Here is a 72089-nt window from a genome sequence, read left to right as displayed (position 1 = left end):
GTTTTCTTCTAAGGATTTTATAGCTTCAACTTTAACATTTATATCTTAGATCCATTTTGAGTTAATTTTTGTATATAGTGTAAAGTAAGGGTCCAACCTCATTCTTTTGCACGTGGGTATCCAGTTTTCCCAACAACATTTGTTGAAAAACTGATCTTTTCTCCTTCAAATGGTCATTGTACTTTTGTCAAAAATCATTGGACCATATACGCAAAGTTTTATTTCTGGGTTCTCTGTGCTATTTCATTAGTATAGTGTGTGTATTTATGCCAATACCACATTGTTTTGATTACTTTATAGTAAGTTTTGAAATCAGGAAGTGTGAGTTCTCTAACTTTGTTCTTCTTTTTCTAGATTGTTTTGGCTATTCAGTGTCCCTTGAGAGTCCATATGAATTTTAGGATAGATTTTTCTAATTTTGCAAAACCATCACTGGAATTTTTACCGCTTTGAGTAAGTTGATTCTTAAGTATTTTACTCTTTTTGATGCTATTGTCAATAAAAATGTAAAGTTTTTAAATTTCTTTTTCAGATTACTTATTATTAATGCATAGAAGAACAACTAGTTTTTGCATGTTGATTTTGTGTCCCACTACTCTGCAGAATTTTCTAGTTCTAACAAATTTTTGGTGGAATTTTTAGGGGTTTTAACATATAAGATACTATTTGTAAACAAATATAATATTACTTCTTACTTTCCAATTTGGATGTTATTTCTTTCTTTTTCTTGTTTACTTGCCTTGGCTAGAACTTCTAATACCATGTTGAATAGAAGTGGTGAAAATGGGCCTTCTTGCCTTGTTCCTGATCTTAGAGACAAAGCTTTCATTCCTTCACCTTTGAATATGATGTTCTCTGTGCATTTCTATATATGGCTTTTATTATGTTGAAGTAGTTTCCTTTTACTCTGAGGGGTTTTTTAGTGTTTTTAGCATGAAAGCATGTTTAGTTTTGTCAAACGCCTTTTCTGCATCCATTGAATGATCACTTGTTTTTTTCCTTCATTCTGTTAATGTGGTTAATTACATTGATTCATTTTCATATATTGAAACGTCCTTGTATTCCAGGAATAAATCCCACTTAAAAATGCTGTATAATCCTTTTAATATGCTGATTAATTTAGTTTATTACTATTTTATGGAGGAATTTTATATCAATATTCATCAAAGATATTGACCTATAGTTTTCTTTTCTCTGAGTGTCTTTGGCTTTTATATCAGGGTAGTGCTAATCCCATAGGATGACTTTAGAGGTATTCTCTCCTCTACAACTTTTTGAAAGAGTTTGAAAAGAATTGGTGTTATTTAATTAAAAAAAAAAGTCTTTGGCCCAGGAATAAATTCAGCATAAAATAAATACAAATAAACATTTTTTAAAAATATGAAAAAATTTTCTTACTAAAAAAAATTAAAAATTAAGCAAGTACATCACTTATCACTTTATTTCTAAAAAGTTTTTAACCTACTAGTAAGCATGAACAAATTGTTAGAATTAAAATGACTGAAGTGTTAATTTTCTTCATTGCAAATTTTCTGACAGAAGTATATGACGCCATCATGTATGACATCTTTTATGAAAAAATGATCATTTTTTATAGTATTTGAGAATATTATGAATTTTCCCAGTGGCCTTTGACAAAACACTGATATGAAAGGTTATCTTTTCAAGATGTATGGCTCATCATCATCCTTACCAAATTAACAAACTCACGTGCTAATTAATCAATTCCATTTCGTATGATTCAGGTTCTCCACCATCAACTTCCCTAAGCATCAGGAAATTATACAACTTCTGCAAGATTAACAATTTTACCTTATATTGTATTCATCTCATGTGGTTCAAAACATCCAAAAATCATTGATAAACTGACCCTGCCCAGACTAAAGCATTGTGAATTATAAAAGATGGTCTCTGTTAAGTGAGGAGGGATTTCAGGTTGAACTTAATTTTATAAGTGGTCAATTTATTACAGTGTATTGTTCTGTTATGTATTTCACTTCTTTCTAAAAAAAAATGATAGTTGAGGGCACTTAGAGAAAAATTTGTGAAAATAAGGAACTGTTACACACTGTAAGCTTCAAATGTTTTCAAGCATAAGATACAATAAGAACTAAAACTACAAAATGGCAGAGGAAATAGAGATAAGAGGATGAAATTGCAAAACTGAATCTATAATAATATCTCAATGGCTAACGTTGTGGTTCCAAGAATGTGGTGAAGTCAAAGAATTCGTAAAGATGATAATAAACACACGACAAAGAAAAAAGATTGAAATTTTCATAGAGAGAATTTTTACAGTGATATGACAGATAGAGAACAGGGAAGAGAAGTTGGAGTGAGAGACTATCTGCTTCTTAAATTATTTACACTGTTGAGAACAAAACTCCCCTTTTCTGAAATCTTTATTCCCCTCAATTACCCTATCTTTACCTGAAAAATCTGAGGACTGAATCGATGTCAAATTCCTCCTTTTCCAACCTTGTGGAAGAGAACAATTAAGTTCATCTGAAACCTCAACTGCCCAGCCTGTGAAATAAGGCCGGCCATCCATTCTCACAGAGGAGCCAACTGGAGGTAGGATTTTTGGTTCTGAATTCAGCTAAACATCTTCAAAGAATTGTATCTGGCCTTCCTTATCCAGGGCTATCAGTGAAGTGCTGGCTGGCTTTCAGAGAAGAGCAATTCACAGTCAGCAGAGATATTTTCTGTTGAGCTCTCTAGAGAAGGCTGTAGGGCTTGTCAGTAAGAGTTGATTTCTATGCAGGTTATATTTTTTTATTTTATTCAGAGATTTATAAAGAAATTTACATGGTAAGTATTATTATCAACAAAATACGTTGTCTATTCTCTGGTCATTTAAACAAAATATTCCTCTCAGGGTCTACCCATGGACAAAGCCCAGATTTAATCTCCAAGACTCAGCCAGGCACTCTGGGGTCCATGAGAAGCCCTCAAGTTTGCAGCCTGTTCCCTTGTGTGCTGTCCTGGTGTTCAATCTTCCATCTCTTCCGGGAAAAACTAGACAGATGTTTATCAAATCATCAAGGGACTTGACATTCGAGAAATGTACTTTTCATTATCTTTAGACTTCTACACTTTTCAAAAAGACTCACAGCATTTCCAGTAATTGTGCAGGAGTTTACCCAACACTAAGGTTCTCACTATTAAAAGTTAAAACAAATAAATTTTAAAAAGGAAAAAGTGATCTTTGCAATTTTGCACAGAATCTATATAATGGGTGCATCCTTATAAATGGAGGTGATGGTGCTTAGGGCAAACTACCCCAGGAGGCACCACTCTGGTATACAGTTTATTTCGAGCTGAAGACAATAAGGACTCAGAGAACTCAGGAAGAATATTTGAGTTTCCCCTCCAAAACTGCCTAAAGAATTTAAAACAAAAGATCTGTTTCGGGAAGGAGTTATTATCATGATGGCTGTAAAGATAATGTAGGATAGAGGTTACAACAGGAAAGGCACCAAGCCCCTTTTATCAAAAACTCTATCTCTCCCTGACCACATTATCTATGGATGACTCTGAGAAGAGTTGTCAGGCAAACATTTGCATTTCTATCTCCATGTGAGTTGTCTTCTTGCCCTCTGAGGTCCCAGACAACTACCCATCCCCAAAACCTTCCTCGTCTTTAGCTACAATACTTAAGGGGGCAGCTTAGACAGAGGGACGAGTTGCTCATTTCTGAGTTTCTCCCATGTATACATGTTATTAAACTTGGTTTTATTTTCTCCTGCTAACCTGTCTTGTTAATTATTTGGCCAGTCATAAGAACCTTAAGAAAAGGACAGAGGCAGATTCTCTCTCTCCCCCAAACAGTTTTTGTGCCCAAGGTGGGGCTACACTGGCTGGCAAGTTCCGTTCTCTGGCTGGAAGAACTGCCTTCTCCCTGGTTTACTGCAGATGATGAGATACGGGAATGCCTGATGAAAGCCAGCAAAATGTAAGACTTCTTACCACGTCAGCCTCCCAGAATCTCTACCTGTGGAGTCCGGTGGAAGGAAGTGGTGAGAATTTTTTTCTCTTTCTAGATTTAGATTGGCAGGAGAAAATATTTGGGAAACTAGTTTCTTGTGCTTTTAGTGACGCTGGTAAATTTAGTAGAGTACACTTGGTTTTGATCTTGATCCCTTTTCCTCCCAGAGATAGTCTCTGTTTTTCTCTTTTGTCTTTGTCTTTTGTATCGTGTGTCATAAGAAGGAAATACCATAAGGTAGGACGCAGGCATAGGCCCTATAAGCCTACTGTCCAGGCCGGCCCCACAGACTGGTGAGTTTGTGGGTCTCACCAGACTGGCGTCTATTAAGACAAACTTTGCTGTTGGTTAATATGCACATGAAGTGAAGGCCATTGCCAAGGGCATCTTGGAAACCAAAAAGGCCGCAAATTTGGTGGGCACGGGTCGAGCAGTTAAGAGCCATTAGGGCGCTCGCCACTTTCAGGAGACTCCTGTGACAGGATAATTTTGGTCACGGAATGGGGTAGATGACACAGGTCCCCTGCCAACTGCAAGAAAATGTCCATGCAGCGACGAAGTACTCTGTAAAACACAGAGTCCCCAAGCCCGTGGCACCTCCCCCCTTAGGTATTATTCTGGCTTCAAGAGAACTAAGGCGTAGCTAAAGCTGTCATTGTGCACATAAGAAAAAAACCGGATGAGGGTTTTCCTTCTGTCTTGTTCTGTGTCCTGAGACAACTTGGATTTGTCCCAAGTGAGAAGATTCTCCTTGGTCTCCACCATACAGAATGTGCATTTAACGGGGTGACCCTTGGTGGCCAGTCGAGTAGACTGGGGTTCTGAACTGTCTCTTTGTCCGGCTGTGCCAAGCTCTCAGGGGAGTTTGTCATAAAGGGCCCAGTCCATAATGGCTTTTGTCGTCTTAACCTTCGTTGCTTGTTAGAGCTGGAAAAATACCACTCCAGTATTGCCTGCCCGGTGTCACAGATTAGCGGGTCTGTGACTGGAGGCATCCCACACTATTGTGGGAGACCGGAGACACCGTTTACACTACACCATCCTTACCGCCTGTGCAATGAAGGTCTTACTTTCTCTGAATAAATTTGGGAGTGAATTCTGTGGACAATGGGGGCTACATCATCTGCGCCCTCACCAGGGATGCCTCTTGCGTCCATGGTAAAGATTTATTCTAAGTAGGAAAGTTACCTCCGGGTCTTTCCTTAAAAAGTCTTATTGGATCGAGTCACTATTGGAATAAATATACAAATGAAGATCCTACTCGTCAATGGCCAGACAACAGATTCTTTGAATTGGGAAAACTTCTAATTTGGGGGAAAAAAATGTTTTGAGAGCTCTCACACAACTGTTTAATTGGTACCTAAAAAAGGGCCAGGAAAAGGAAGGGAAAAATTTAAATAGCCTTAAGACCTTGACTCAGGTTACAATTGAATTGAGAACATGTAAAAGTGTAAGTGTTGATAATATTATAAAGGTTGGAATGTTTGAGCTAATTTTATACAAAGAGGTTACATCAACTTTGCCTAAGTATATTTTAAAATGTCTGACTGGGGATTCTTCCCTTGTCCAAAATCAGAAGACCAAGACCTATTGATAAAAATCTTAATGATAACGATGTTTAAAACTATGAGGTGATGAAGTTTACATGAACATTTGTACAAAAAGCTGATGTTATTTTTATTACAGAACTGGTTAACAAAAATGGTAATTTAAATGATGGCTAATTTTATTTAATGTCTTATGAAGTCTTATAGACAATCTAAGTAATTATTGGGAACAAGTAAATAAACAGCTGTGAAAAAGATGAATGTTGGGTGAACTTTAAACAATAATTATGTGTTATGGTGGTTACAGCTTCCAAACTCTTTTTGGTGACATAAAACTTTAGAGTTTTCTAAATTTTGTGATAAAAATTCACTGAGTATCATCATTTCCAAATAAGATAAGATATTAGACATTGATTGTTAAACTTAAGTTTGTCTACTTTTGGCTATTCCTTACAGGAAAACTTAAAGGTGTTTTGGGTCTATTGGTAAACATGTATTTTATTAAAAGATTGTACTATAAAGTAACATATTTCTAGAAGTTATGAAGTGTTTATAAATTTTCCAAGCCACAAGATCCTAATATAAAAGAAAGTTTATAAATGTTTACTTAGTTTTTACTTACAAATTGGAGTTTCTAAGAGTTAAAATTTCTAATTAGTATATGTGAATGAAGCTATTAAATATTAATAAAATTATGTCTGTGTACAAGGAAAGTAAGATGTATAAAGAAGGAACAAAGACTGGAGATATTTTATTTGATTGATTAAGAAAGATTAATTTGTCTTCAAGTACTAAGAGGGAAAAGAAAGACATGTGACAAATTCTGAATGTAAAAAGAAATTTATAGGTTTGTGGAAGAGGAATTCTGGAAAAGGAGTTTTTGTATGGTCAAGTGGGCTAAGATTGAAATGAATTTAATTAAGTAAGTGAGTTTTAATATCAGAAGGAAGCTGGTACAAAATTATAATTTGGTTTTCTTTCTCTTAAAAGGATAATTTTCTTGAACTTGATAAAGAGGTTATAAAAGATTTTTCTTTACCTTTGGGTAAGTCTACCTAAAAAACAGAAAAAAAAAACTGTTAAAATAATTTCCTGTGTCAAAAGACTGAGGTATCTCTATTAAGGTTTTTGGACTGTCAATGCTCTCTTTGCTTTAAGGTTTTCTATTTTTGACAAGCTCCCAAAAATTCATATCGTAAATAAAGTCTTCTTTTTTACTTTTTTTCTTTGATAATTTTCAAAGGGCCCTGGAACTTCTCAAAGAAGTTTATTCTCTTCCTACAAGCGGAAAGATACTAAATTTATTAGGTTTATTCAGTATGTTAAATTACATGGAAAGCATTGTCAGACAAGTGATGATAAGTCTGCTTAAGTGCTATTATGTGGGCAAATGTTATTGACATAGGTGTTTTAAAATTGTTTAACATTACAGAAATTCTGATCTGTCCTGATTATCAGTCATAATTCTGGTTATTAGTATTTTAAAGTGTTGTATGTCACAAAATTAACCAAATTTCTCTGTCAATTGCCATTTTGAGGTCTTGTTATTTACAGACTTATTTCTTTGCTCTAATGCTTTTGCAAAATGTTTCAACTTCAGAAAAATTCATGGAAAGTACTCTGACATTTACACTGGAGTACAGGGTTCTGACAAACTTTCTGATCATAAAACTGAACTTAGTAAGAAATTACAGAAATCTGATGGAAAGACTGATAACTTCATGAAGCTGCTAACAAAAAGATTGGTTTCCAGAATGGATAACAGAGGACTGAATGAATTGATAAGGACAATTATAATTTTTATTATTTTTTATGTGAAGTATTGATGAATTTTTAGTGTTTTCTTTTTTTAGATTTAAGGAAAACTATTTCTCTTTTCTCCTGAGCTAGCTATAACTTATAACAATTTTGTAAATGATATTTTTGTAAGTAAAATTGAAATATTTATCTTTCTCTCTCTATCTGATCCCTGGAATTTGGAAATCTTAGTGAGTATTGTTGTTTTCATGGCAATATAGTTATTTGCATAAGTTCAATAAGAATCTGTTCTCCTGATAACAGGACACAACTGGAAACGCTGGTTATATTACCAAGGCTGTGACCAGAACATCATATTTGCGATATAACCATACAGCTTTTGAGGAAAGAAGATTGGACTTCATGGAATAAAGCCACGTGGAAATATTGGCCTGGCACCTTATGTTCCAAGCAGCAATTACCAGGATAATTAAAGAATGTCACATATCTGGCAAGCACAAAGAACCTGGAAATATTTTTGGGGAACCTCGGAAGAGAGGAATTCACCCAAATCTGTAGGTATTACAGGCAAAGTCTGATAACAAAATCCTTGGCTTGGCTTTCGTGGCCTGGAGAGGCCTTTAAAGTTCAATCTGAGATTCCTTATAAAAAGTTCCAGCAAAGCAGATTTAAAAGAGCCTATGTGATCAATTGCTATTCTTGCTGTACTTATGTAAATAATTGGGCCAACTCTATTGGAACTAGACTTATTTTGCAAACTATTTAGTTTTAATTTGTCTATCTTTGATAAAAATGAGGGTGATTTTAGAAAGAAAAATTATATTTCAGTAAAAACTATAGTGTACATTTGTGGATATTAAATCCTAGTTTTTTTAATTGTCTTTTAAGGTTTTTGTTTTATATTGTTGACTTGACTGGATCCTGATATCTTCTAGTCTCCTAAAATATCTGGCTACAGATGTCCAAAATAACGTTTTTGATTTTTTTCCATCATTTTCATTTGAAATCACTGAAAACTGAACCTGCCCTTTTTCCTGAAGCCTTACAAACTGAAGCTGATGGACTTGATATAAATTTAAGAGATTACCTGATGACATCATCAGAGACATTTTAAACTGCAAATGCTACTTTGACGCTGACATCTAAAAATCTTATCTGGCTGTCCTCTAAACTCAGAAACTGCTTTACAACTTGCTCCAAGCATTAACCTTGTTTTTCTTTTGTTTACGTAGAAATGTTTCCACTAAATACTTGATTGCTTGCTTCCACAATATAGGTGTAACCTTGAGAGCCCACGTGCATCACCACCTTCTAAAATGTACTTAATTGAACTGATCTATTATCAGGACTAAGAAATGTGCTCAGTGAGATGAAACAATCTACCAACTCAGCTTCTGGACTATGAAACTTCTTTAATTTTCAAAAGGACTGTGAAACTTCTAGGGAAGTTTCAGAGGAGGGAACTGATGGTGCTCAGAGCAAGTTACCCCAGGAGGCACCACTCTGGTATGCAGATTATTTTGAGCTGAAGACAATAAGGACTCAGAGAACTCAGGAAGAATATTTGAGTTTCCCCTCCCAAACTGCCTAAAGAATTTAAAACAAAAGATGTGTTTCAGGAAGGAGTTATTATCATGATAGCTGTAAAGATAATGTAGGATAGAGGTTATAACAGGAAAGACACCAAGCCCCTTTTATCAAAAACTCTATCTCTCTCTGACCACATTATCTATAGATGACCATGAGAAGAGTTGTCAGGCAAACATTTGCGTTTCTATCTCCATGTGAGTTGTATTTTTGCCCTCTGAGGTCCCAGACCACTACCCACCCCCAACACCTTCCTCGCCTTTAACTGCAATACTTAAGCGGACAGCTTAGACAGAGGGACGAGTTGCTCATTTCTGAGTTTCTCCCATGTATATATGTTATTAAACTTGTTATTATTTTCTCCTGCTAACCTGGCTTGTTAATTATTTGGCCAACCATAAGAACCTTAAGGGAAAGGGCAGAGGGAGATTCTCCCTCTTCCCCCAACAACAAGATTATCTGATTCCCAGAAAAAGAAATCATTACTATAATATTAAGGCTACAACTGTCAAAAAGGAAGCCAAGATGCACTCAAGTCAAGCTTTTGCTCAAAAGTTAATTGTCTCCTCTTTGAAACTTTATCATGTTTATTATGCAAGCATAATATAGAGCCTAGAATATAGAAAGTGCTTATTGGTAAGTTGACATTATGATCATTTATTTTGTAAATGTTAGTATGAGAGATGTAATTCATTTTCTAGTATATTCAGATTTTCAATTTCTGCTAAACCTAAAGCCACATTACTGGCAAGTTGGGATACCTTTAGACATCTGAAAAATATGAATCCTAAACAGAAGCATAGAAATTCTCTATTCATCAAGTTCTAAATTCTAAAACATTCTAAGGTTTTGGAACAAATCAACGGCCTTCCAAATTTACAGTAAGGCTGCATGTGCCACACAGGATCCTACAGGAAGAGAAATCCAGATTTTAAATAGAGGAGATTATGTATAAAAATAAAGTACGTTTTCAAGTCTGAAATGGGATTTCAAGAAAGAAGAAACTCTCAGAACATGTGGTAAATGGTAAATAACTTACCAAGTGCTCTCTAAAGGAGAACATATTGTGGACAAAAGAGCTTCACACCAGAGAGCTAAAATGGCATCTCTGGAATCCTTACGATGAAACAGATGCTGACCTACTATTTCCTGAAACTTAAAATGCACTTTGGGCCGGCCCTGTAGCTTATCGTTTAAGTACGCACGCTCCGCTACTTGCGGCCCGGGTTCGGATCCCAGGCACGCAACGATGGACTGCTTCTACGGCCATGCTGAGGCCACATCCCACATACAGCAACTAGAAGGATGTGCAACTATGACATACAACAATCTACTGGGGTTTTGGGGGAAAAAAAAAAGAGGAGGATTGGCAGTGGATGTTAGCTCAGAGCTGGTCTTCCACAGCAAAATGAAGGGGATTAGCATGGATGTGAGCTCAGGGCTGATCTTGCTCACAAAAAAAATAAAAATAAAATGTATCTTATCCTCCAAACAAATACCACCTCCCTGCCTTGCAGCTTACCTGAACATAGTGATGTGTTGGAATCTTTTTTCTAATTCATTGGTTCTTTTTTTTTTTGAAGATTTTATTTATTTATTTTTGCCCCAAAAGCCCCAGTAGACAGTTGTTTGTCTTAGCTGTACAACCTTCTAGTTGCAGTATGTGGGACTCGGCTTCAGCATGGCCGGAGAAGTGGTGCCTTGGTGCGTGCCCAGGATCTGAACCTGATCCACCAGCAGCCGAGCGTGCGCACTTAACCGCCAAGCCACGGGGCTGGCCCCTAATTCATTGGTTCTTAAACTTGATGGGCACCAGAAGCACCTGGAGGCCTTGTTGAAACCCAGATTGCCAGGCCCCACCCCAGACTTGCCAGTTCATCAGGTCTGCAGCAGCACCTGACAATTTGCATTTCAGCCCAATTCCCAGGTGATGCTGATGCTGCTGGTCCAAGGACACCACTTTGAGAACCACAGCCTGATTTGGACCCTATATATGGTTACCAAATCCATTATTTTATGCTTTGGCTGCTAATTTTCCTTTATCACATCAGCACCTTAACTCCAAATCTCCTCACTTAGCAATGGGAATACATGGAGAGTTTAGCAGCTTGTTCTCCTTTCCAGATCAGTTCTCCCTTTTCCTCTCAATACTACATTCTCTTGTCAGGTAACTGTTCCTTAAACATCAGTGCATCATAGATCTTCCTTGCTCAAAAACTCCTGACTCTTATGCTGAACACAAGATTTTTTAATTCTCTACTTGGTTCATAAGGTCTTTAATAGCCTTACTTTAATAGTAAAATGCGGCCACCCTGTTCCGTATCCTGCCTGCTATAAAGGAGTCTGTGAGGATTACATAAGATACAGTCAGTTTTCTTTATGCACAGTGTAACATTCTATAAGGTCATTGTTTACACTAAATCAGTGAATATGACCCACTGCTCCTACGGGAAATGCAGTGTTAGGTTCCTGCAAGCCTTAGTCACATTTTCTTCAACTGATCAGTACATTACATTGTTCTCTGTGTGTTCTCTTTAAATTAACCTTATTTAATATATATTGTTGATATGTTAACGTTGAACTCACACCCACAACACTGTAACTCGTGTCTGATAGTAGCTTGTCGAACACACATACTTTCTCCGTAAAGGCACGTCACAGCCTCTTGCCCTGGGGAACAACAGGCAGCATTGCATCACTACACATGGGGGACATATTAAATGGCAAGGTCACCAACATAATGCACAAAAAGATAAGAAATGAGGCACTAAATAGACTGCAAGAAGGAAACTTGTTTACAATGTGGGCTGAAACAAGAGGGCAGAGCAACACCTTGTTCCCCCTCAGCTGGGAACGTGCACATCGAGTGAATCAAATTTCTCACCACTTTGTACATATCTGCAAATGGACATGAAAGCCCTGAGAGTGTTGATTTGGGGGCTGCTGGTACATTTTAGCTAGTGGACAAGTGTGCAAACACGGAATCCACCAATAATGAGGATCAACTATATCATAAAAGCATCTTTTCAAAACCAGAATATTGTTCGTATATAAGACCAATAATGATAACATAACAGCTAACATTTAATTGCCTACTATGTGCCAGGAGTTATTCTAAGTACTTTACATAAGTTAATGCATGTAAATCTCACTAAAACCCTACGAGATAGGAGTTTTCAGAAACCCCTTTTTATAGATGAGGAAACTAAGGTTCAGAGAGTAAATATTTCTACAGGTTCTCCAGTTAAAAGTGGAATAACTGGTACTGATGCCCAGACAAACTAGTCCAAAGCCCACAGCCTCAACCACTATGGTAGGAATGTGAGCGAATTTTCTACCACTCCCTAAAAAACCCCTTCTGCTCCAGCCTGTGTGGTCTCACACATACTTATTCACTCATCAAACATTTTCTGAGTGCACCAAAGGTGTCAGGTACGGTGTTTAGATACTGGAGGGACAAATAGAATGTCGACGCAAATAATCCATAACAAACCAATAAATCAAAATTGAGGTGAGTTTATTATGAGCCAAGCTTTGAGGATCATATAGCCCAGGAGAGTCCTTTCACAAAGAAATGGAGCACTCCAAAGAAGTGGGATGTACAGCGTGTTTATATATCATTAAAGAGCATGTAGCACATGTGATTGCAATGTCCCTTTTACAATAGCCGAAACCTTGACCTGTTGGCACGTGGATTGATGGACACTGTGGGTATCAGGTCTGCTGTCTCCATGGGCATGCATGTTGTCTAAAGTTTGGTGGTCACGGAATGAACGCAGCAATCAAATCCTAGCCTATGGAGAAATGCTTATCCTTAAGGAAATGCTAATGTGGGGGAAGTTGCATTTTCAACTTAAGGACATTGCTTTTGTCTTTGGGACACGTTAATTGCTTAAAGTGGATATACAATGGATGAACAGAGGCTACAGGTCCCTTTTGGGGAAAAGAAAAAAAAAACAAGGTCAGACCCAATTAGTTTTACACCAAATGGTTTCCTCATATGCTCCAATGTATCCTGTTGCTTGCCATTTATTTATCAAGAAGAAGGATCGTCTCAGATTTAAGGAGCTCACTGTCTATAAGACAAGAATAAAACAACAGTTATGGAAAAGGAAATAAGTACAGGGTCCCAGAGTGGGGACATCAAAATGGGTCTCTAGATGGAGACCTCTCAGGAAATGTCTCCAAGAGGAAGGAACATTTGATATGAGTTTAGATCAAGAAATAGGAATTAAGTTGATTAATAAAGGTGGTAGGAGTGCAGAAGAAACACATATAAAAAGACAGATATAAAGGATGCTAAAGCTTTCAGAAAATGGGGGTATTTTTAAGGCTGGAACAAAGCGAACATGTAGGACACAGTGGCTGATGAGGCTAAAGATGAGGACAGCAAGAGAAAGCCTGCATGTCCAACTCAGGAGTCTGAATGTTCTCTCGGTTGCTCTGAGCAGTCATTGAAGGAGTCTACGCAGATATCAGATTTAAGCAATTTTGGATTCTAGAAGGTAATTCTGGAGACAATGTGAAGGAAAGATTAGAAGAAATTAAGACTGAAGGAAAGGGACCTGTTGGAAGACTAGGCAGCGATCCAGATAAGATAGGTCTTGGCCGGCCCAGTGGCACAAGCTGTTAAGCGTGTGTGGTCCACTGTGGTGGCCCGGGATTCGCCAGTTAGGATCTCGGGTGCGCACCCACGCACTGCTTGGCAGGCCATTCTGTGGCAGCGTCCCATACAAAGTGGAGGAAGGTGGGAACGGATGTTAGCCCAGGGCCAGTGTTCCTCAGCAAAAAAAGAGGAGGATTGGCAGATGTTAGCACAGGGCTGATCTCCTCACACACACACAAAAAGATAGGCCTTGGCTCAAGCACAGAGTCTGCAGGTGAGGGAGGCCAGGAGGTGGGAAGCAATGCTGGGCTCCTGCAGGAGGAAACTGAGCTGCCTCTCAGTCACGGGAAGACTGTGCCTGTCATGGCCTGCCCACCCCTATGCCCAAATGCCATGTTCCTTTCTACTTCTGTACCTTTCCTCTCTTCTCCCATCTGAAATCCTCACTCTTTCTTCCCTACACCTGCTCAAAAGTGGTCCCTTTGTGGACTTGATCTAGTCCACCTCTCCTAAGAAGCTGTCTTTAATTACAATTTCTCGATAACCTTCTCATTTTTTTTAAGGTTCTGTAATAAACCATACACAAAATACCTTGGCAGAATCAAATTACATATTGCAAACAATTTCATGTATGTGGAGGAGCTTGGAACCTTATAATTCTTTATATTTCCTTCGATACCTACCACAAATACCTTGCACATAGAAGTCAATGGATGTCCAGTAATGTTAAATAGAGTGGAAGCACACTTTATAAGCTAAAAACTTTTGTGAGTTCAGTCATTCCTTTAGATCAGCTGCTTGAACCATTTGTTTTTCTCCACAGGTCAACAATGTTGTCCAGCATAAATGAATTTTACACCTTCTCAAACTCAATAGAGCAAAGATGGAACTTCATTCCCCTTGCAAGCCTTACTGCCCCAGAGAAAAGCAAAAACATGTGACGTCTAATTCTTTCTTCACATTCTCATCTCAAATTGTAACTGTTTCCCAGTTGCTAATTGGTTTTCATTATTAAAACTGACAAAAAAGTTTGTCATTCTTTATTTCTTTCTTTTTTTTGTTTTATGAGAAAGATCAGCCCTGAGATAACTTACAATGCGAATCCTCCTCTTTTTGTTGAGGAAGATTGGTCCTGGGCTAACAATTGTGCCCATCTTCCTCTACATTTTATGGGATGCCGCCACAACATGGCTCGACAAGCGGTGCATTGGTGTGCTCCCGGGATCCGAACCTCTGAACCCGGGGCCACTGTAGCGGAACGTGCTCACTTAACCGCTGCAACACCGGGCTGGCCCCTCTCTCTATTTCTAAAACTAAAATGTCTAAATCTTTCTCTGGGCTCGTTGGAGTTTTCATAAAATGAAAATGTACATTCCAGAAAAATCCTTAACTTTCCAGAATAATCTTTAATATGCTCAACACCTTGGCAAAAATGTCACTGATTTTCAGTATCAGTGCCTCCACAAGGGTATCCTTGCATTGTCTCCCCTCCCAGCCACCTCTCACTTTGGCCCTCCCCAGGCTTATGGGGTCAAACTGTTTACTGTGCACTAGGAATGATCAGAGTCTGAGGGAGACTTCAAGGATGACTAAGCCATGGTTTCTGACCCCAACCATCACTCTCCGTCTCTACTTTAACCTCTATTTTTCTTACTCTGGTTTCTACTTTAGTTGTTTACTTGTCTTGTGAATTGTTGTTTTGTGATTTATAATTATCATGTAAATTCATATTACTTTTTGCATAGAATTTAGAAAGAACTTACATTAAATAATGTTTTTTTTCCCAGCCCTTTGATGTGTCTAATACCTTTCAACGAAATTCAAGTGGCTTCTTGTTTTTACGTCTCCATCATTATTTAGAATTATGTTCAACCCACACTTTTGAATTGGCCAATGCTGCTTTACTCTTTAAACTTTTCTATGACAAGACTGACGTGAGGAATGCCTGAAGAACCATCAGCTAGGCATCCCCACATTCCTCATATCTGTTTCCTTGAAATGTTCCTAACTAAAGATGTTTCTGAAACTAATACTGAATTGTACCAAGTGGTCATTGCATAAAAAACACTATCACAGATACCTTAAAGAGAACAAATGGAAAAGAATATACAATTCCTCAGATAAGTTTGCAATCAAATGAGGCATTGAGGGGACCTGGGGGCACTGATCAGAGCAGGAATCTAAGAGAAGAGTTTTAAGTCAATTTCAAATGAGGTTAAAACTGGAATGAGATAGTATTTTACCAGTTATCTGAAATCATAGGCATTTTTTCTGACCTTGAGAATTTATTTGCATATAAACTGTACCTGTGGGGTAAGAGAGTGCTGATATTGTTTAATTTCTTTTTATTATTCAGCACTTTGTAATAGATCTGGCTATTCACAATTAATAAATATCATAACGTGGAGAGAACCAACTGCCTCTTGTTATCAATTCTTACACAAAGCTAGAGTTTTAGAGATCAAACTTCATTCTAGTTACCTTTCCACTAGTCTATTTATATCAGAAAGATGCTGAGTTTTAGGAAAATACTTCAAAACACAAATTTTATATGTAATTTCAAAAGCAAAAAATGAGTTAAAAATTGGATGGTAACCAATTTTGCTACTATATATTAAATTTTAACATGGGAGCAGATATTTTTAGAGAATATAATTGATATTTTCCTATTTATATATTGTAGAATGTTAAAGGATTTACAGTTTTAATAGTATTTCAAATACCAGAGAATAGATAAACAGAATTGTTTCAATTTTATGAAATAGCTTTTTAAACATAGCAGATTTTCAGAGCATAATACTTGAAAATAAAACAATCAGTTAGTGAGGTTTAAGCCATGTGGTTTTATTTTAAACTTGCTCATTCCATAGGAACATCAATAAAAGCCCTCCAGCTGTAGCTGACGCTCTTTCCCTCTATATGAGCACCAGCTGTATTTTCTTTAAGCATCAGACTCTCGGGCAACACCATAGCCCTCAACTGTTTAGTTGAGAAAAGGCTTTATGTGTCATGTGTTATTTCTAGGGGTATGGAGCTCCCAGCCTTATTAAGTACAGGGAGAGAGTAAGAGTCTGAACACTTTCAATAAACTCCAATGTGCTCAGGTGAGAAGACAGGTGCCTGAACTCACATCTGAAGAAGAACTTAGAGGATGCTTTCTGACTCTGCTTCGTGCCTCTGACTAAGCAGTCCTGGACATCCCCGTTACAGCCACGGAATAACACAGGCAGTCTTGATGGACCAGAAGTCCTCTATGTCCATCATTTGTACAGAGCAAACTGGCTTAAGATCTCTCATTTCCTACTGCAGTAGTAATTTACAGAGATACAGAACTGCCATCTAGTGACTAAGAGAGCAGCAAAGTGCTTTACATGAAAAGTGAAATTCTGAGTTTTATAAAACAGAACAGTGAAGCACTAAAGTTGGTAAAGTTGACACAATGTGGCACACGAAAGTTATAGTAAGCCTGAAAAATGTGTAGGTGAACTAATCATTTGCTATCTATGCCTCTAAAACATGTCTTGACATCCTACTCATAAATAGTAGAGTTTAAATATAATAGAATAACTTTGGAAACAAACTTCTCATCTCATCTCATCCAATGCTGTTGGCAGGAGACAGTATTAAATAGCCAGATGGTGAATACCCATGTTGAAGCACCATTTTTATCACAGTGGAGAGAATATGAGGCATAAGCCCAACGGACTGATGTTCAGATCTTCCCTCTTACCCTTGAGCAATTTTGTAAACATGGTTTTCTTTATCAGTTAAATATGAATTATAACACTTACTTTAAAGGATTACTGTAAGAATTGCATAAGGTAATACAGTAAAGGAACCGGTGTAGAGTGGTAGTTAATTCTCCTGCCCTGTCTCTCTTCTATGAAACATACACAAATCATCTAAGAATAGAACTCGTCTATACAATAACCTTATGACAAAGAGTCAATGGCTCCAGAAGTAAGGGACATCATTGTTGAGTGCTTAACATCAACTGCCTCCAAATACTGTTAACTCTCAATTAATTTTATGTGTTTTCTGTCTTCCAGACACTTCACTGGCTACAAGGAAAGGAGAAGTGTGAAATTGAAATTAATTTCACCCTTGAATGGCCTAGCTGTAACAACAGGTGTTTTAAATCACCTAGTTCTTCAGGTTTCCTGCTTAATACTATATATTTTAACATGGTTCACAGCCGGAGAAAATAAGAAAATCATTTTAATTTTACACACATGAATATATGTCTTGACTATTACAGCTTGACTCTTAATATATAGAGCAATGTTGTACATGTTTTGTGCTTGTTGATAGTACAGAATATTTTTCTCCAGGTTTTCTTTGGCATTATCATAAATAATGAAGAACTCAGTAATATAAACCCAGGAGAAAAGGGTTTATAAAAATCTAACATACTATCCTAGTCATGCCTCAAAAAAAAAAGCTATAAAAATAATGAGAGGATATTTTGAAGGCACTATATTTCTTAATTATTTCCAACTTTATTTCCCTTTACCTCTTTTTAATCTTTCTCCGTCTTATTCGCTATTGGCTAATCATCTCACAGTAATTAAATCACCCTAAGCTGAGTCCACCATGCCTCTTCAAGTGCCCCAGCCTAATGTCTGTCTCAGCTCTGACAAAAAGTAGCTGGGAAAACCTGTTTTGTGGCACTATTCTTAAGAATATCTTTACTCTTGGGCCAGCCCCTTGGCTTAGTGGTTAAGTGTGCACACTCTGCTGCTGGTGGCTCCGGTTTGGATCCCAGGTGCACACTGACATGCCAGTTCTCTGGCCATGCTGACACCGCGTCCCAAATACAGCGACTAGAAGGATGTGCAACTATGACATACAACTATCTACTGGGGCTTTGCGGGAAAAATAAATAAATAAATAAAATTATAAAAAAAGAATATCTTTACTCTTACAATAATAACTATATTTTTGAAAGGCACCAGTGGATTACAAAATGAAGTACTTGACCAATGTTGTATCCTCATTTTCCCTCCAGGGGGAACACAACTTTCGTGTGTAATGCAGGGCTGCTGCTTTATTGTTCTCTCCTTTCAAGACATTTTATTACTTGTAAAACATAATAGGATTAATAGTGATATATGAGTAACAATATAAACTTACAAACAGCAAAAAGATACTATTTTAGTGTCATAATTTTATGTATTGTAACAAACAGTAATATTTTCATAGTGTAATATCTTGATTGATCATAAATTTTTTCCTGGCTCATTTTTATGCTAATTCATTTATTAGATTACCAAATTTATATTTTTATGATCTTTATTTTCAATCAATATAATTGAAGGGACATCAGTTGTTCTTGGTAAGCGAAAGTTCAGAAAAATATTTTGATAATGTATAAATTAGAGAAGGATCTTTCTGTTTTTTAAAAGAGAAGTCAGGCCTGGCCCTGTGGCTTAGTGGTTAACTGCGCACGCTCCACTGCTGGCAGCCTGGGGTTCAGATCCCGGGCACGCACTGACGCACCACTTCTCCGGCCATGCTGAGCCCATGTCCCACATACATCAAGGATGTGCAGCTATGACATACAGCTATCTACTGGAGCTTTGGGGGAAAAATAAATAAATAAAATTATAAAATATAAAAGAAGTCATTTAATATTTGGAAAAGTTCTCAAAAATCAACAAATTCTTTAATTTTACAGAAAGGAATACTACATTCCAGAGAGCCTACGTACATTGTCACACACTAACCAGAAACAGACCTGGGCCTAGAACTCAGGTCTGAGTCACCTGACTTCTACTGGACCACACTCAAGGGAGCACACCCTCTTCTTACTGGTAATTTCTAATACTAATTTATTTTCAAAAGCACAGTTGAGAGAAATTGTAAATAAATAAAACGTGATTTTATATAAAAAAGTAGCAATTGCGACCCACAATTTCTATTCCATATGAGTGTTTCCTTTCTTGAAGGTTTCTTGTTTTTAATACTAAGTCCATTTTGCTAACAAGAAAAAAGACGTAATGTTTAGTTTCTTTAGTGACATAAAAAAAGCTTCTGTGGAAATTAAAAAGACACTAACTAATGTCTCCTCTACTAAAGCAACTGAAGAATATTATTTGATTTTAGGAAAGCTCTGAGAGATTTTTTTAAAAATCATATCCACGTGAATATTAGTCCAGCCAGGCACATCTCCACATGACATCTCCTAGAGTGTGCAGTTTTCTGCTGGATCCAGCTATTGTCAGGCCCAATGCTCTGGCTGAGTAGAGAATGATACCTCTTCTGAAAAGCATGTACTCAGTTCCACTTCAAGGCTGATTGATGGAGACACTAAGAAAGGAAAATATGAAAATATTACCCTAATCAATGATGTAAAACATGAGATATGAACAACCGTTAAAAGAATTCTCTATGAAATTGATCAATTCTACTATCACTACACCGGGCTATTTCCTATCAGTAATTTGACACGTAAACAAATAGAATAGTGTATTTAATGATATCAATTCTTTTAGTTGTGTGCTTTTCCTTTTAAAACTACATATGCTTATATGTGTTTGCTTTATTTTCAGGTGATGTCACTGTGTCAAGGCCTCGCGGGCAGGTGGGGCCTTCACTGAGGACCCCCAAGCCCCCCCCCAGGCCCGGTGGCTGTGCATGTGCCCTTGGCCTCATGGGTTAAACCCAAGGCCGCAGGGCTCCCATAGTGGCCAGAGACAGAAGGGCCCATGAGAGAGGTATGCGAGGGGCGCAGGCTGTGCCAACTTCCTCTTCTCAGGTCCCTGAGAGAGAGAGACAGAGAGAGAGAGTGAGAGAGCCAGAGAGATATCCCTGACCTCTGATTGTTGCCTCCACTGCTGGTGCCTTGTCACACACCATCCCCCTTCCCCCAGCATCCCCATGCCACCCCTGGGAAGGCACCACCACTGGGAGGCCTGTTCCTGGTCACAGCCCTGCTGTCCCTTCAGGACCAGAACCCAGTGCAGGGGAGTTGGTTCAGACAAATATTTACATGTCCCTTTCCATGAGAATTGTCTTCTGCCACACTCATATCTCAAACCCCACCCCCAACATCCTCCTTTGTCTTATCTGAAGATAGTATTTAAGAGGAGCATCTCTGCCATTCTTTTGAGAGACTCCATTTCTCATGTGTCCCCTATGTATACATGTTATGAGCACAATTTAATCAGGCATGGATTCTTTTACTTGCCTATTTCCATCAGGAACATAATTACTAGCCAGAGAATTAATTAGAGAATATTCATTGTGAATGAAATATGTCATTTCTAATAACATAATGGAATTCCTTGAGGCTTTATTCTTGGCACATGTGTAGGATTAAGTCAGGACACACTGTGAGAGTGATAAATAAGTTCTATATATTTTTCTTCTTCAAGACCATGGATTTCAGCCACAGTTCATACCCATGTACTTTGCAACAATGAAAAACAATTAAACAATGACCTTGAATATTTTGCCCTCAGATTCATTTGTCTTTAAAGTATTAATTGAACAATTTAAATCTAGATGAGTGAAAGACTATGGAGACTTCTAGAATGTCACCTTAGGTCCTTTAGAAGTGAAGAATTGTTTTTATAAAACATTTGTATACCTTGACAATAATGTTACTCTGAATCTGTTTTAAAGAGGATAATGGCAGATTTACTTTAATTTGCAACCTTTTTAAGTACATTTACCTAATATGTCTCAGTCTCTTGAAAACTTTTATTTTTAGCTCAACCTTCATTTAAATCGCCAGACCTATTTGATGAAGGCAACATGAACATTTAATCCAAAACTCCTCAGAAAATTACTAATTTAATCTGTACTTTGGACGATCCATTGTAAAACTCAAACTGGATTTGCCAGGCCCCTCAAAACAGCTCAAAACTCTGTGTTTGTACATTTATCTGGGAAGATACTATCTGAAGGTAATTGTTCTTCCCAAATGCTTTCTTTAACTCAATCAGCAATACTTTCAAAGTTTTAATGAAAATGTGGTCAATTTGGTGAAATCCAAGTGACCTTTTTGTTTTTGCATGCAAATGAGATTAAGAAAATAAGTATTTTAATTATTGTTATTGATTTTAAAAATCAGAGATGAAGAAAACAAACTTCTTTGTCCAAAGACATTTCTGTAAATGAAATCGTCTGAATAACTGACAGCTAGCTCCCTGTTTTAACCACTAAACCATAAGAAATGTAATACCTTGGGCAAACACTTGAGTGTTGTCAGCTGCAGGCGTCCCCAGCGCTGTTGCCCCATCAGGGCCATGGATCAGGGGAAGGAGCCAGTGGAGGGGAGTCAGCTGTGCCCTCAGCATCCTTCCTTCCTTGGTCAGAACCCGGTCCCAGCTGCTCCCCGTCTCATCTTCTGGGGAAGCAGAGAATTCTCCTGGAGACACAACACATTGGGTGTTAAGGATGTCATCGTTCTTTTATAAACAGATGTTAGATCGTGTAACGGGCTTCTCAGGACAGGAGAAGCCACCTCAAGGGAAGGCAGAACTTCTCTAGGAGCTGAAGGTCATCCAGGGAGAGAAGAGTCCAGGGCTGCACAGCGTCAGCCCACTCCCGCTATCTCATGGACACCTCGGTCCCCAATCCCGGACACCCCTCCCAGTGCCCCGCCAAGGGTTCCTATTGTATCCTCAGAGTCCCGCGCAAGCTCAGGACCGGTGCTCAGAGTGGCAGAGGGGCCGGTGAGCTGGAGAGCCCCGGGGAGCATGCACTGGGGGCGGAGTCCCTGATGCGGAAGTGGTGGCCACTGGAGTTTGTTTGGGGGGGCTCGGACAGTTTCTGGATCCTTCCTCCAGGATTTTCAGCGCGGGGAGCTCTCCTTTCTGCAGTGTGGAGGAGCACTGGGCAGGAGCGGCGCCAAGGTAGGCGGTGGGCAGCGGGCTCAGCGTGGAGAACTCTGCCGCATATTGCGGGAGCTCTGTGTCTGGGGCGACGGATGGGACCAGGGGTTGAGGTTGCTGGCTGGCTGCTCCAGGCGGGGGAGCCCAACCTCTGTCCCTTGGAGGAGCAGAAGAGCGCCACTTGGCCAGCCTGTCCCTGTGCCTTGGCGGGGCCTCAACTCAGCGGGGCCTCACCTTGGCGGGGCCTCCTGCCCACCCATCAGAGGTACAGGGGGCGGCAGGGAGTCACCTGCCCTGTGCGGCCGCCCTTGAGTTCGCGCCACCCAGGACTCCGTCTAGGCCAGGTCGCAACATCTCTGGGTGAACACTTTCCTTTGGAAGAAGGCCTGTGGTCAGTGCTCCTCTGCCTGACTCCCCTCAGGCTGTTGGGCTCTTCATTGCCTTCATTAAACAAATGAAGGGTTCCTACATCCTTGGGACCACCTTTATAGAAAAACCTATTTGCATTCATGGTTTCTGATAATTGACTCTATATTTGCAAGGTGAACTTTGAAGCCTGTGAATTGTTGTAAACTGCATTTAATGAAAGGAGTTTTAAACAATCTTTGGTGCAAATTGTGTAGCTTCCTAATACTAACTCACCTTCTGTTAACATAGACTGATGACTGATCAATTGATGATTGACATAATGTGTATGGAATTTTGGTTTCAGTTGAAAAGATTTTCTTGGCAGTTGGTGCTGAAATTAAAATCAGATAAAGAGGAGGATTTTGGAAGTTGTATGCAGTGTCTGTTTTGTCTCCGTACTCATTTAGAATTGTAAGAATTTAGATTTGGAAAGCCCATAGAACAAGAAGTTTGAAATTTAGATTTGACTGACAAGGGGAAAGGTCAAAAGTTCAAATACGGTAGGACTTCATTTATATAATATTCTAGAAAAGATAAACCATAGGGAAAGACAGCAGATAATTAGTTGTCATTAGTTTTCATATTTAGTTAATCATTCAGTTTAATAGTTTAATCATTAGTTTTAATATTTCTTATTAAAAATACATTTTAATGATAGCATCTTAATTATACTTTTGGATGATACCAGAAGTTAATAACCTATTAAATTCTGCAGTAGGAAGAAATGACATGTTGGTTATTGGTGTCTTTAAAGTGTAAGTATTGGCGGTAATGAAACTTTTAAATGAGCTTTTTTGGATTCTGAACTAGTGAATTTTACTAGGTCCTGTTGGACATGGCATGTTACAAGTTTCAAAAGGCTCTTTAAATTATTGTAGCAGGCTGAAGCTATTAAATTATAATGTAAGCTCTTTATAGATGAAACAGATAAAAATACAAAAAGCCATCCATCAATTTATCTTTGTTAAAAAATCAAATAAATCTTACCATACACATGAATGACTTTTGGGTAGACAGACCTGAACTTGACAAGATGGACTCACTGGTATGGGGAACTTCTTTTGGAATGTTAAAATGGGAGAGGATAAATAAATTTTACCTGAGGGTGACCCAAGTCGATATGGCAGGTTTAGTTGCTTTTACACTCTTTCTGAGTTATGATCTTGATTAAAAACCTGGTCATAGACATTCCAAGAAATTTGGACCATTTTATGTATCAATATATTAAGATGTCTTATTTCTCTGATACTTTCTGATTTCAGGGTGTCTGGGAAAAACAGTTTCTCAACATAGGTACTTTGGAATATAATTTTTGATTGTTGACTTATTGAATCATAGAATTGTTGAGTTGGAAATAATTTCAGTGGTTTAGAGCCTAATGTCTTCAATTTCTATGAAATGGAAAGTGAGGTTTCTTGAGTTAAGTCATCCACAGTCAGACTGCTACTTTAGTGGCAGAGTTGGAACTAAATGCTCAGATGCTTGTCTCCAGATTTCTAGTACACTGCTTTCTGTGCTACATAATATTAAGTAGACAAACCAATGAGTTACCTTCTCATATCATATACGTAGCCAGAAGGGTCGATAATTTCCCATGTGCTTTTCTTTCCTTTCTTTTTTAAATAACTACTAACCACAATTAATTTATTCCCCTGCCATGTTTAATGACTATCCTTGTGTGTGTCTCCTAGAGCACACATGTGAACTCCCTAGAGTGGACACCTACCTGTGACTGGATTGTTGGGCCGGAGGCTGATGTGCATCTGCATCTTGACAAGCTGCAGCCAAATCATCCTCTGAAGTTTTAACAATTTCCATTCCCTCCAACAGTGTTTGAGTCATCCTTGCCCTGGGAATTGTCAGATTGGCATTGTCAGATTTTTAAATTTTTGCCAATCTGATGGGTGAGAAATGAAGTATTTGTTTTTCTCTTTGTACAACTGTTTTGACAAACGCATAGAGCTGTGCAACTCCCAAAATTGAGATACAGAACAGTTCCAGCACCCAGAACTCCCTTGAGCTGCTCTTTTGTAGTCAACTCTTCCCCCAACCTTAACCCCTGGTGGCTAATGATCTGTTGTCTTTCTCTATGGTTTGTCTTTCCTGGAATATCATATAAATGGAATCCTACAGTATTTGGCCTTTTGAGTCTGGTTTCTTTCATTTAGCATGATACATTTATTTGAGTGTTCATCCACGTTGTTGACTGTATCAGCAGTTCCTTCTGTTTTATTGCTGAATGTAGTATCCATTGTATGAATTTACCACAGTTTATCCACCCACCAGTTGAAGGACATTTGAGTTATTTTCAGTTTTGTCTTTTTTGACTATGAATAAAGCTGCTATAAATCTTTATGATTTGAGAAGGCAAACAAGTTTTTGTATGAACATGTCTTCTTCTCCTGGGTAAGCACATAGAAGTGGAATTGCTGGGTCATATGGTATGTGCATGTTTAACTTTATTTTAAAAACTCTTTATGGTAGCACAATCCTGGCCCACAAAGATGTCCTAATCCCTGGAACCTGGGAATACATTAGTTTACTTGGCAAAGGTGAATTAAATTTGCAGACGGAATTAAGGTTGCTGATCAACTGACTTTAAAATAGGGAGATTATCGTGGATTATCCAGGTTGGCCCAGTGCATCACAAAGGCCCTTAAAAAGGAAAGAGAAGCAGTAGAGTAGAGAAAAAGATAGAACAAGGGAAGCACGGCCAAAGAGATGCCGAGTTCTTGGTTTTGAGGGTAGAGGAGGGGGGCCATAAGCAAAGGAATGTGGTGGTCTCTAGAAGCTTGGATAGTCTAGGAAATGGATTAAGCTTTAAAGTCCCCCAAAAAGAACCTAGCTCTGCCAACACCTTGATTATAGCCCAAAGAGACCCATGTCAGACTGCTAACCTACAGAACTGTAAAATAATAAATCTGAGTTGATTTAAGCCACAAAGTTTGTGCTAATTTGTTACAGCAGCATAACAAACTCCACTTTAAAACTGTTGTCCAAAGAGGCTGAACAACTTTGTGTTCCCACCAGCAATGTAGGAGTGTTCCAGTTACTTTCCATCCTCATTTACACTTGGTATGGACAAACTCTTTAATTCTAGTCATTCCAATAGGTTCATAGCAGGATCTCAATGTGGTTTTTATGTGCATTTTTCTCATGATTAATAACCTTGAGCATCTTTTCATGTGCTTATTTGCCATCTGTGTATCTCCTTTGGTGAAGTGTCCAAATCTGTGCCCATTTTAAACTTGGATTTTCTTATTGCTGAGTTTTGAGAGTTCTTTATAGTCCTGTCAGATATGTGATTTGTAAAGGTCGTCTCCCACTCTGTGGCCTTGCCTTCTCCAGCCTCTCACGAGTGTCTTTGTAACATCTGTGTAACATAACTCGAGAGATTTCACATGACTTTATCTTTCTTCAATGGGAAACAGAGTGATGTTGGAGCACGTGAGTCCAATCAGACCTTGATCAGAGTTGGGTCTGGGTCTCAGTTTTAGTAAACCCAGGCCTTCCACTTTCCCCCTGTTCCTGTTTGTTGTGCTCCCCTCCCCTGCACAGGGGTCTGGTCCTAAGTCTGGTAGATCTCTGCTTCCTCAGGTTTGGGAGCCCACAGAAAACTTAGCTGCGCACGTCAGACATCTCAGCGTAGCTCTCCAGCCTCCTACCTTACATTGTTCACAATATGGCAAATTCCCAGAAGGTCACACTAGCAGTATGTTTGACTTAGGCCACTTCCACCACTTCTGGAGGTTTCGCTTTGCTTTGTGGAACCTTTTGGCCTATTTCCTCAGATTCCTGTGTGGCACCAAAACTTAACACAGGTGTTGTGAGGAAGAGCAGTTCTACGTCTGAGAGCCTTCAGGTTTCCTCTGCCACACCAAACTAGAAGTTTGGCTAGTGTCTCTTTTCCCTAGCCAAGGCTCTGACTGAGCAAGCCAGATCCACGCCAAACACCCAGAATCAGAAAATACCTGCAGGGGAAAGAAAGATAAAAATCCCTGCTCACATAAAAGAGTTTTCTTCTTTCTGGAATTTTAGTTGGTTGGTTCTGAGGTTCTCTGATGCTCTAAAAATATATTTATAATTTATCTGGTTTTGTCCAGTTTTGCAGCAAGAGTGTTTTCCTGTCCTAGTCTACTCTAAAACAAAAGTTCCCTTGTCATTAGTTTTTAACTCCATCAGTTATGCCCTGTCAATATTAGTATTGTGTGGTAAAGTCATGCTTTCAATGATTTAGTCAGATGTTTACCCTTTTTTATCCTCACCATCCATTTTTACATCTTAGCATTTCTTCTTCTACCAATTTCTTCTTAAAGTACATTCTTTTTCACTTTTTAAATTTTTTCCTTGAGGAAGATTAGCCCTGGGCTAACATCTTTTCCTATCTTCTTCTATTTTGCATGTGCATCACCATCATGGCATGGCTGATGAGTGGTGTAGGTCCACACCTGAGATACAAACCCGTGAACCCAGGCAACCAAAGTGGTGCGTGGTGAACTTAAACCACTACACCAGGTGGCTGGCCCCCTTAAAGTACATTCGTTCGATGTTCCTTAATGAGCATTTGTTGGTGGTAATACTCTTAGTAAATGTTTGCATAAAAATATCTTTAATTCACCCCAGTTCTTGAGATATGGTTTGATTGGGTATACACTGAAAGTGATCGTCTCTCTGTACCCTGAAGAATTAATCCAACTCTCTCTTGCCTTCCATTGTTAAGAAACGTATCATGGGTCTAAATGTAAGTCTCCATAAGTGTTCTGTCCCTCTGCGGGGCTTTGAATATCTTCTTTTGTATTTGGTGTTCTTTGGTTTCCCTGGATGGATCTGACTCTAGATTTATTTTTTAAATTCTGCTTGAGATGTATTCTGCTGCCTGAAGCTAGAGTAGAAGGATTTTATCAATTCTGGAAATTTCTGTTATTATGTCTGAATATTCCTTTAAATCATATATATATTTACTATTAGTTAATTCAAATATATATACACATACTTATAGACATTCAATATATATTCATTAAATATATATTTATATTATTTAACTCAATGTATTATATTACTCAATATAATGATTTATGTTATTCAAAAAAATACATATATTATTCATATATATAGTTTCCTTTACTTGACCAAACTCAAGCCAGGCTCCTTTGAGCCCTCTTCTTCACTAGGCCTTGATCTTGGCCTATAATAACCACAGTCTCTCAGCACAAAAGGTTTCACCCCCCACACAAACATTAAAGACTTAAACACTGACATAGTTTCTAACAGCTCAAATACACATCCCTACGATGACCCCTTCCCCCTTAACGTGCCTGCCTGAGAAAGCTCAAGGCAGCCAAAAGAATTGACTATTTGTTCTGGCCAACACTCGATCATTGGCCCCTGACATCCCTTTCTTAGAGCATTTACCCAAAAGTGCTTACAACTGTGACTCTTTCCTCTGTCCTTTAGAGCTGTAGGCGTGTCTGCTATAACTCAGGAGTGCATTTCTCAAGGTCTTGAGAACCACTCCTTGAGATGAGGACAGGGTGTCTGTCTCCCAGACGCTGTGAGAGGAGAGAAGTGAAACTTTGATTATTTCCAACTAGCAGACACAACTGGCCAGATCACACTGCACTGACCAACACTCTGTAGCCTTTCCCTCCCTGACTCTACTGAGCCCCTGTTCACCCCTCTGCCTGCTCCCTCATTCTCCCTTTTAAATGCCCAGTCACCTCTGTACAAATCAAATTGAGTTCAGCCCTGTTTCCTCTTCCCTACTGCAGTGGTATATTACTGATTAAAATCTGTTCTGATCACTTTAACTAGATTCTGGCTTTGTGTATACTCTACATTTAACACACATCCTGATAATCTCATGCATATGCATATATATGCATATACCAACACAACCATGGGCCCTCCAGGACTAGTTCAGCTGACCCCATCTTATCAACAGAGTAGTTCCGCATTTTTTTTCAGGAACTGACACCCCTCGTTCAGTTCAGGCCAGTGGAGACCACCAACCCATCAACCGGGCCTGCGCAAATGTTTGATAAGTGACCTTTTGACATCGAGCTAAAAGCTCCATCTACAGATCATGGTAACACTGCCAATTTGTGAACACACATCTGATGAAGAGCCATGAAGCTTGACTTTGCTTGTGCAGATCATCAATTACTTCACTTCTCCTTACTTCCAATCAACTACCTCCATACATCAGACCACCCTGCCTTTCATCCCATAAATTGTAACCCAATCCCTGGATCAGGGAGACAGGTCTAAGACAAAAAACGTGCCCCCTGTCTCCTTGCACATCAATCTCACAAAATAAAGCTACAATTCTTTCCCCAAAGCTAATGCCAGAATAATTGCCTTTTTTAATGTAGATTGAGCAAGAGAACCTCAATATTGTGTGGTAATATCAATACATATATATATACGTAATGGATGTTTTATCTTCTTTTTCTTTGCTGGGGAGGATTCACCCTGAGCTAATATCTGTTGCCAATCTTCTTCTTTTTCAAAGGAAGATACACCCTGAGTTAACCTCTGTGCCGACTTTCCTCTATTTTGTATGTGGGTTGCCACCACAGCCTGGCCAACTGATGAGTGGTGTAGGTCCATGCCCAGGAACTGAACCTGGGCCGCTGAAGTGGAGTTCTCTTAATTTAACCACTAGGCCATGGGTCTGACCCATCTCTAATAGTTTTGATGATGTTACTAGAGATGTAATTGAAGTTTCACTATGATCTCTGGATTCCCTTGCTGCTCCTTTAGTCCCTCACTTCAGTGTATGTGTTTCTTGCTCCATCTTTCATGCTAGAGGAATTCCTCAAATATCTAGTGGTCCCTGGCTACCCATTCGTATTTCTGTGATGAGGAGGAAACAGCTGAGTATGATCTCTGTGGGCCTGATGGGGCCTGTGTCTGTCTGGACTCAGTGTTTCTTCAGGGGTGTAGAGTTTTGACATAAACAAGCAAACAATGTTGATACCCACGTTGATCTCTAACAACATACTTATTCCACAAATTCCCACAATGACAGACATCCTCTGAACACTTGGAAATGCTGACAACACACACACACACATATACACACGATTTGCAAATGACCAGCAGCATTCAGACTGTAAACTGCACCTGATAATGCACACTGATAATCAGAACATATACACAAACTGACACACATACAGACCACTCACTGTCTCAGAGCCCACAGTGACTTGAACTCTAAACACACACAGACATCAACAAAACACACCTTCACATAGATGCTATAATAGCCATGCACCCTGTGACCATACAGAATTGCTGAACACACACACATCCACACAACAAGGAACGTGGCCGTGCACGTGTGGGCTTGATCAGGGGTTTTTTCACACCTCAGCATCAACATGGACACCCCGGGGCGAGAGGGAGAGGCAGAGGGAACAGGGAGAACATGTGGGGAGCAGACAGGAGGCACTTGCATAAAGCAAATATGATACCTGCAAAGCTGGTTGCTAAATGACATATGACTCAAGGGTATGAGTACACAAGAGGATCTGAAATGGTACAAAGGAGGTGACTGATACAAACCCATCACAAGATATTTAAATGTAAGGAACAGTGATATTTTAAAAGGCACTGAAGGGAGTTCATCAAAGCTTAGATATAATTCCAGACAATGAGTGACATGGAATTCTGGCCAAAGAACAGTCATTATTTATGTTAAAATTCCCATTTCAATGTTTCTTATAAAATTATACTCCTTGAAAAACGACAACTATTCATTGGTTTAAAACATTTAAAACATTTCAGGATAAAATTACTGCAGGTTCCACATTTATTGAGCAACTTTCCTTGGGCAGCTATAAAAGCTAGATAAAGCACACAGAACAGCTGCTTGAAGGGTCAGAGAACATCCTGTGCAGACAGGACTTGGGGGTCTATAATCTCTGAGATGAGGGAAGCACAAGATTGTGAGCACCAGCTCCATGCATCTTCTCCCTTAAGCCGTTTGTTATTTCAACAGTGAGAGAAGAGAGTCTGAGAAGAAAGAGGAGGAAAAATGAAATGAAATTTGATGCCAGCAAAGTCCAGTAACTTCTGCTTCCAGTCAGATGTGGTAAAGGCAGAGCAACAATTAAACATTGATTTAATAAATACAGTGTGTTTGAAAACACCAAAGAGATGTGGAAGAAACAGGACTAGATGAAAGAAAATTTCAAAAAGGGAAGAGCCTTTTTAGGTGAGATTGCCAGACATCTGCTCACCCGGGGGAATTTCCGTAAACTGGACTGTGGTAATCAGACTTGTGTTAGCAGAAGACAATAGTAAGTATAATCTGTCATAATTGACCTATGTTAGCTTTTTAATATCACAAGCTTTGTTTCTCTGTTAAATTTTATTGCCACCACTGGAAGACTCTGTGAAGGGAAGGACATTGTATCATTTTCCACATGATCTCCAGAACATTCTTCAGTTGGGGCTGTATGACTACTATAAATATTTGTTAATTGTTGGTTTCATGAATGCTATGGACTGAATGTCTATGTAACCCAATTTCATACGTTAAAATCCTAATCCATGACGCGATGGTATTTGAAAGTGGGGCCTTTTGGAGTTAATTAGGTTAGGCGAGGCCATGAGTATGAAGCCCCCATGATGGGATTAGTGCCCTTATAAGGAGATGGGGGGCCAGAACTCTCTCTGCCAGATGAGGGTAGAGCAAGAAGCTGTCTTTCTGCAAAACAGGAAGACAGGTCTCACCAAAAAGAAATCAGCTGGAACCTTGATCTTGAACATATCACTCTTCAAAATTGTAAGGAATGCATTTCTGTTGTTAAAAGTGCCCAGTCTAAGGACAGCCCAGTGGCACAGTGGCTAAGTGTGTGTGCTCCACTTTGGTGGCCTGAGGGTTTGCAGGGTCGGAGCCTGGGTGCACACTGACGCACCGCTTGTCAAGCCATGCTGTGGCAGCGTCCCATATAAAAAGTAGAGGAAGATGGGCACAGATGTTAACCCAGAGCCAATCTTCCTCAGCAAAAATGAGGAGGATTGGCATCAGATCTTAGCTCAGGGTTGATCTTCCTCACACACACACACACACACACAAAAAAAAAAAACCCAAAAGTGCGCAGTTTAGGTGCCTGCCCCACCACCTAGTGGTTAAGTTCAGTGAGCTCCTCTCCAGTAGCCTGGGTTCGGTCCCTGGATACAGACCTACACCACTCATCAGCAGCCATGCTGTGGGGGTGACCAACATACAAAATAGAGGAAGAATGGCACAGATGTTAGCTCATGGTGACTCTTCCTCAGCAAAAATATAAATAAAGAACCCAGTCTATGGTTTTTTTGTTACAGCATCACATACTGACTAGGACACTGAGTGTCTGAATAAGTTCATCTAGATCGATGATCCTTCTTCCACATGACACATTATTGCCAATGATTCCTAATTTGGTGTGAGTCAAATTTCCCTTGAGGATCATAAATACGTTAGGACACTTCTCCGTAATTATGCACCTATTGATACACATGAAAATGTTGCATCAAGTGCTTTATCGATGCCTTAGTCTCACACCTCATCCCATTAGCCTTCCACGAACCTCAGTATTACAGCCAGTGCTTTGGGAAATAGAGGAAAGTCCCTGGAGGGAAGAGGGGCCGGTATCCATCGTGCAGCTCCTGTCCTCTGCCCAGCCAGCTCCTGCGCAGGGTCAATTTATAAGATGGGCTTTCCTCCAGGCAGCTCTGTCTTTCTCCCAGCCTGTTCTCATTTAGGATGTTCTCTCCAAGAGCAATGAGTGGAAAGAGGAAGCGAAGAGCTACAGAAGGCATCTGCCAGGGGAAATTCTTTGTGGTTACATGATCTAGAATATGGACACCCGGCTGCTCTAAGGTGTCCTGAAAATGGAACCGTTCCCATGTCTACAATATCCCTCTATGTCCTCTTTCCCCACCATCTCGCTGTTCTTGGTGGCAAAATTCCCTTGGCAACCACAATATAAAAATGCAAATAGGGAATGGTCCATTTCCAGTCTCAGAATTCTGTGAAATTTTACTGCCTATCCCCAGTTACCCAGGACTAACACCCTTTTTACTCTTTTAAGATTAGATCACATTTTAATCTCCTTGAATCAGAGTTTTCTCTCATCCTTGTTATGTATATACATTTTCTAACACAGAATATTGAAAACATTATTTTTGGCCCTACAATTTCCAGATTAATTCATAGCTATTTTCTGATGGATGCATGCCTTTTTAATTATGTTTATAACTCCATTAACTATAGAAATTGACTACATGATGAGTAGTAATGTACTAAAACAGGAAAATCCCCCATTTTTATTCATCATAAAGTTTCATGTTTTCATCAAGACAAATACACGAATACTTAATTATTCAGCAAAAACTCTGTGTACATGTAAGCAATTATAAATCTATTGGAGGTGGTTTACCTTGTCGATTATTCCTTGTTTCTGAATTGTCCCTTCAGCATTTCCATGAACATTTTAGAATCCTGCATCTATTTCCTACCATTTTAAATGCTAGGTCATTGATAAATGTCCACATGACTTATCCAGTTGTGTGCTAGTGGGTCCTTTGTAGGGTGTCTTTCCGGGTACGTTTTCCAATGTGAACTCCAGCTGATGGCCTTGTGACAGTGACGTAAATACCGGTGTCTCCACATATCATGGCGCCAGTGGTGTGTGGTGCTTTACAGAGGCATATATAACCTAATACTTTTCATTCAATCAGTGTAAACAATGTTATGGAAAGTAGAATGGGGACAATTAATAAAAGAAGATTGATTATGAACATGCTGTTAGGGAGAAAAATTGAACCTCTGGCTATAAAGTTTTATGTTTATGCAATTAATCAGCCACCTTAACAAACCCCGTTCATAGGCAGGGCTATATACATATATATATTAGATTAAGATTGTATCATCCATTAGTTTGTATGTGCTTTTGTAAAGTATGCCTTGTTTCTCTTGCCCTGTCATACTGGGAGAAATACAGAATAGATAGAAAATGACTGGGTTACTCTGGTCCTAACTCAGATCACGTAGGGCTTGAATCGTTGAACAAATGAGCCGTTAACGGCAGCTACACCATTGGGATTTCCTGATCCAACATCGGTTATACACCCTATTGTGGATATGGACTCTAGAATAGGATTGTGCTGTTATCCTGAGGGTAACTTGTTCTGTTGATCAATATTTTGGATCAATAAGTGACAAAATATTTTGACTAGCTGGTCTAGACTTTAATCACTCAGAGGTTATTTTCTTCTCTGAGGTCACCACAACCAAAATTGTTAGTCTATTTAAGTTTTGTAATCCCTTGATTTGGCTTATCTTTGTTTTTTTTTTTAATTAATTGAAGCTTCATAGAGTCATCTTGTCTTATTTTGTCATTCCCGCCTCTTCAGACAAAGGTCAATTTCACTGTTTAAATGTAAGACAGAGTAAAACCCTCGAGTGGCCGCTCATACAAGTACTCATTTAGACAACAAATGATGATGTTGCCTTTGCAAAATCTGGTCACCACGGCTTTTACACCGTGTCACTGAGCAAACAGTGCCTGTAACACCAGAAATGCCAGAGGAGATGCTTTTTGTAAACAGGTGTGGGCTGTGTTTGCCGAGTTTCCTTTACTTTGTAAAGCTTTCCTTGAATGCCTACCTGTGTTGGGTTAAGAATTAATATAATAAATAATTATTGGGTTGAATTTATTTTATTGTTAACTTTTGGTGATTATGTGTTCTGATATAAGATTATGCAAGGAGAAACAACTCTTATTCCTCATAGTAACAGTACTACTTCTACGAATTAATAGATTAATGCAGTATTAGATTAGGAGTTAGTTTCTGTGATTGAAATCAAGATAAGTATATTGTCGAACCTTAATGTTTGGACCCTGGAATGGCTTAGCTTTGTAGCACCTGGCAATCCTACTTGCTCATGGAAAGACTGACTGTAGTAGGCTCTAGCACACCTGGGGGGGAGCATGACACACCTTGCCCCTTAATCTGATTATAAGGACAACTCTCCTATTTGTCCTGTTCTGACTGCCGCAACAGCCCTCCTCTCCAGGAGGTTGAGCCATTTAACTGCTTTTGAAAAATAACATTGGTGGAAAAAGAGGGGTGTGAGTTGCCAACTTTGCTAAGAGCCTTGGTGGGTTTTCAGGAGTCTTAGGAAGTTAGTGATTTTGGAGGGAAGAGCATCTGGAAAAAATACACCACCTACTCCAAGAAAAGCACAAAACCGCTTATTTGTCTGCTGATGCCTCAAATTCTACAACCACGACAAGATCACCAGGAGGGCTGGTTAATATGCATGGCTTTTGAAGTTCTCTCATAGACACTGTCCCGTTTAACCCTCCCAGCAATAAGAGATGACATTGGTGGGGTTGGATCCGTGATTAACGAACTCAGCATGATGAGCAAATTACTGGGCCCTTCTGACCCTCAGTTTGCTCACCTGTAGAAGGTCAGAGTGAGGATGGAAGAGAACGCATTTCACGTGCTGACTTCAGGCCCATCACATGGAAGGTGCTTGAGTAAAGGGCCGTGATGACTGTTGCTATTATCACTGGTTGCAAAGGTGTTATTATAAAACTATTATTATCAGTTGTTTTCTGGTTATCAGACTGGGGCATGGAGATGGGGTCTCTTCCTTAGGAGCCTCAGTCCCTCCCTCCAAGCAGTGCTCTTCTTAGCAGCCCAGGCCCTAGCCTTGTTCTAGGATTTCAAGGATATGCTAGTTCCCTGGATATGGACTCGTTTTTGGAGGTTAGCAAAGGTAAGCAGAACCATTTCTTTTGAAGAGGGTGGGGATTTTTTTGAGGAGGGCTGTATTTGCTAAAAACAAGGTGGCGATTCCAGACTAGCAACGTTTGTTTCACTCTTAGAAAAGTGCCAGCTGCAGCTGCTCAGGACTACTGCCAGCCCCAGCTGGGGATTGTACTGAAAGCCACACTGTCCACGCAGCTGAGGAGGAGTTCCAAGGGCCACAGGCTCCCGGGGGGACTGAAAGTGACGACCTGGGTTACAGTGAGCCCAAGAGATGAGGTCCAGGAGAAAAAGCAGGACAAAGGCCAGAGGTAGGAGAGAGTCAGCCCCAAGGGAGGAGTGTTTCTGAGCACAGCCAAGGAGGATAGGTTATCTGATGGCTTCCTGCCGGGCTGGGAGCCTTCCTCAGTCCCCAAAGGGAAGGAGAGAGAAGGATGAAAGGGCTGTTGTCAGAGTGACAGGAAAACCCTCTTTTGTGCTACTAGGGCTGGGTTCAGGCCAGGTGCAGGTGATCAGGTGGGACAACAGAGGAGTAGGCTTCGGGAAAGGGGATCAGGGTCTTGGGACAAAGGGCTTGGCACACATGTGCCTTCCTCACTCCTGCCCGCACGGGAACAGGGCATCCCGCAGTGACGAGGAGCCTTGCTGGAGCCCCAAGTTTTCTCCTTGGGGACGTGTGCAGGATTTGGCTCCTTGGGGCACGAGAAGACTGGGGTCTGCACCCCACAATGGTTTTTGTTAGTCTGCAATCATGCTCTGATTACATTTGCTCCATGAAGGAACCTCCACTCTGGGGTCTGTGCCCTGCCTTGGTCCAACCTTGTCCTCCCTCTACCCAGCTGGGATCCGTGGCCCTACTGGCTGCCTTTTGCTGGATTCGGGAAGCCATTTAGGGCACTGAGTGGTTGGCAGGGTTGGGTACTGGACCTCACATACTGCACACCGACACTCCTTTGCAGTTTGTGGAAGCCCATCGCTGACTACGAGGCTGCTCATCATCTCTTGGCCTTCATAAGGTGGAGACCCCAGGGCTCAGCTCTTGGTGCACATCTCGTTCCTGCCTAAATTCACTCCCCTGGTGATCTCACCAGTCTTCTGACTTTAAATACCATCTCTGAGCTGATGGTTCCTGAATGGCTCCCTCCCTGAAACCCCAGACTCAAACGTCCTTCTCCCTTCTTGTCCTCTCCACCACTGTTGCCCATCTCAAGTTCAACATGCCACCAGTAAAGCTCCAGTGAAGCAAGAAAGACTCCCCCTCCACACCTGCCCTTCCTGCACCTTTCTCCATCCCGGTTAGCAGCAACTTCAACCTTCTGCTTGCTCAGCCAAATACGCTGGACTCACCCTTGACTCCCGTCTTCTCTCTCCTCACATCTAATGCATCAGAAACTCCTGTTGGATCCATCTTCAAAACACACCCAGAATCTGAACCTCCTCCTCGCCTCCACTGCCACCACCTGGTACAGGCCACCGTCAACTGCTGCCTGGGTTGTTGTAGGCGCCTCCTTCCCGGCCCCTCTGCTTCTGCCCCAGCAGAGGATGGTTGCCCCATACTTTGGTGACTGAAAGAGGGGCAGGGGAGGGGCCTTGACCAGAGGGCTGGGGCCTCTGACACTGGACTAGTCATGGGCTTCTCCACCCATGACACTTCCTGCTGTTGACTGCAGCCTTGAGCACATGAAGGCCCATCACCCAGGACCCCCTCTGGGGCTCCTAAACCACAGATTGTGACACACTGACACTGGAGAACAGAGGAAGTTGGCAGAGTGCCTGTGAGTCCCTGGGCGGTTCTCCATCTTGGCAGGTGGGCTCACGTGTGTGCCCAGGGCCCTTCCTCGAACCCCATCTGTGCCACGGACAGCACAGCACCCACACAATCCCACCAAGTGCCCACTGGCCTTCAGCTGTAAACCCCTCAGATTTCTCCGGGGGTCCTGCTTGCAGGTGGGAAGGCTGGGGGTCCCCCAACATTCACCACTTGGGATCCTAACCTGAACATGAGCTTTTACCATCTGGGGGTCAGCAAACTCCCACTGGGGAGCATCCTCAGCCCTGGCTTGTCCACTGGAGGGGGCACCCGGAAGACAGGCTCACCCAGACAACTCCTCCATTTTAGCCCTGACGTCGTCCAGGCTGTTGGCTCGATGTGCTTTTCAAAAGTGGGCCAGGAGCTCGTGCAGTGTCAGAATGTGCCTGGGAATCTGCAGCAGGGAGAGGTAGGGGTAGAGGGACAAAGGCAAGGATGGGGAAGGCGAGAGACAGTGATGAAGCAAGTCAGAGAGAGAGCAGCAACGTAGAGAGGGAGAGAGAGACAAAGCAGACTGAGAATGGTTCTCTCAGCTCCCAGCACTCCCACAAGCAGGGCTGAGGATGGACACCCACAGCACTTTTGATCTCAGACGCTAACGTGGAGCCTCTTCCAGGGTCTTGTCTGGGGCAAGAGCCCAGATATTGAGGCTCTAAGCCGACAGGAGGAAGGGCCTGGAGGTGGGCTTAGGACCCGGAGCTCCCCCTCACCTTCCCACACTGCCTGCTCTGCGGAGCTGGACAGCCTGTGGTCCGCTGGGTAAGGGGCTGGCTCTAACCCCATTCTCCATGCAGCCCAGAGCTGGGGCCTGTTAGGGCCTGGGCCCTCTCGGCCATGGGCCCCTTTTGCCCCCAGGTGTGGCTTGCTCCCAGCTGGGGCCCTCACTGCCATGGCCCCCGATTAGGCTCCCCAGGCATGTGACTTCAAGGACATGGTTCAGACTTTTAGATCAGACCTGCTTTCTAGCTATTAATCTCCATTTCCGTCTCTCTGAAATAAAGCCATCTGTCTCCTTGGACTGTCAGAAGGATGATGTGAGATCATGCCCATAGAGTGCCCAGCACAACAGGTATTCAGTATGCATGCTCTCTCCCCCTTCATGACCACAGGCTCCACCTGAGCATCTTGAGTGTCAGGCCTTCTTCTTACGTCTGGCCAGAGGGTCGGCATTCACTTCTCCCTGAGAGGTGGGGGCAGCCTGTCTCTGGCTTATTTTCTGTCCTCACAGGACAATGAACAATGAAGTAAACGAGACAGAGAGCATCCAGGAAAACATAACCATGGAGTCCATGACCCTCAAAGGCTGTGAACCCTCCTGGACACCAGCCAGACTTTTGTGAGATGGGGCATGGCACCTTGCCACCCCCAATCTCAAGGTAGGCCCCAGAAGTGGTGGCATTCAGAGACACTTCTTGTTTGTTTGGCTCTCATGTACCAAAACCTGCCAGCGTGATTGCGTAGTATTCCAGGGCTGCTGGAGGAATGTGACAGCTGGATGTGGATGTCAGTATCTGCACACATGGATTCAGATATTACTGGTATTCACAGTTCCTTTCTCTCCAGATGTACACATGAGTCTTCCCAGATGCCCTTGATGTGTCTGTGGATGTCATAGTAAACACTTACCTGTCCTTTTGGGGAGAAAGGAGTGGAGATGAGGACAGATACTTAGTGGCCCCGTGAATCACAAGCATGTTCAGAATCTGTGGGGAAGTCATGTGGGTCAGTCGCTCTGTCCCTTGCTCATCATCCTTGGCCCCTTGTGGGAGGCCGGGATCACAGAGGTTCTCACGGGTAGGAAGTTTGATTCACCCTCAGCCTCCACTCGCCTTGGGAGCTGTGTTTGAGAGGCACAGCCCTGTGAGGGGGCAGCTAGAGGCTGTGACTGAGGGAACTGACTTCCAACTCGGAGACGTTAGAGCAGCCAGGGGTCTGAGGGTCACCTCTTCAGATTCCACTTGCTGTGGGAACCTCAGCTTCTGCTTACATGCCCCCGAGGTGGCCTCCACCTCAGACGGGCCTCCTGAGTTCCTGCTATCAAGCCCTGAGACGCTATGAGAAGATGAAAATTTCGCCAACACCTCGTGCGGCCTGTGCAGCTGCCTTTGGCCCCTACTGCCCTTAGCAAGGGTCTTGTTGACTTGAGGTTCTCTCCTGAGCCCCTTTGTGTGGCCCCTTGTGCCATTTCTCTAGGCTGACCCTGTGACCTGCTGGGCCCAGAGACAGCCTCCCTGTGTCCTGGCTCCTCCTGAGCTGCATTGGGCTCAAGCTGGACGTGGGCAAAAAATGACCTCTTCTTGGGTGGCCAGTGTCACCACGGTCCAGGAGTCTGCTCCATTGCCCTGAGCCTAAGCATTTTCTCCCCTTGAGTGGTTAGGCTGGATGTGGAGACCAGACATGGGGGCCCAGCAAGGTTCCCGGCAGTGATGGACGTGGGCAGAAGGCAGAGTGGTGGCCCAGAGCATGCCTGGGAAGATAGAGAATCATGGAGTTCTTCCTGAGGAGGCATCACTGGAGTCGAGTTTTGAAGGGTAAGTAGGAGTGCACAGGGTGGATGGGGTGAAGGAAGGGCCTTCTAGGACAAGGAGCAGCACTCAGGAGACACAAGTAACTTGCCCTGGAACTAGATTGAGTGCAGAGAGGGGAGACGATGATAAGGTAGGAGAAGTGTTGGAGCAGCCTGCTGGCGGGCCTTGAAGGCCTGAGTCCCGAGGACAGTGAGGAGTTGCTGAAGTAAGTGGGGAGAGGAGGCCTGCAGCACGTCTTAGGGGAGCAGGGACTACAAATGGGTTCATCACAGTCCCCTGCTCTTCCCGGGAGTGGCTTCGGAGTGCACCTTGTTGAGGACTGGGGGCTCTCTTGGCTCTGCAGCCAAGCATGTCGTGACTGATGAGTGATGTCTACTGTGGCTGTGTGTGTCAGCAGGTGCCCTGTGTCTCTTGCTCATCCCTCTGGGCCAGAGCCAGCTCCACACTTGTCCAGACTCCTGCCTCCTCCAGACCCAGCCTTAAAGAGGTACAGCCTTTTAGATACAGGCTACAGCCTTCCTTAGAGAGGGAGTACAAACAGTACCCTAGTTGGCCTAAATTCAGCCACCAATTAAGAAAGCGTTCAGGTTCGACAATATACTTATCTTAATTTCAATCACTGAAATAAACTCCTAATCTAATACTGCATTAATCTATTAATTCATAGAAGTAGTACTATTACTATGAGGAATAAGAGTTGTTTCTCCTTGCATAATCGTATATCAGAACACATAATCACCAAAAGTAAACAATAAAATAAATTCAACCCAATAATTATTTATTACATTAATTGTTAACCCAACACAGGTAGGCATTCAAGGAAAGCTTTAAAAGAGTAAAAGAAACTCGGCAAACAAAGCCCACACCTGTTTACCTAAAGAGTCTCCTCTGGCATTTCTGGTGTTACAGGCACTGCTTGCCCAGTGACACGGTGTAAAAGCCGTGGTGACCATACTTTGCAAAGGCAACATCATCATTTGTTGTCTAAATGAGTATTGTATGAGCGGCCACTAGAGGGTTGTACTCTGTCTTGCATTTAAACAGTGAAATTGACCTTTGTCTGAAGAGGCGGGAATGACAAAATAAGACGAGAAGACCCTATAGAGATTCAATTAATTAAAAAATAACAAAGGTAAGCCAAATCAAGGGATAACAAAATTTAAGTGGACTAACAATTTTGGTTGAGGTGACCTCAGAGAAGAAAATAACCTCTGAGCGATTAAAATCTAGACCAGCTAGTCAAAATATTTTATCACTTATTGATCCAAAATATTGATCAACAGAACATGTTACCCTTGGGATAACAGCACAATCCTATTCTAGAGTCTATATCTACTATAGGGTGTATGTCTGTGATGTTGGATCAGGAGATCCCAGTGGTGTAGCTGCCATTTATTTCTCATTTGTTGAACGATTCAAGCCGTTCATGATTGAGTTCAGACCAGAGTAATCCAGTCAGTTTCTATCTATTCCATATTTCTCCCAGTACAAAAGGGCAAGAGAAACAAGGCATACTTTACAAAAGCACATTCAAACTAACAGATGATATAATCTTAATCTAATATATGTATGTATATAGACCTGCCTATAAACGGGGTTTGTTAAGGTGGCTCATTAATTGCATAAAAAGTAAACCATTATACCCAGAGGTTCAATTTTTCTCCCTAACAGCATGTTCATAATCAATCATCTTTTATTAATTGTCATCAATCTACTTTCCATAGCATTCCTTACACTAATTGAATGAAAAGTATTAGGTTATATATGACTCTGTAAAGGACCTGTCTTGACATGAGTTCAGCCATGTCTGGCCGCTCCATCGACCTATAGCCACCAGCACACAAAGAAATACAAAGCTGCTTTCTGTGTGGTGGGAACTGGCCTTTCTCCCACGGAGAGAATTGCAAGTTGTAACATTTCAAGGCTCTTGGAGCATCATAGCGCAGCATGGACTGGCCATCTGTGCCGGGCTAAGACGATAACGAAAGAGAACAATGTACGTACACAACTACTGGGCTGGGACGTTAGCCAAGGGGCTCTGTGCACGTACGCCACAGATAACCATTTTGTGCATGGGAATACTAGATGCTTGCTCTGTAAACTCTGTAACTGCTTATATAAACTGCTGGAAACTGAGACCTGGTGAGAGTTCCACCTGTGGAAGCGACACCTTGCCCAGGACATGTGATCCTTGCCCAGCCACGTCGATTGACAGGGCTTTCCTGGCAGTGGGGCGTGGATGTTGTGGGTAATTGATTTGATGTGAAGTAATTGATTTGATATGATGTAATTGATTTGATGTGTTCTCTTTTCAGTCAACCTGATATTTCTCTTTCCGGTTGATTTGTGTCATTTCTCTTCAGCCAATGTGGATGTTTTCCCTTTCCAGTCGGGCTGATGTTTTTTCCCTCTTAATATTTGACCTATTCAGATCTGTTTGCAGACTATTGCCTTTACTATCCTCTATATAATAAAATGTACCTTCAGTCCATTTGTTTGGAGTGGAAAGTGTCTTTTATATCTCCGATCGAATCGCCGAACCTCTCATAACAGACCACACATCATTGGCCCCATGATCTGTGGAGACACCAGTATTTATATCAGTGTCACAAGGCCATCAGCTGGAGTTCACATTGCAAAATGTACCCGGGAAGACACCCTACGGAGGACCCATTAGCACACAACTGAAAAAGTAATGTGGACTTTTGTCGATGACCATGTGAAAATGTACCTAGGAAGACACCCCACAAAGGATCCACTAACACACAACTGAATGAGTAATGTGGACTTTTGTCAATTACCTAGTATTTAAAATGGTAGGATAGGGCCGGCCTCATAGCTGAGCGGTTAAGTGTGTGCTCTCCGTTGCTGGTGGCCTGGGTTTGGATCCCAAGCACGCACCGACACACCACTTCTCTGGCCATGCTGAGGCAGCTTCCCACATACAGCAACTAGAAGGATATGCAGCTATGACATACAACGATCTACTGGGGCTTTGGGGGAAAAATAAATTAATAAAAATTATAACAAAATTAAAATGGTAAGATAAAGATGCAGAATTCTAAAGTGTTCATGGAAATGCTGAATGCACAATTCAGAAACAACGAATAATCAACAAGGTAAACCAACTCAAATAGATTTATAATTGCTTACATGTACATAGTAAAAGTTTTTGCTGAACAATTAAGTATTCATGTATTTGTTTTGATGAAAACATGAAACTTTATGTTGAATAAAAATGGGCCATTTTCTTGTATTAGTACATTACTACTCAGCATTTAGTCAATTTCTATAGTTAATGGAGTTATAAACATAATTACAAAGGCATGCATCCATCAGAAAATAACTATGAGTGAATCTGGAAACTGTAGGGCCACAAATAATGTTTTCAATATTATGTATTAGAAAATGTATATACATAACAAGGATGAGAGAAAACTCTGATTAAAGGAGATTAAAATGTAATCTAATCTTATAAGAATAAAAAGAGTGTCAGTCCCGGGAGACTGGGGCTAGGCAGTAAAATTTCACAGACTTCTGAGACTGGAAATGGGCCATTCCCTACTTTCATTCTTTTATTGTCATTGCCAAGGTAATTTGGCCACCAAGAACAGAGAGGTGGAAAGGAAAGAGGACATGGAAGGATATTGGAGACATGGGAAAGGTTACATTTTCAGAACAACTTAGAGCAGCCAGGTGTCCATATTCTAGGTCATGTAACCACAAAGAATTTCCCCTGGAAGATGCCTTCTGTAGCTCTTCTCTCCAAATTTCCACTCATTCCTCCTGGTGAGATCATCCTAAATGAGAACATGTTGGTAGAAAGACACAGCTGCCTGGAGAAAAGCCTATCTTGTAAATTGACACTGCTCTAGAGCTGGCTGGGCAGAGGACAGGAGTTACACGATGGATACCGACGCTTTTCAGTCCAGGGACTTTCCTTTATTGCCCTTTGGGGAATACACTGACTGCAACACTGAGGTTCACTGAAGGCCAATGGGATCAGGTGTGAGACTAAGGTGTCAATAAAGCACTTGACACAACATGTTTTCATGTGTATCAATATGTGCATAACTAGGGAGAAGGGCCTTAACATATTTATGATCCTTAAGGGAAATTTGACTCACACCAATTTAGGAATCATTGGCAGTAACGTGTCATGTAGAAGAAGGATCGTCAATCTAAATGAACTTATTGACACACTCAGTATCCTAGTCAGTATGGGATGCTGTAACAAAAATATCATAGATGGGGTACTTTATTTATTTATATTTTTGTTGAGGAAGATTCACCATGAGCTAACATCTGTGCCAGTCTTCCTCTATTTTGTATATGGGTCACCCCCACAGCATGGCTGCTGATGAGTGGTATAGGTCTTTGTCCAGGAACTGAACTCATGCTACCGAAGAGGAGCTCATTGAACTTAAACACTAAGCAATGGGGCAGGCCCCTAGATTTGGCATTTTTGGGTTTTGTGTGTGTGTGTGTGTGTGTGTGTGTGTGTGTGTGTGTGTGTGAGGAAGATCAGCCCTGAGCTAACATCTGATGCCAATCCTCCTCTTTTTTGCTGAGGCAGATTGGCCCTGGTTTAACATCTGTGCCCAACTTCCTCTACTTTTTATATGGAACGCTGCCACAGCATGGTTTGAGAAGCGGTGCATCAGTGCATGCCCGGGATCTGAACCTGTGAACCCTGGGGCCAATGAAGTGGAGCACCCACATTTAGCCACTGCACCACCTGGCCATCCCTAGACTGGGCACTCTTAACAACAAAAGTCCATTCCTCACAGTTCTGAAGACCGGCTTGTTCAAGATCTAGGTTCAAGCTGATTTGCTTTTGGTGAGAGCTCTCTTCCTGTTTTGCAGAAGGACAGCTTCTTGCTCTACCCTCATCTGGCACAGAGAGCTCTGGCACTCCATCTCCTTGTAAGGGCACTAATTCCATCATGGTGGCTTCACACTCATGGCCTCATCTAAGCTAATTAACTCCCAAAGGCCCCAATTCCAAATACCCTCAGGTCAGCGATTAGGATTTTACCGTATGAAATTGGATTACATAGACATTCAGTCCATAGCAATCATGAAACCAACAATTAACAAATATTTATAGAAGTCATACAGCCCAAACTGAAGAATGTTCTGGAGATCATGTGGCAAATGATACAATGTCTTTCCCTTCACAGAGTCTTCTAGTGGAGGGAGTAAAAATTAACAGCCAAACAAAACTTGTGATATGTAAAAGCTAACATAGATCAATTATGACAGACTGTACTTACAATTGTCTTCTGGTAAGACAGGTCTGATTATCAGAGTCCAGATTAAGCAAATTCCCCCGGGTGAGGGCATGTGTGGCAATCTCAACTAAAAAGGCTCTTTCCTTTTTGAAATTTTCTTTCATCTAGTCCTGTTTGCTTCCACATCCCTTTGGTGTTTTCAAACACACAGTACTTATTAAATCAATGTTTAATTGTTGCTCTGCCTTTACCACACATGACTAGAAGCAGAAGTTACTGGACTTGGCTAGAACCAAATTTCAGTTCATTTTTCCTCCTCATTCTGCTCAGACTCTCTTCTCTCACTGTTGAAATAGCAAATGCCTTAGGGGAGAAGCCACGTGGAGATGGTGCTCACAATCTTGTGCTTCCCTAGTCTCAGAGATTGTAAGCCCTCAAGTCCTGTCTGCACAGGATGTTCTATAACGCTTCAAACAGCTGTTCTGTGTGCTTTGTCCAGCTATTCTAGCTGCCCAAGAAAAGCTACTCAATAAAAGTGGAACCTGAAGTAACTTTATCCTGAAATATTTTAAACCAATGACTATTTGTCATTTTTCAAGGAGTATTTCTATAATTTTATAAGAAACATTTAAATAGGAATTTTAACAGCAATAATGGCTGTTCTTTGGCCAGAATTCCATGTCATTCATTGTTTGGAATTATATCTAAGCTTTGATGCACTCTCTTCAGTGCTTTTTAAAATATCACTGTTCCTTACTTTTAAATATCTTGTGATGGGTTTGTATCACTCACCTCCTTTGTACCATTTCAGATCCTCTTGTGTACTCATACCCTTGAGTCATATGTCATTTAGCAATCAGCTTTGCAGGTATCATATTTGCTTTATGCAAGTGTCTCCTGACTGTTCCCTACATGTTCTCCCTGTGCCCTCTGCCTCTCCCTCTTGCCCCGGGGTGTCCATGTTGATGCTGAGGTGTGAAAACCCCCCTGATCAAGCCCAGATGTGCACAGCCACATTCCTTGTTGTGTGGATGTCTGTGTGTTCAGCAATTCTGTATGGTCACAGGGTGCATGGCTATTATGGCTTCTATGTGAAGGTGTGTTTTGTTGACGTGTGTCTTGAGAGAGTTCAAGTCACTGTGGGCTCTGAGACAGTGAGCGTTCTGTATGTGTGGGTGTTTGTGTGTATGTTCTGAGTATCAGTGTGCATTATCACGTGTAGTTTACAGTCTGAATGCTGCTGGTCATTTGCAAATAGTGTGTATGTGTGTGTGGCTGTGTGTTGTCAGCATTTCCACGTGTTCAGAGGATGTCTGTCATTGTGGGAATGTGTAGAATAAGTGTCTTGTTAGAGATCAGTGTGGGCACCAACATTGTTTGCCTGTTACTAGTTCAACCCTCAACACCCTTGAAGAAACATTGAGTCCAGACATTCATAGGCCCCATCAGGCCCACAGAGATCTTACTCAGCTGTTTTCTTCCCATCACAGAAATATGAACAGGTAGCCAAGGACCACTTGATATTTGAGGAATTCGTCTAACATGAAAGATGTAGCAAGAAACACATACACTGAAGTGAGGGACTAAAGGAACAGCAAGGAAATCCAGAGATCATAGTGAAACTTCAATTATATATCTAGTAACATCTTCAAAACAATTAGACATGGGCTGGTCCCATGGCCTATTGGTTAAGTTAAGAAATCTCCACTTCAGTGGTCCAGGTGCAGTTCCTGGGCGTGGACCTACACCACTCACCAGTGGCCACGCTGTGGTGACAACCCACATACAAAATAGAGGAAGGTTGACACAGGTGTTAGCTCAGGGTGAATCTTCCTCAGCAAAAAGGAGATTGGCCACAGATGTTAGCTCAGGGTGACTCTTCTTAAGCAAAGAGAATAAATAAAATAAAACAACCAGTAAATGTATATACATGTATTGATGTTACTGCACAATATTGTGGTTCTCTTGCCCAAGGCACATTAAAAAAGCCAATTATTCAGGCATCAGCTTTTGGGAAATGAAGTGTAACTTTATTTTGTGAGATTGATCTGCAAGGAGACAAGGGGTATGTGTCTGTCTCAGATCTGTCTCCCTGATCCAGGTCTTGGGGCACAATTTATGGGATGAAGGGCAGGGTGTTCTGACGTGTGGAAGTACATGATTGCAAGCAAGGAGAAGTGAGGTAATTGATGATCTGCGCAAGCAAAGTCAAGCTTCATGGCTCTTCATCAGATGTGTGTTCACAAATTGGCAGTGTTACCATGATAGGAGAATGGAGTTTCTAGCTCCTTGATGTCATAAAGGTCACATATAAAGCATTTGTGAACTCCCAGTTGATGAGTTGGTGGTCCCAACTGGTCTGAACTGGAAGAGGGGTCTCATTTCCTGAAAGAAAACTCTTAATTACTCTGTTCATAAGATGAGGTCAGTTGAACTGGTCCTGGAGGGCCCATGGTTACGTTCCTATATGCGTATCTATGCATATGCATGAGATTATCTGTATGCGTGTTAAATGTGGAGTATACACAAAGCAGACTCTAGTTAAAGTGGTCAGAACAGATTTTAATCAGTAATATACCACTGCAATAGGAAAGAAGGAACAGGATGAACTGAACTCAATTTGATTTGTACAGATGTGACTGAGCATTTGAAAGGGAGAATGAGGGAGCAGGCAGAGGGGTGAGCAGGGGCTCAGTAGAGTCAGGGAGGGAAAAGTTACAGAATGTTGGTCAGTGCAGTGTGATCTGGCCAGTTGTGTCTGCTAGTTGGAAATAATCAAAGTTTCACTTCTCTCCTCTCACAGCATCTGGGAGACAGACACCCTGTCCTCATCTCAAGGAATGGCTCTCAAGACGTTGAGAAATGCACTCCTGTGTTATAGCAGACACACCTACAACTCTAAAGGACAGAGGAAAGAGTCACAGTTGTAAGCACTTTTGGGTAAATGCTCTAAGAAAGGGATGTCAGGGGCCAATGATCGAGTGTTGGCCAGAAGAAATAGTCAATTCTTTTGGCTGCCTTGAGCTTTCTCAGGCAGGCACGTTAAGGGGGCAGGAGTCATCCTAAGGATGTTGATTTGAGCTGTTAGAAACTGTGTAAGTGTTTAAGTCTTATAATATGTGTGGGGATGTGAAACCATTTGTGCTGAGACGCTGTAGTTATTATAGGCCAAATTATTATAGGCTCAAAGGAGCCTGGCTTGAGTTTGGTCAAGTACAGGAAACTATATATATAAATAATACTCACATATTTTTTCAATAATAAAAATCACTATATTGAATAATATCATATATTTAATTAAATAATATGAATATATATTTAATGAATATATATTGAATGTGTATATATATAAATATTTGAATTAAATAATATAAACATATATATATGATTTAAAGAAATATTCAGACATAATAACAGAAATTTCCAGAATTGATAAAAGACTTCTACTCTAGATTCAGGCAGCTGAATACATCTCAAGCAAAATTTAAAAAAAAAAATCTAGAGCCAGATCCATTCAGGGAAATGAAAGGACACTAAATACAAAAGAAGACATTCAAAGCCCCTCAGAGGAACAGAACACTTACAGAGACTTACATTTAGACCTATGATACATTACTTAACAATGGAAGGCAAGAGAGAGTTGGATTAAATCTTCAAGGTACAGAGAGAAAATAACTTTCAATGTATACCCAATCAAAGCATATCTCAATAACTAGAGTGACTTAAAGATATTTTTATGCAAACATTTACTAAGGGTATTACCACAAACAAATGCTCATTAAGGAATTTCTAAATAATGTACTTTAAGGGGGTCAGCCACCTGGTGTAGTGGTTTAAGTTCAGCACACTCCACTTCCAAGGCCTGGGTTCGTGGGTTTGGATCCCAGGCGTGGATCTACACCACTCATCAACCATCCTATGGTGATGACCCACGTACAAAATAGAGGAAGATTGGCATAGATGTTAGCACAGGGCTAATCTTCCTCAAGGAAAAGACTTAAAAAGTAAAAAAGAATGTATTTTATGAAGAAAGAAACTGGGCTGGCCCCGTGGCTAAAAAGTTAAGTGCGCGTGCTCTGCTACTGGTGGCCCGGGTTGAGATCCTGGGTGTGCATCGACGCACCCCTTCTCTGGCCGTGCTGAGGCCGTGTCCCACATACAACAACTAGAAGGCTGTGCAACTATGACATACAAATATCTACTGGGGCTTTGGGGGTAAAAAGAAAAAAAAAAGGAGGAGGATTGGCAATAGATGTTAGCTCAGAGTCAGTCTTCCTCAGCAAAAAGAGGAGGATTAGCATGGATGTTAGCTCACGGCTGACTTCCTCACCAAAAAAAAAAAAAGAAGAAGAAGAAACAAACTGATAGAAGAAGAAATGCTAAGAGATAAAAATGGATCGTGAGGATAAAAAAGGGTAAACATTTGAATAAATAAATGAAAGCATGATTTTTCCAAACAATCATAATATTGACCATGTATAACTGATGGAGTTAAAAACTAATGACAAGGGATCTTCTCTTTTAGAGTAGAGAGGACAGGAAAGCACTCGCTGCAAAACTGGACAAAGCCAGATAAATTATAAATATATTTTTAGAGCATCAGAGAACTTCAGAATCAACCAACTAAAATTCCAGAAAGAAGAAAAAGTTTTTTATGTGAGCCCTGCAGGCGTTTTCTGATTCTGGGTGGTTGCCGAGGATCTGGCTTGCTGAGCCAGATCCTTGGTGAGGGAAAAGAGAAACTAGCCAAACTTGTAGTGATTCTGCAGGACTGGTGTGGCAGATGAAACCTGAGAGCTTTCAGACACACAACTGCTCTTTCTCGCAGCACTTGTGCTAAGTTTTGGTGCCACACAGGAATCTGGGGAACTAGGCCAAAAGCTTCCACAAAACAAAATGGAACCTCCAGAAGTGGTGGAAGTGGCCTAAGTCCAACATACCGCTAGTCTGACCTTCAGGGAATTTCCCATATTGTGAAGCGATATCAGGTAGGAGGCTGGAGAGCTGTGCTGAGATGTCTGAAGGGTGTAGCTGAATTGTCTATGGGCTCCCAAACTTGAGGAGACAGAAATCTACCAGACTTAGAACCAGACGCCTGTGTAGGGGAGGGGAGCACAGCAAACAGGAACAGGGAATGTGGAAGGGCTGGGTTTACTAAAAGTGAGACCGGCCCCAAGTCTGTTCAAGGTCTGATTGGACTCAGGTGCTCCAACCTCACTCTTTCTCAATGAGGGAAAATAAAGTCATGTGGAACCTCTTGAGTTATGTTACACAGACCTTCCAAAGACATGGTGAGAGGATGGAGAAGGCAAGCCACAGACTGGGAGAAGACCTTTGCAAATCACATATCTGACAGGACTATAAGGAACGCTCAAAACTCGGCAATAAGAAAATCCTAGTTTAAAATGGGCACAGGTTTGGACACTTCACCAAAGAAGATACACAGATGACAAATAAGCACATGAAAAGATCCTCAACATCATTAATCGTGAGAAAGATGTACATAAAAACCACAATGAGATCCTGCTATGTACCTATTAGAATGACTAGAATTAAAGAAGTTGAGCATACCAAGTGTTAATGAGGATGGAAAGTAACTGGAACACTCCTACATTGCTGGTGGGAACACAAAGTGGTTCAGCCTCTTTGGAAAACAGTATTATTTGTTTATTTACTTTTTTGTGAGGAAATCAGCCTTGAGCTAACATCCATGCTAATCCTCCTCTTTTTGCTGAGGAAGACCAGCTCTGAGCTAACATCTATTGCCAATACTCCTCATTTTTTTTTCTCTCCAAAGCCCCAGTACATAGTTGTATATCATAGTTGCACATTCTTCTAGTTGCTGTATGTGGGACTCGGCCTCAGCATGGCTGGAGAAGCTGTGCGTCAGTGTGCACCCGTGATCCGAACCCGGGTCGCCAATAGTGGAGCAGACGCATTTAACCATTAAGGCACGGGGCCGGCCCCTGAGAAAACAGTTTTAAAGTGGAGTTTGTTATGCTGCTGCAACAAATTAGCACAAATTTCATGGCTTAAAACAACTCAGATTTATAGTTTTACAGTTCTGTAGGTTAGCAGTCTGACATGGGTCTCCTTGGGCTAAAATCAAGGTGTTGGCAGAACTAGGTTCTTTTGGGGGGACTTTAAAGCTTAATCCATTTCCTAGACCTTTAAAGCTTCTAGAGACCACCACATTCCTTAGCCTATGGCGCCCCTCCGCCACCCTCAAGACCAAGAACTCTGCATCTCTCTGGCCCTGCTTCCCTTGTTGCATCTTTTTTCTATTCTACTGCTTCTCTTTCCCTTTTAAGGGCCTTTGTGATGCACTGAGCCCACCTGAATAATCCAGGGTAATCTCCCTATTTTAAAGGTAGTTGATCAGCAACCTTAATTCCATCTGCAATTTTAATTCACCTTTGCCAATTAAACTAACGTATTCCCAGGTTTAGGAATTGGGACATCTTTGTGGGCCATGACTTTGCTACCACAAACAGTTTTTAAAATAAAGTTAAACATACACATACCATGTGACCCAGCAATTTCACTTCTAGGTGCTTACCCAAGAGAAGACCAATGTTCACACAAAAACATGTTTGCAAAGATTTATAGTAGTTTTATTCATAGTCAAAAAACACAAAACCGAAAATAACTCAAATGTCCTTCAACTGGTGGGTGGATAAACTGTAGTACATTCATAAAATGGATACCACATTCAGCAATAAAAGAGAAGGAACTGCTGATACAGTCAACAACATGGGTGAACACTCAAATATACGTATTGCGCTAAATGAAAGAAACAAGGCTCAAAACGCTGAATACTGTAGGATTCCATTTATATGATATTCTTGAAAAGACGAACCATAGGGGAAGACAACAGATCATTAGCCATCAGGGGTTAAGGGTGCGGGAAGAGTTGACTACAAAAGAGAAGCTCAAGGGAGTTCTGGGTGCTGGAACTGTTCTGTATCTTGATTTTGGTACTTGCACAACTCTATGCATTTGTCAAAACTTACGTACAAAGAGGAAAACAAATACATCATTTCTCACCCATCAGATTGGCAAAAAATTAAAAATCTGACAATGCTGATCTGGCAATTCCCAGGGCAAGGATGACTCAGACACTGTTGACGGGAATGGAAATTGTTAAAACTTCAGAGGGTGATTTGGCTGCAGCTCGTCAAGTTGCAGATGTACATCAGCCTCTGGCCCAGCAATCCACTCACAGGCAGCTGTCCATTCTAAGGAGTCAACGTGTGCTCGAGGAGACACACACACAAGTATAGTCATTAAACATGGTAGGGGAATGAATTAATTGTGGTTAGTAGTTATTTAAAAAAGAAAGAAAAAAATGCATATGGGAAAGAATCAACCCTGCTGGCTACATATATGATCTGGGAAGGTAACTCCCTTCATAACTCCCAGATATGTACTTAATGGTACATATCACAGACAGCACTGTACTAGGAATCTGGAGACAAGCATCTGAGAATTTAGTTCTAACTCTGCCACTAAGTAGCAGTCAGACTATGAATGACTTAACTTGAGAAACTTCACTTTCCATTTCCTGGAAAATGAAGAGATTAGGCTCTACTACCACTAAAATTATTTCCAACTCCACAATTCTATGATTCAGTAAGTCAACAATCAAAAATTATATTCCAATTTACCTATGTTGAGAAACTGGTTTTCCCAGACACCCTGAAATCAGAAACTATCAGGGAAATAAGACATCTTAAAATATTGATACATAAAATGGCCCAAATTTATTGGTACATCTATGACTAGCTGTTTAATCAAGATCGTAACTCAGAAAGAGTATATAAACAGTGAAACCCACCATATTGACTTGGGTCACCCTCAGGTAACACATATGTCCTCTCCCATTTTAACATTCCAAAACAAATTCACAATACTAATGAGTCAATCTTGTCAAGTTCAGGTCTATCGAGCCAAAAGTCATTCATGTATATGGTAAGATTTACTTCATTTTTTTAACAAAGTTAAAATGATGAATGGCTTTTTGTATTTTTGCCTGTTTCATCTATAAAGATCTTACATTACAATTTAATAGCTTCAGACTGCTACAATAATTTAAAGAGCCTTTTGAAGCTTGTAATATGCCATGTCCAACAGGATCTAGTAAAAAAATCAGTAGTTCACAATCCGAAAAAGCTCATTTATATTCATTACCAACAATACTTACACTTCAAAGACACTAATAACCAACATATCATTTGTTCCTACTGCAGAATTTAATAGGTTGTTAAATTCTCGTATCACCCAAAAGCATAATTAGGATGCTATCATTAAAATGTATTTTTTTAATCAGAAATATTAAAACTAATGATTAACTAAATATTAAAACTAATGGCAACTAACGACCTCTTTTCTTTCCCTATGGTTTATCTTTTCTAGAATATCATATAAATGAAATCCTACCGTATTTGGCCTTTTGACTTTTCATCCTATCAGTCAAATCAAAATTTGAAAATTCCTGTTCTATGAGCTTTCCAAATCTAAATTCTTACAATTGTAAATGAATATGGAGACAAAACACACACTACATACTACTTCTAAAAACCTCCTCCTTTTCCGATTTTAATTCTATCACCAACTGCCAAGAAAAGTCTTTCCATTGATACCAAAATTCCCTACACATTATGTCAGTCATCAATTGATCAGTCATCAGTCTATGTTAACAGAAGGTGAGTTAGTATTAGGAAGCTACATAATTTGCACCAAAGATTGTTTAAAGCTCCTTTCATTAAATGCAGTTTACAATAATTCACAGGCTTCAAAGTTCGCCTTGTAAATATACAGTCAATTATCAGAAACTATTAATAGGATTAGGCTTTTCTATAAAAGTGGTCCCAAGGAAGTAGGAATATTTATTTGTTTAAAGAACGCAATGAGGAGCCCAATAGCCTGAACAGAGTCAGACAGAGGAGTGCTGACCTCAGGCCATCTTATGAAGGGCCGTGTTCACCGGGAGATATCCCGACCTGGCCTAGACAGGGTCCCGGGTGGCAGGAACTCAAGAGCTCGTGCAGAGGGCAGGCGACTCCCTGCCGCCCCCTGCACCTCCACTGGGTGGGCAGGAGACCCCGCTGTGGTGAGGCCCCACCAAGGCAGAGGGACCGGCCTGCCAGGCGGTGCTCCTCTGCTCCTCCAAGGGACAAAGTTGGGCTCCTCCACCTGGAGCAGCCCGCCAGCAGCCCCGGCCCCCGCCCCCGACACTGCACTCCCGCCATCTGCAGCGGACATCTCCACACCGAGCCCGCTGCCCACCGCCTACCTCGGCGCCGCTCCTGCCCAGCGTTCCCCCACACTACAGAAAGGAGAGCTCCCCAGCGCTGAAAATCTTGGAGGAAGGATCCAGAAATGGCCAACCCCCCCACACAAACCTCCGAGGCAGCCACGTCCACACCAAGGACCTCGCCTCCAGTGCACTTGCTCCGGGGCTCTCCAACTCGCCGGCCCCTCTGCTGCTTTGAGCGCCCGTCCTGCGCATGCTCGGGCGTCTCCGAGGATAAAATGGGAAGCGCGGGGGTGGGCGCCGGGAGGATTTGGGGACTGAGGTGTCCCTGAGAGGGAGAGTGGGAGCGGGCTGTCCCTCTGCAGCTCTTGACTCTGCTCTTCCTGGGTGACTCTCAGCTCCTGGAGAAGATCTACCTTCCCTTGAGGCGGCTCCTCATGTCCTGAGAAGTGCGTCACATTAACTAACATTTGTTTCAAAAAGAACGATGATATCCTTAACACCTGATGTGTCGTGTCCCCAGAAGAATTCTCTGCTTCCCCAGAAAACTAGACAGCGAGCAGCTGGGGCCGTGTTCTGACCCAGGAAGGAAGGATGCTGAGGGCACAGCTGTCTCCCCTCTGCCGGTTCCTTCCCCTGATTTGTGGCCCTGATGGGGCTATAGCGTTGGGGACTCGTGCAGGTGACAACGCTCAAGTGTTTGCCAATGGTATTATGTTTCTTATGATTTAGTAGTTAAAACGGGAAGCTAGCTGTCAGTTTTTCTGATGATTTCACACGCAGAAATGTCTTTGGACAAAGAAGTTTGTTTGCTTAATTTCTGATTTTTATAATCAATAACAATAACTAAAATACTTATTTTCTTAATCTCATTGGCATGCTAAAACAAACAAGTCACTTGGTTTTCACCAAATTGGCCACATTTTCGTTAAAACTTTGGGAGTATCACTGTTTGAGGTAAAGAAAGCATTTGGGAAGAACAATTACCCTTAGATAATATCTTCCCAGATAAATGTACAAACACATAGTTATGAGTCATTTTGAGGGGCCTGGGAAATCCAGTTTGAGTTCTACAATGGATCATCTGAAGGTTAAATTAGTAATTATCTGAGGAGTTTACAAGTAAATGTTCATGTCACCTTCATCAAATAGGTCTGGTGATTTAAATGAAGGTTGAGCTTAATGATAAAAGTTTTCAAGAGACTGAGAAATATTAAGTAAATGTACTAAAAACAAAAAGGTGCAAATCAAAGTAAAGCCTGCCATTATCCTCTTTAAAACAGAGTCACAGTAGCACTATTGTCAAGGTATGAGAAGGAATAGAAATGCTTTATAAAGTCAATTCTTCACTTCCAAAGGACCCAACATGACATTCTAGAAGTCTCCATAGTCTTTCACTCATAGAGATTAAAATTGCTCAATTTATATTTTAAAGACTAATGAATCTGAGGGCAAAATATTCAAGGTCAATGTTTAATTGTTTTTCATTGTTGCAAAGTACATGGGTATAAAGTGTGGCTGAAATCCTTGGTCTTGGAGAATAAAAATATATAGAACTTATTTATCACTCTCACAGCATGTCCTGACTTAATCCTACAAATGTCCCAAGAGTAAAACCTCAGTGAATTCCGTTCTGTTCTTCGATATGACACGTTTCATCCATAATGAATATTCTCAAATTAGGCTCTAGCTAGTAATTATGTTCCTGATGCAAATATGCAATAAAGAAGAATCCATGTGTGATTAAATTTGACTCAAGAGGACTACTTAGTACGGAAATTTGTTTTTTGCTTTGTTTTTCTTTATCGATTTCTTTCTTTCTCCTCAGTGGAGTCGACAGAAAGATGACACAGAAAGCTGAGAGACTGGAGGGCAGAGTCTTGAAGAATGTGAGATTTCCCAATCTTCCAGATATTTTTTATCCTTAAAATTCTACGATTTTTCTATTTATATAGGGGTTCATTTTTTTTCATTATTTCTAATAGTGATCATAATAGTGAGACTAACAAAACTTAGCACTTGTGGAACATTTTTCATCATAAAAATTTACGTTATTCTGACAATTATTAATATATTAAAAAGCCACTAAGAGCTAATCTGATGCTCAGAGGATTTCTAGGGTAGTGAGACTGTTCTGTGCATAATGGTGGCTACATGTCACTGTATGTGTGTCAAAACCCATGGAACTGTACAACACAAAGTGTGACCCTTAAACTAGAGACTGTAGTTCATAACAACGTTTCAATATTGTTCATTCATTATAACAAACGTATCACACTAATGCAAGGTGTTAATAATAGGGGAGATGGGGCTTGGGAGAGAGGAGAGAGGCAGTGCGGTGGGTGTATGGAGCTCTATGTACTATCTGTTCAATTCTCTGTAAATCTAAAACTGTACTTTTAAGAATAAAGTTTTTTAAAGTTTTTTTGAAAGGCACCGAAAGGTAAGCTAACACTGTAGGGCATCTATTTTGTGCAGAAGGGCAAGGAAGAAGTTGAAATGATTTAAAAAGTTCACCTTGTGAAGGTTTGAATTGTGGTGTGTTTCTAAAGCCTTAGACAAGAGCAGGACATAGAATTTGAGACATGGATGAAATAAAGGAGAAGGAAGACATCAGAGTGATCAGACCTGATCAATTAAATTTAGGACAAATTACTAAATTGGATGGATTTGTTTTTATTTTCTTTGCTTTTTAGAAACCTTACACCATTCTATGAAAGCCACACGTGCACAGTATCAACAGGTGTGTTTCCTACCGAGCAGCACCTGCTTCTCTCCCTCAGCATTTTCTATTCCTTTCCTCCTCCTCTCCCTACCTCTGACTGATGGTCGCTGTTTCTATCTCCTTCCTTACTCTACTCCTCTCCTGTATATTTGTTTGTTTTTTTCTTTTTTTATCTTTATGTTTTCTTTCTCCTCTAACACATCAGACTAACCATAACCTTCCTGGTCATTGTTTAGTTCCACTGAAAGATCTCAGTAGTTTCCATCAAGAAATGACAGATCAGTGTTCCGGGAAACATTTTTCTATTTCAGCTACTTCACCCTCAATCTGAAGCAGGAAAATTTCTTGAATGTTGAATCAATTTTTTATATTTTTTTCTTTTTCCAATCCAAATTTCAGAGCTCCTGGTCATATTGGAAAAATTCCTGGAGATGGCTGCCTGGAGTTGAGTCATAGGAGTTCTTCCTATGGCCATAAAGGGGAATCCTTATTTTGGCCATGGGGCCTCAGGAGAAGCCCTCGTGAAAGAGGAATCTTTGCTAACCTTACGTTTTACCTAGGACTGGCTTCCCTTAAGACAGTGGTTCCTGAACTCCAGTGTGCATTAGAACCGTGTGGAGGTCCCCTACAACACAGAGTGCTGAGCCCATCCCAGAGTTTGTGATCCAGTAGGATGGGGATACCCGAGAATTTACGTCTCTGACCGTTTCCCAGGTGATGCTGCTGACCAGCCACACATTGAGAACCACTGGCTTAGAAACCCTAGGTTTCAAAGGATGCTTTGCTTGAGCAGACAGCCAAAAGTATCAAAATCGTAATCAAGATTCACCAACAACTTGAATGTGTTGACATTTGGATCTAGAGGCTCCTGAATTTTCAGGGGCTAAAGCAAACATTACTCTGAGTTCAGGGTTTGTGACTCTCCTAAGTGTCACACAATTCCTTTGCTTGCTTCCCTTGAGCCCTACCTGGCTAAGCAAGAACATTAAAAACAAAGCCAGCTTTGACTATTTAATCCTCAGTCAATTAAGACATTTTTGAGTAAGGTTTTTTTTGACAGAATAGCCAACTTTATCTACACTATTGGAAACGAATTATTACTGATAACAATGGCTATTTACTAAAGTCCCAATATGTCTCAAGCCCTTTATATACTTTTATTTCTCTGCTTCTCAGAACCCTACGGGATTCTAGGTGTGTTTACTCTTTCTCCACAACTCCTCTAAGGAACCCCCCAGAGCACACTCATAATTGACTTCACCATGCCTTCTCTCATTTAATTTAACAGTAGATTAAAATTACAGAAGAAACTTGAAGGGATCTTGAGCCCCAACAGGAGAAGGTCTAAAGTCTATCCAGGACAAATGGCTTAATGTTTGTTTCTGAGAAGTTTCCAGGGACAAAGACTCCACAACCTCCAGAAACCAGTTCTGTTGATTATTAATATCTCTAATCAATGATATACATTAATTGTTTTTTATTTATTGATTGATTGTCTGCTATATTACTTTGCCATATAATAAAATTTTTCTGTGTGTTATTTAAATAATTTTCACTTTATATCCACTTTTTAAATTTAGCCTTCTCTGGACTTCCTCATACATTGAAGATGGTAATTGTCACCTATTAACATTTTCCTCTTCAGTTTAGATAACCTCAATTTCTTTACTGTGTTAAAAATATTTAATAAATGTAGTGTTTTTTTCCTCCAGTTCTTCTCTAGGTTCAACTTATTGGGTAGTATAGCGGAAAGATGACCGCAGAGGTCCTGTGTGGTAAAGAATCTTCTTTGTATTGTGTTCAATGTGAATAAAATCTCTATTAGTTTTGTGTTGAGTCTAATCTGGAATCTGAACCTTTCCTTCCTTCCTCCCTCTATTGTCTGGAATATTTAATAGTCCCAGACCTAGAGTTTTGCTTGTGGAAAGTGTTTGTTGTTTTTGTTGGTTAGTTGGCTTGACGTTTTAACAATTCAATTTATTTAGTAGATATGCGAGTTTTCCTATTTTATGTTATTTTTTGTGTCAGTTTCAGTATATTTTTTTTTTATAAAGTGAATTTTGACCTTTGTTGTCTAATTCGCAGTCCTAAGTATTTCACAAAATGGTGTATCTCGTTAAGATCTAAGCACTCTGTACAGAATACTTCTTATTTGATTTCTGATACTGGTGATTTGTGTTTCATTTCTTTTTTTTTCCTTAATCAGTTTTGCTAGTGGTTTATTAACTTTATTAATATTTTTAAAAATAATTTTTAGCCTGATTTGTTTCTTTAGTATTTTTCTATTTCCTTAATTCTTTATTATTGTTTCCATTCTGTACTTTTTCCAGTGTGATTCTCTTTTAATTATTAAGACAGAAGCTGAGATTATGGATTTCCTGTCTTTCTTCCATACACATACATTCATTTAAGGCTACACACCATTGCCTTCTAAGCACAGATGTAGCTTGTATCTCTTGTCTTCTCTAGTGTATTTCTAAACTCTGTGCTGCAAGCCATGTCTGTCCCATAGGATCTCCAGCCCATGAGCCTGCAACAATGCCAGCCTTCGTGTGTCTCCATCCCTCTACCTGAAGCTATATTCTGTCCAGTGTCACCATCTCATATGATTGCAGCCTACGTCTGACCTTTTGTGTTGTCAAGGTTTTCTCTCCCCTCTGTCCATACCACCTTTCAAAAGTCTCCATTCCTTGTTCTTGTAGCCCATGGCAACCCATATGAGTCTCCATTCCATCTCTCTAAAACCCATGTCAGACACCTAATTTCATTCTCTCACGTACTTGCAGCAGGTATCTTTCCTCGAGTGTCTCTATCTCCTGTGCCCTCATTTGATACCAGACCTCACATGTCTCTCTCACTCTATGTGTCTGCATCCCTTTACATCCCTGAGTGTTCCTGTCAGCTGCGCTTCAGCCCATGCCAGCTCGTGTTTGTCTACGTTCTCTATGCCTCCAGCCCATCTAGACAACCAGTGTTTTCATCTATTGTTCCTCTAGGCCCCGTCTGAACTCGTGTGTTTCCTTACCCTGTACCTGTAGCCCATGTGTTCCTCAAGTATTTTCACCCAGTGTCCCACACTTGGGTGTCATTCACCTGTTAAAGGATATCATGGTTCCTTCTAGGTTTTGGTCATTGTGAATAAAGTTGCTTTTTAGATATTCTTAGGGGTCTGTGTGTGGATGTATATTTTCATGGTAGTTGGAGAAATACACTGGTGCACAATTGGTGCATCATATAGTGACACTATACTTAGCTTCACAAGAATTAGCAAGATGTCTTCTTAAGAGGTTATACTATGTGTATTCCCATCAGCAATGAATGAGATTTCCTATTGTCCCACATCCTCACCAGTAATTGGTATTGTCAATTTTTGGTTTTTAGCTATTCTACTAGAAGAGTAGAGTATCTCATTGGTGTTTTAATTTGCTTTTTCTTAATGCACAATGGATTTTATTTTCCAATAATTCCTTGTTGTTGAGCAATTTATATTTGCTTATTTCCCATGTATATATATATATTTTTTGGTAACTTGTCTATTCATATTTTGGTCTATTTATTTTAATTTGGGGGGTTTGTTTTCTTGTTGCAGCGTTTGACTTGTTCTTTGCATAATTTGCATGCAAGTCTTTCTGCAGATATGTTTTACAAATGTCTTAGTAAGGATTTTGTATTTCCACTCTGTGAATGTTGTCTTTCCCAGATTGGAGAGTTTAAATTTAACCAAGTCCACATGATCAATTCTTTTCTTCATGGATTGTGCTTTTTGTGTTGTATATGAAAACAAATCATCAAACTATAAATCATGAAAATTTTCTCTGATTTCCCAGCATGAATTTTATAGTTTTGTATTTTATATTTAAGTTGATGAGTGATTTTGAGTACATTTATTTCTAAGGTGCAAAATTTGTGTCTTTGTTCATTTATTTCCATAGGGTCGTCCTTTTGTATCATCACCATGGTTGATGATGACTAGTTTTCTAGCCACTGTACCCAGTCTCTTCATCTGTAAAATGGTGAGAAGAACAACATCTACTACATCAGGATATTTTGAGGGATGTAGGAGTTCAGGTATGTTCAAGCACAGTAGTAACATTCAGATTGCCGTGCCTTGTTCAGTAGAAGTGTTTGCTGCTGTTATTATAATTATCATTATTTCATCACCTTATCTTCCTCATGAGTTCCCTGTAAAACCAACAATGATCCACAGTGTCAACAGTTTTATTCTAGGTCCTTGCTTAAAAACCTGCAATGAGAGCCTTGTGCTTATAACCTACTGTTTTATCCCAGCCTCTGGAGGGATGCATTGACCTCTTTCTTCTTTGCACTAGGCACTGAATGGGGGCCCACACCCAACCCTGCATGTCCTCCTTTTAGTATCCGATACTTTTGAAACACTGCTTAGTGTTTACTTGGTGGACTATAATCCCTGACATGAGAAACTCATGGGAGATAAGAGGTAGGAAATATTGTTCCATGTAGGTCTCTGAGTTTATCATAATGCAGAGTACAGTTGATCAAGGGTCAAGGTAGAGTTCCTTAATGCAAAGATCTTCAGAGATGAGGGTGTCTAATGTGACACCACCTGAAAATAAAGGAAGAACATAAAAGCATATGTAGTTTCACAAGGAAAAACACACAACTAAAAGAATTGATCTCATTAAATACATTATTCTATTTGTTTATGTATCAAATTACTGATAGGAGATAGCCACGTGTAGAGATAGTAGAATTAATCGATTTCATAGAGAATTATTTTTAACAGTTGTTCATATCTTGTCTTTTACATTATCGATTAGGGTCATGATTTCAACTTTTCCTGTCCTAATGTCTTTATCTTTCTCCATTTTTCCAAGAGATATATTTATATTATCCTCTAAAATTCTAGGGCAATTTAAAAAAAGTTATGAAACATTTTAAGTTGTTGATATTGTGTATTGGAAGAATACTAGATTATTGGAATCTAGTATTCTAGATGTGTATTGGAATGTGTATTGGAAGAATACACTAGATTACAAGTGAATTAGTGATAATTAGAGTTTTAGTTTGGTGAAAGATGGGAGTTGGAAATGATACCACGATGTTTGTAACCCAGTTTTTTCTTCATTTTTTGATGTAGGTTTCAACATGACAGAGCAAGTAATTTTTAATATAATAACTTGTCTCATTTTAAAATATGTGTTCTTGGAGAGGGTGATGAGGTAGGTAGAAAATAGTTTAATGTAGTGACTTGATTTTCTCCAGCTGATCTGTTATAAACCCAACAGCCATATAGCATCCTTTTGTCCATATGACCTGATGGCACTTTCTTGATTTTTCTTACTGTGACTCTAGCAATCTGAGGTCACACTATCTTCTCCCTCCTAGTCATGTTTTCAGTAGTAAGAGTGACATTGTCAATAATATAGTGACAACTTTGCACACAGTCTACTATTTACTAAAATATATATATCAATTGTAAACTTTGATAATATAATTGTTAAGTTTCAACTATTTGCAGTACACTTAACAACTGATTGTTACACATTATTGTGTAGTGACATCATGGTTAAAATCATTATTTGCAACATGTGACCCCTTTCAATTTTATTTTAAATGAAAGAGTTCAAAGACTCTTTTCTTCTTGAAGAAGAACGACTTGCATTTCCATCTTAGAAAATTGAGAACTTGTTTTTTGTCATTTTTTTTGTCTTCAGCTCTTCTATGTATTGGATACTAATTCACATGTCCAGTTTCTTCAGATTCATGGAGCTATCTCCTCTGCCTTTTTCATGGCCCTCACCTTAATTTTTCCATAATCCTTTCCGTGAAAGAAGTTTCTCTCCACCTTCATAGATCCAGGAAGGAACCGACCCTCCTTTATATGAACTTGGAGACAGATGCCAAGGTGAAGCCTTGGTGCCCCTCCCCACCAGTGAATTGCAGAAGGGCTGCAGATACCTGTGAATCTTTTGCTCCCCTCCTGGCTCCCTACACAGTTGGCCTTGTCTCCAGGGAGGAGCCCAGCTTGGTACAATCAAATTTTTGAAGTCTATAGAAGCCTGCTGAAAGATAAGACTGGTTAGAAAGGACATCAGCAAGCAATGTGCTCCAAAAGTTGGTGGCAGAAACATTAAGAAAAAGAAAACCTTTCCGTTTATCTTGTTTTCTCTTTATCTTCTCTCCCTTCATTTTCCTTTACTTAGATGGTACAAAGCCTGTCCACCCCCCATGGTGCTTGTTTTTTTCCTCAAAGCCCCTGTACATTGCTATATATCTTAGTTGTATGTCAACCCATGGTTGTTCTTTTCCTGGAGTCCCATGGCATTTTATTCATATCTCTTTCATTCAAATTATTTCTGTAGTGTAATTTATCTGTTTATACATATCTGTCTTACTTGCAGACTGCCAACATTTCAAGACCTTTGGGCACATATTATATACTTAAGTATTTGAGTAAATAAATGAAGCTCTTTTGTTGAATAAGATCTAAATAAATAAAATACCTATTCAGCACATGAATGCAAGCATTTGAGAGACAGTTTTGTGGCTGCTAAAGCAGACTGTGGATCAGTTTAGGGACTCAGTGCCAAAGTTACTCAATAGATTTAGATAAGATGAAAGACATAATTAACTTTAGTTTTAAAATTCATGGAGAACAGGAGCAGGATATCTAGGTGTGAATCAGGACTTGATCATTCTTGTTGCATCTTTGGAAAATCCAGTCCTTTATGTTTCTATGAAAATGTCACTGGTCAAGAGAATGAACAGAGGACTGATTTTTAGAAAGGCAATTTGGTCACAGGAAGTCCTGGAGGAAAATATATGGAAGGAGAGCTGGTAGAAACATGGCAGAAACGTTTTGTGTATAAACCCTAAAGATTGGGTTTACATGCTGTCTGAAAGTACTGTAACCCAACTTTTCTCCAATATAGATTTGAGCAGCTTTTAAATATCTAGCTATACAAAAGGATTACACAGGAAAATAGATCAAACTGAAAGGAGTTTAGGGTGGAACAATGTAATGAAGCTGAAGTAAGCCAGCTCACTGAAAAGTGTTTCGGAAGGACCTGCAGTTTTCTTTCTTTTTTTTTTCCTTCTTTTTATTTATTTTTTCCCCCAAAGCCCCAGTAGATAATTGTATGTCATAGATGCACATCCTTCTAGTTGCTGTACATGGGACGCGACCTCAGCATGGCCGGAGAAGTGGTGCGTCGGTGCGCGCCCGGGATCCGAACCCTGGCCGTAAGTAGCGGAGCGCATGCACTTAAACACAAAGCCACGGGGCTGGCTCGGAAGGACCTGCAGTTTTTAAAGGTAGTTGGAAATATATCCCTCAGGTTTAAAGTAGAAAGCGTAAAGGGAGCAATTCTCTATCATCTCATGTCCATGAGATTAAAAGCAACACTCTCTCAGAGAAGCAAAACTTTTCTGGTCTCTAATGTCCCAAAAAGTGTTTTGAATGGTGCCTAATGAAAGAGATTCTGTGTGACATAATGCAAATACAGTATCATCAACTCATTTCCAAATTTAGTTCAAACATTTTAGGACACGTTCAATTTAGGTAATGTTGAATTCTATAAGGGACCAAGGAAGAGGCCGACAGCATTCTCTCTCAGCTTTTCACTTGACCAAGTGAGAAAATGTTCTTGAACAGATTGACCACGTCTCCTCAAGGCAATGCTCCATTTTCAATTTTTCTTTTTGTAAACTCAGCCTGCGTTTCCCATTACATATGCAAGCTAAAGCCTGTTTGTAGACATCCTTCGTTGGCAATGAGGAGCAGATCCATACTATTAAGTAATCAAATAAGCAGAACATCTGGTTGGCCCCTTTTAGGAAAATGACAGGTTAAAGCCCATCTTCATTGGTGGAAGGACATGGTATACCAGAATTAAAATATCTACCACTTATTATGCAGCTAATCATAAGTCATGCTATTTAAATGAAACTGAATGAATTCTTATTCTATTAAGTTGACTAGATTTTAGTCAAACTGATGTGTAATTTTATATAGGTGCATTTTTACTTAAAATGTAAAACTCTTTAGAGACCACTTCATTCAGTTTTAGAGGCATATTTTGTATATTTTGGTGATTTTATTTATTTTCCTTCATAGCAGAGAGGCACATATTACTCTTTTTCTTGCTGCCCTCTCTCTCCAAGATAAAACTCATCCAAGTTTATTTTGTTTTATAAGGCCTAGGCTTACATTGTGATGATAAAGAGCTCATTTCTGAAACATATTTGGAACTGTAGGGAGCCCAGAATTTTAGATTGTGCTCAGAATTTTGTGAGGTAACTTCAAAAAAGATGGAACATTTAAAGTTTTGCCAAGAAAGTTTTGTTTTACTTTTCTTCACAGTAATTAAAAAAAAAGTTTAGTGTCTTAATTCTTCAGATGGGTGAGTGTAGGAGTTGGCATGATTATATGTACCCTTGAGAGATCTCTCTCTGAGTTACTCTTTCAAAACAACCATCCTGGGAAGGCACCATGGCTTAGCGGTTAGGTGATCACACTCTGCTGTTAGTGGCCCTGGTCCAAATCCCGGGCGCGAACCAACACACTGGCTTCTCCGGCCATGCTGAGGCCGCATCCTACATACAGCAACTAGAAGAATGTTCAGCTATGACATACAACTACCTATTTGACCTTTGGGGAAAACAAATAAATAAATAAAATTTAAAAAAAAGTAATTAAAAAAAACACCATCCTACTTCATGAATATTTAATGGAGACACTGTCAGTCCCAGAGCTGCTGAGAGAAGCAGTTTCCAAAGCTCCAGCAGGTCCTGGGAGAGGAGAGCGATGGTAATCAGTGTCATCAGAGTTTGGATGAGCAGTAGTCATTCTCTGGATGTTAGAACTGAGTGGAGTTTTCAAGCGCAGCCCAGTGACTCTAGACCTGAGCCCTGCTCAGAAGCCAGTTGACCTGTCATTCGCTCTGAGCATGGTGTCTTCCCTCTGCTCGTGCCCCTTTTTTTCATTTATCATGCTTCTCTTGACTCTTTCTCTTTTCTACACCTACTTTCTTCTTTTTCTCTCTTTCTTACTTTTACTCTATTATATTCCTTCTCCTTAGCATTTTTTTCTTCCTTGTCTTATGGTTTTCATTAATTTTCTTTTTATTTTGTAGTACAGTTACTCTGTACATCACTTTCATCTTAAAATCTTAACCCTCTACAATTCTTATACTTCAGTTAGCTATTTTGAAGAGAGTATTTTGATAAAATTCTCTTAGATGTTATAACATGCTGATTCAAGGAGATAAAAACTATCACAAAAGGGATGGGGATGGAGAATGAATTCAGTTCAGGTAGCCATGGAATTAGACAGAGGGAAACTGAGAGCTTAGGCGTGGGTGTTCAAAATATTTCCTGATACGTCTTTGTAGTTCATTGTTGTGGTAAGCTGCACACAGTCTTATTTACTGCTGGAGCCCAGAAATTTGCTCCTCTGGGCAGATCAGCAGGTATCGGCCTATAGAAAAGAAGCTAGGAAACACTGTATGCATTTCTAATGTAAAGAACTGTTAGTGTTCCACCAGGAGACCCTTTGGGCTCTTCCCTGCACTATCTGAATATAAAAAGAGGAAGAGAAGCTTTTCTCCATCTGCACAAAACCAGGACTTTATCTTGAGTTTGAGAGAGTTTGCATGTGACTGAAACCAAAAGTTTTTCTGAGTTTGGATTTGTTTTAATAGGATCTATTGGCTGGCTTTGATGTTAAAGGTCTTTATTCAAAATTGGCTACCTCTAGTGCTAAGTTCAGAGTGGAGATTTGTCAGTATAAGAGAAAAGAGTCCCTTTTGAATTAACTCAGTGAAATATAGTATTTGGAAAAATGGTTATATTTGAAGGCCACTTGTTAATATTCTGTCGCCACAATGACATCTGTAGGTAAGTGACTACTTCATGCTATTCCCGATAATTTCTGTTTGAAAGACACACCCTGAGCTTCATAATTAAATGGCAAGCAATAGAATATATTGGAGCATATGAGGAAGTCATTTGGGGTATATCTAATTCGGACTGAGTTTGTTTTTCCAAAAGGGCCTGTCGCCTGCATTGTGTATCTGCTTTGCCGCGTCTCAAAGAGAAGAGCAAATGCCCTTAACATAAGGATGCAACTTCCCCTTCATTGACATTGCCTTAAGGATAAACATTTCTCCCTAGGCTTGGATTTTACTGCTGCACTCATACTGTGACCACCCAGCTCCAGACAACAGACCTGCCACCAGCCATGCCCAACGAGACAGCAGACCTGCTCCACACTGTTTCCATTTATAGCTATTCTGCCAGGGCAACCTAGCAGGGCGATCTTGTGGCTATTGTAAAAGGGACATTACAATCGTATGTAATACTTGATCTTTGACGGTATATAACCACTCTGTACACCCCACTTCTTCGGTGCCCTTCCTTCTTTATGGAAGGAAGGCCCAGGGCCATGGTCTCAAAAGTTAGCTCATAATAAATTCACCCCAATTTTGATTTATACATTGGTTATGGATTATTTATGTAGACATTTGTTGGTGTAGTCGTGGCAAGATTTCAGAGAAACCCACCAGAAACCACCTGGAATCTACACTGAACTGGCATTTGGTACCAATAGGAGCCCATTGTGCTCCCCAGATCACTGCATTCTTCAGGTGACCCAAGTGAGTTCTCCTGAAACCTGGACTTCTTTATTTTAAGTCGAGGGTCCAGAGTTTATTTGAGCTGTTTTCAAGGCTTAAGACTAGGTGTCTTAAGGGGGTACTGATACATTCCCTAGGTCAGAGGAACCTAGGGAGTAATTCCTAAGAAAGAGAAATGTAGAGAGAATTTGCTAAACCAGAGGAGCCTAGGGGGAACTTTTGGAGTGAATGGGGCAGGGTGACTTTTTAATATGGCTTAAAATCGGGAAGAATTATGTTTACAAAGTGTGAACAAAATTGCTTTATAGAGAAATGAGAGACTGAATCTGTTCAGCTCCAAAGAAAAGGGACATTGCTCCTCCCGACCTTTCGGCAATTCTCAAACAACTGAGAATCTCATCGGGGGTGTCAGAGACAAACCCCACGACTTGTAACCCTCCTTCCTATAGCGAGGTCCACTATCATTCATGTTAATTTATCACAGGTTAGTCCGGGGACGTGCACGAGAGGGTTAGTCACCCGCACTCCAAAACCCCACGGCAGTACCTAGACTGCGGGTGGGAGAAACCAAGGCCTGTAAGAGAGTGATTACGACCTTTCTTTAGGGAGTAACACTCACAAGCAGCACACTCCTGACCCACTACACCGTCCCTAGAAATTGTTCAGACTTTGTAGCAAAATAAAGGAAAAGGAAAGTGGGAAATTGAGTTTGCTTGACCATTCCTGGCTGGGCTGCCTGGCCTCTGAACCCAGGAGACTTGCGCAAGTGCTAAGACAGCAGGGGGCCTAAGACTGAAAGAAAAAAGAAATTGGAAGGAAGCTTTCTGCAGATGGAAACTGCTAAATTTTCTAAAACAGCGGCTATAAAATCTTGGTTGCATCTGTCTGTTCTTTATGTGTGTGTCTCTACATGTATGTTATATGTGCCCGGTATTTTACCTCCAGAGGTTATGGTCAAAATCAAGAGGTCTATTCAATTAACTTGAAATAAGCACTCACAAAAGTTAGTTCTAAGTCGAAATGTTTTTCCAGTTAACGTGATATGAAATAATCTTTGGTAAATAAACGCTTATTTAAGCTTGTTAGTTTTCAGCATTGAATATAATGCAGATATGAAGCTTTTATTCGTCAAATAAACTGATGTTATTTCTACTACAAAACTGGTCTCAAAAATAATAAATGATGGCTAATATTATCTAATGTCTCATAAAGTCTTGTAGGCAATCTAAATAATTATTGAGGGGCCGGCCCCATGGCTTGGCAGTTAAGTGCGTGCGCTCAGATGCTGGTGGCCAATGTTCGGATCCAGGGCGTGCACTGAGGCACCACTTCTCCGGCCATCCTGAGGCCGAGTCCCACATATAGCAACTAAAAGGGTCTACAGCTATGACATACAACTATCTACTGGGGCTTTGGGGGGAAAAATAAATAAATAAAATCTTTAAAACATAATAAATAAATAATTATTGAGAACAGGTAACTAAATAGATGAGTATTAAGTGAACTTTAAACAATAATCATATGTTATAATGTATATAGCTTCTAAACTATTTTTGGTGACAAAAATTTAGGATTTTGCTAAATTTTATGATAAAAATTCATTGAGTATCTAGATCATTTCCAAATAAGATAAGATATTAGACATTGTTAAATATAGGTTTATCTACTTTTGGCTAATTACAGAAAAACTACAAAGTGTTTTGGGTCCATTGGTAAACATGTCTTGTGTTTTATTTAAAAGATTGTACTATAAACAAACATGTTTCCAAAATTATAAAATGTGTCCATATAAATTTGTCAAGCCACAAAATGCTAATGTAAAAGAAATGTTATAATTGCTTACTTAATTTTTTACTTAAAAATTAAGGTTTCTAAGAGTTAAAATTTTCTAATATGTGATTAAGCTACTAAAAACTTAAGAAAAATATGTTTGTATTCAAGGAGAGTAAGATGTGTGTTTTCATTAAGAAGATATAAAAAATGGAAATATTTTTGTTTGGTTAGGAAAGATAAATTTGCCCTGAAAAGTAGCAGAAGGAAATAAAAGGAGCGCATGGCACAAATTCTGACTGTAAACAAAAAGTTATAGAAGGTTTGCTGAAGAGAAACCCTGAGGAGTTTTATACATGGTCGAGTTGGCTAAGATTAAACTAAATCCAACTAAGTAAATGATTTTTAATATCAAAAGTAAGCTGGTACAAAATTCAAATTTGGTCTTCTTCCTTTTAAAAGGATAATTTTATTCTACTCTTTTTTTTCCCCAAAGCCCAAGTAGATAGTTGTACATCATAGTTGCACATCCTTCTAGTTGCTGTATGTGGGACGTGGCCTCAGCATGGCCAGAGAAACAGTGTGGTGAGTCGGTGCGCACCTGGGATCCGAACCCAAGGCCGCCAGCAGCAGAAGACACGCATCCAACCGCTAAGCAACAGGGCTGGCCCTATTCTACTCTTAATCTTCTCTTGATAGAGGTTATTACTTAAAAAGATTTTTCTTTACATTTGAGTTAAGTTTATCTAAAGAACAGAGATCTGTTTTGTTAAGGTAATTTCCTATGTTCAAAAGACTGAGGTTTCTCTATTATGCTTTTTTTGACTGTTTAAATGTTGTTTGTTAATTAAGCCTGGTTTCACTGCGACAAGAACAGGAACTCCTTGATCTTGTCTGACCAAGTGTTTAAAACCTCTCTGTATTTTTGACAATCTCCCCAAAATTCATATCCTAAATAAAGTCTTTCTTATAACTTTTTTCTTTGAGAATTTTCAAAGATCCCTGGCAATTCTCAAGTAAATTTGATATCTTCCTATAAAGAGGGAGATACTAAACAAATTAGGCTTGTTAAGTGTGCTAAATTGCATGGGAAGCATTACCAAGTAAATGATAAATCTTCTTAGGTTACACTGCGTAGGTAAATATTACCCACTATTTTAACCCTACTATCTTGCTTCTAACATTACAAGAGGAAGGACCACAACTGCATTCTATTTAATTTGGTTTACGGATGGGTCTTACTTAAATGATAAGCAAGATATTACCAAGCTGGATATGCTGTCCAGCCTTAAGAATCCCTGTGTGGGGTAAGAAGGAGAATCCTCCTCTGCCCTTTCCCTTAAGGTTCTTATGGCTGGCCAAATAATTAACAAGACAGGTTAGCAGGAGAAAATAATACCAAGCATAATAATATGTATACATGGGAGAAACCTGGGACACTGCATTTCTCAACACAATAGCAGAAATTCTCATCTTAAATACCGTCTTTACGTAAAGACAGAGGAGGATGTTGGTGGTGGAGGGTGTCAGTTACAGGAGATCACCACTAAAGCACTGTAAACAGGAGTAAGGCTATTATGCAGATTTAAGGCCTCACCTTCCACATTGATAAGCTTCTAGAAATGACGTCATCCCACCTCTTCCCAATACAGAGAGAGAGATACCTTTACATATGGAGATTTCCCTTATAAATGTAAATGTTTGTCTGTCAACTCCTCACAAGGCCATCCAGAGAATGTGGCCAGAGAGACAGAACTTCTGATAAGATGGGCTTGTTGGTGCCTTTCTTATTGTAACATCTATTTTACATTATATTACAGCCATCAGATAGAAGAGCTGTTGCAAGAAGGAGATACTATGTCAAATTCTTTAGGCAGTTAATGGGGGAGGTCAAATGTCCATCAGAGAAAACAATCGAGGTAAAGAGATATATTTCAGGGTGGCCAAATCCTGATTTCGCACACCTGCTAATTCCTATAACTCTGCTAACCCAATAAAAGACTTCTTTCCACAGGCTTGAAAGAAATCGCCACGGAAGAAGAGAAACAGATATAGCAGTCAAAACGGGGAAATTTTATCACCCCTTCACAGATGTGGCTTGCACCCAGTAAACAAACCCATAGTACTGTGGGAAGACAGGGAAAATCCCCCTCTGCCGTTTCCCTTAATGTTCTTATGGCTGGCCAAATAACCAACAAGACAGGTTAGCAGGAGAAAATAATACCAAGTTTAATAACATGTATACATGGGAGAAACTCAGAAATGAGCAACTCGTCCCTCTGTCTAAGCTGCTTGCTTAAGTATTGTAGCTAAAGAGGAGGAAGGTGTTGGAGGTGGGTAGTGGTCTGGGACTTCAGAATGCAAGAAGACAATTCTTTTCAGTGTCATCTATAGATAATGTGGTCAGGGAGAGATAGAGATTTTTGATAAAAGGGGCTTGGTGCCCCTCCCATTGTAAGATCTATTTTACATTATCATTACAGCAATCATGATAGAAGAGCTGTTGCAAGAAGGAGATACTATGTCAAATTCTTTAGGCAGTTAGTGGGGGAGGTCAAATGTCCTTCAGAGAAAACAATCAAGGTAAAGAGATGTATTTCAGGGTGGCCAAATCTTGATCTCCCACAGTCCCGCCTTTGAAACTAGAA

Source organism: Diceros bicornis, assembly GCF_020826845.1.
Source record: "Diceros bicornis minor isolate mBicDic1 chromosome 13 unlocalized genomic scaffold, mDicBic1.mat.cur SUPER_13_unloc_1, whole genome shotgun sequence".
Classification (NCBI taxonomy): domain Eukaryota; kingdom Metazoa; phylum Chordata; class Mammalia; order Perissodactyla; family Rhinocerotidae; genus Diceros; species Diceros bicornis.
This window is presented reverse-complemented; position numbering follows the sequence as displayed.